The following is a 70,943-nucleotide window of genomic DNA, read 5'->3' as shown; positions in this document are numbered from 1 at the left end:
TTAATAATGTTTGATCATCACTAATTTAGAAAGAGTTTTCCAAACTCATCAATATATATATATATATATATAGGAAACGGGTACGCTTTTAAAAAGTGATGAAAACAAAAAAAAAGTCACGCTTTAAAAGCGTGATGATTGATCCCTTTAAACCACTTTTGAAGGGTGGCAATAAAAAGCATGGTGACAAGATTTTAAAAATGTTACCGTAATGTAACTCTGTTGGCACCTTTTAAAAGCGTGTCTGTTATTCTTTATGGCCACACTTTTGAAGCATGGCAAAAAAGCTCATTTCTCTTTTTTCTTTTTCGCCTTTCTTCTGAAATGTTTGCGCTCATTTCTTCCTTTTCTTCAACTTCTTTTTCTACAACTATTTTTCCTTCAATACTGTCTCTATCTTGAGGCATAGGAGGCTTTACCTGTAGCTTTTTGTTATTGTGCACCATTTCTGCTTCGCATTCTCTTCAAAGTTGATTTTTTTAACCTTTTTGAGCTTCTTTTATTTATTTCAGCATTCTGGGTAGTAATCTTTCTCCTTTATGATCTGGTAATGAATCTGTGTTTGTCTGGAAAGAATGGTGGTTTTGAAATATTGCTAGTTTTGAAATTTTTCCTCTTTCTTGGTTTTGAACTTGTTATCACCACTGCGAATCTGAGTGGGATTTTTGCACTGTGTCCCCCTAAATGGTGGAACTTTATCTGTTGAAGATAGCACCATTTCTGTATCTGATAATGTGGTGGTGGTTGCTATGTTTATGAGAATTTTCAAGAACGATATCGTTTGTTGGTGTGGTTGATGATGACCTGACTTCTTGTGATTTTGTAGATACTTTGCTCTATCCAAATTATTTTCAACTTTTTGTGATGATTTCCCTTTGTTTGTTGTAATGTAGGTATAGCTTTTATGTCTTGTCCAGTAATTCACAACATGTCTTCTAAAATCCCGTTCGACCTGACTTGGGTAGATATATCTGTTCTTACTCCCGTCCCTGTTATTAATAATGAGTATGCTGAAACCTTTGATAGGCATCATAGGTTATGTTTGAATCGGGAGGATGAGAGAAGATACGAAATTGTGGTTATCGACGCTGAGAAGAGTGTTTGTTTTTCCCGACTTGATAAGTCAGAGCATCATTTCATCTACGTGTATGATTGCTTTTTCACAAAATTAGAAGTTAGCCTTCCATTTTTCAATTTTCAATCTGAGGTCTTTAAGGTCTTTAATGTTGTCCCTTTCCACCTTCATCCTAATTCCAGGGGTTTCTTAAAAATATATCAACTTCTTTGTCGGGAACTTGATGTCCTTCATTCGCTTAAGGTTTTCTTTTATCTTTTTGTCCTGACCAAACCTTTCAGCTCCGAAAAACAAGGCTGGATCTCTTTCTGAGCTATTTAGAGGAGGAAGATTTTTGTCATTTTTGATGATTCTTTCTATGACTTTAAAAATTACTTTTTTAAGATTTGTTCTGTTGAAGGTGTCTGACCCTTCTTCCTGGGTAAGGGAGATGAGCCCTTTTTTCCTTTGTATTGGGAAGAATATCCCGTAATAGTTAAGTATAATTTGGATGACTTAGATGAAGTTGAGAAGAGCGTAGTCGGTTTGTTCCAGGAGTGTTGGGGCCGAACTCCTTATCTGGATATCAATAAATTTTTAGGAAATTCAAGCCAACTTCAGTCTGAACTAGGTAGCCTTCTTTTGTACTTTTGTAGATATAGTTTTGTTGATTTGTTTTTGTGGCTAATATGACTTGACTTTAATGTCGTACAGAAAAGATGGCTCCCAAGTAGGCTGCTAAGAAAACTCTTCGAACTACCAGAAAAAATGTTGTTGCTCGAAACATACAGCTAAACGAGGTTGGTGAATCTGGCATCCTCTCCTCTCCTTCTAAATTGGACTCAGTCGCCTCAGCTTCGGTAAGAATTATTACTGACCCGACTCCCCCCTTCTAGCTTAGGGAAGCAAACAATTCCTCTTGCACTTCCCAATCCAGAACTGAACCTTAAAAAACGTAAGACTACAGAATCGGTGGGCATTTATGAGCAAGGCTTTGATGCAGTACCTTGGTGCGAGAAACACATCCTTACAAATAGATTTATTAGCCTGGATAATATTTTCGTAAAAAGTAGTCTTCAAGTGCTTTCCTGAGGTAGAATTCGGACGGTCGGGGTGTGTGCAGCTTTGTTGAGAGAATTAGAGAAGACCCCCTTGGCACCACTCAACGTACTTTGACTGATCTACAAGCTGATGTGACATTTTTAAGGGAATAAAAAAAGGAGTTGGAGGGCAAGAAGGAGTTACTTATTTCTGACCTTGGCAAGGCTCGGGAGAGGGTAAAACAATCTAAGGCCGCCTTAGCTATGGTGAAGGGCTTAAAAAAAGGGTTGAAGAGAGTTACACTAGGGTCTTTGGGGAAAAACTTGATTTGGTGCACAAGGTCGTCAAGTCTAGGGAGAAATATGTGAAGATGGAGGGGACTATTGCAGAAGGAATGGAGGAGTTGGTAGAAAATTTGAAGGCCTAGTTCCAAGTTATAGCTCCTAAGGTGGACCTTTCCCTCATTAGCTCTGACAATGTTGTAGTGAATGGGAAGATAGTCCCTGCGCCTGAGGATGAGGAGGACACCCCTATGCCCGACCTGAAGGCTTCTGATGTCTGAGCTGAGGGGCTCCTTGGATGGACGACAGGCCTACTCCTTCTCAGCCAAAAATTCTTCCGATCTCTTTCGCGCAACCCGAAGACATGACTTCCAGTGAACACATCCCTCTTCCTTAGCTTTTTAATTTCTAAGTACTTGGATGGCTTGTCTTATGGTTTTTTGTGAACAATCTAGCTTTGTAATATTTGTAGTTTGGAACAATTTCCTTTTTGTTTTATTATTCTTAAAAAACTTTTCCTCTCTTTCTTAGTATGGATGAATGTTACTTTAATATTGCTTGGTGTTGTTTCTTTAGCTTTTTGTGACTTAAAACCGAAGTTTCTTAATAGCTTTTAATGATAATTTTGTTAAGTTGCTAAAGATGTTGGTTGAAGTAAGTCGGTCCTTATTAATCTTTGCATAAGATCGGGACTATGTACTTTCCTTAGTTTTATTCCAACTTTAAGTAGTCGGTGTTAACAAGTTACTTTGTGATTCATTTTAGATCCACCCATTTTGTACTATTATGTTTTGAATGAGGTCAGACCGATATGCTTATATAACTTCTTATGCTAATTTGTACCTCGTCGTTTCATCTTGCTAACCATGTAGGTCGGGCAATGATTTTCGCAGTTTTTCGAACTTAAATTAGTGTGTTTGAAATGAAAAACTTTATGAGAAGACGAATTATCATTAATAAAAAATTATTTACATAAGTTTTGTTGCTATTAAGAGTTTTTGTTACTCTTAGCTCTTGCTATGGTGCCACGTTAAAACCCCTTCAGAAAAACCCTTTCTCGGAAAAAAAATCATGAAATCGGGAAAAAGAGTACACTAGAGAACAAGATGCGCTTTCTAATTGTAGTGCCTCTTTAGGTTACATGCGTGCCACGACCTTGGGAACCCGCTCCCTTTTAGGTCGGACACTTTGTAATAACCCTTTCATAAGACTTCAATGATCTTGTAAGGTCCTTTCTAATTTGCAGCCAGTTTTTCATAACCCGATTTTCGTATTTCGATGTCATTTCGAGTTAGTACAAGATTTTTTTTGTGTGAAAGCTTCGTTTGATGACCTTCTTTTTGTACCTTAAGGCCATTCTCTATTTTAGTGATTTCTCTTTTATCCGAGTGTGTTCTCGGATTTCTGGGAGGAGGTCTAGTTCTTCCTTTTGAGCTCAGACATTTTCTATTTCGTCATAGAATCTAACCCTTGGACATTCTTCAGAGACTTCTATAGGGATCATAACTTCTATGCCGTAAGCAAGTCAGAAAGGAGATTCCTCTGTTGTTGAGTGGAGGGTTTGTTCAATATGCCCACAAGACTTGAGAAAGCTCGTCTACCCATGCTCCATTTGCCTCTTGTAGTCGGTGTTTTAACTCGACCAACACGACTTTGTTCATAGCTTCTGCTTGTCCATTGGCTTAAGGATGTTCTATCGATGTGAACTGGTGCTTAATCTTGAGGCTTGCCACCAAGCTTCTGAAGGCTGAGTCGGAGAACTGAGTTTCATTGTCCGTGGTAATGGAGTGTGGAACTCCAAACTGGATGACAATGTTCTTGTAGAGAAATTTTTGACTTCTTTGAGCTGTGATGGTTGCCAAAGGTTCTACCTCGATCCACTTATTGAAATAATTGATACCTATTATGAGGTACTTTACTTGTCCGGGGGCTTGTGGAAATGGTCCGAGGAGGTCTAAACCCCATTTTACAAATGACCAAGGTGAAGTGATGCTAATGAGCTCTTCTGGAGGTGTTACATGGAAGTTAGCATGTTTTTGGCAAGGTGGACATTTTTTGACGAATTCGGCTGCCTCCCTTTGCAAGGTTAGCCAAAAAAAGCAGACTCGAATAACTTTTTTAGCTAGTGAATGTGCTCTTAAGTGGTTTTCGCATATGCCTCTATAGACTTCCTCTAGAACATCATTAGTTTTGGAGGTCGGGATGCATTTTAGTAGAGGTGTTGATATTCCACTTCTATAGAGGACGTTGTGAACCAAGGTGTACTTTTGTGCTTCCTTTATAAGCCTCTTTACTTCCCTTTCTTCTTTAGGGATGATTTCAAACTTGGGATATTCGATGATGGGAGTTATCCACTCTAAACTTAGATTGGATATGGCCATTATGCCCGACTTGTTGCCTTCCTTAATTACTGATAGTGTGTGGAGAGTTTTCTGGATCAAGCTTCTATTGTTTCCCCCTGTTTTGGTGCTGGCCAACTTGAAAAGGGCATCAATTCGGTTATTTTCTTCCTGAGCTATATGTTGGATTTCTGCTTCGGAAAAGTAAGCTAATTATTCTCATGTTTCTTCTAAGTACTTCTTTATGTTGGGATCTTTAGCCTGATAAGTCCCATTAACTTGAGAGGTTATTACTTGAAAATCACTAAACACAATCAACTTTACTGCCCCGACTTCTTTGGCTAGCCTCAAGCTAGCAAGTAAGGCTTCGTACTCGACTTGATTGTTGGAAGTTGGAAACTCGGATTTCAATGAAAGTCCTATCCGAGTTCCCTCTTCGTTCTCTAGAATAACTCTTTCTCCACTTTCATCTTTGTTGGATAATTCGTCTACATATAAGTTCCAAGATGTAGGGCTTCCCTTGGCTTCAGTGTATTTGGCCACAAAGTCAACTAAATATTGAGATTTGATTACTGTCCGACTTTCATACCTTAAGTCGAACTTGGATAACTCTATTGCCCATTGTAGCATCTGGTCTATAGTATTCGTCTTTCGTCCACATACACTTCCATTAATTTTCCAAGGTGAGGTGAGAATACCTTGTTCATTAATCGTTGATATGTGGCTCCAGCATTCTTCAATCCAAAAGATATTACTACATAACAATAGTTAGATTTTAGAGTGACGAAAGAGGTCTTCTCTTAATCCGACTTGTATATCGGGATTTGGTTATAACCCGAGTATGCATCCATGAAGAAAAGGTACCTATATCCTGAAGCTGAATCTACCAAGGAATTAATGCTAGGAAGAGGATATGGATCTTTGGGACAAGCTTTATTGAAGTCAGTATAATCAACACACATTCTCCACTTTCTGTTCTGTTTCTTCTCCAAGACTACATTAGCTAGCCACAAAGAATATTTCACTTCCTTTATGAACCTAGCTTCTAATAAGGCTTGTACTTATTCTTCTACGACTTGTGCTCTTTTAGGCCCGTGCTTTTATTGCTTCTGTTGAACACGTCGTGACCCTGGGTAGACAGCGAGCTTATGACACATGAGGTTAGGGTTTATCCCAGGCATATCAAAGCTTTCCAGGTGAAGAGGTCGGAGTTTTATTATAAGAGCTTATTGAGGTCTGCTTTTAACTCTTTCTGAATGTTGGCTCTGATAGTCGTTGTTTTCTCTGCCTGGTCTCCAATTTGTACCTCTACAATTTTTCTGCCAGGTTAGGGTCGTAGCTCTTCTCATGCTCAGACACTGCTGAGCTCAATAATGTTGACTTCTTTACTGTTTATGCTTTACTGCAGATTCATGCTCTTATTATAGAATTTTCATGCCAACCTCTAGTCTCCTCTTGTGGTGGCAATTTGCTCTGAAGTCGTAAATTTCATGTAGAGATGAGGAGTGGAAATAACTGCAACTAGTCGGTTCAAAGTTGTCCGACCTATCAGTGCATTATAAGCTGATGCTACGTCGACTACAATGTAGTCTATGCTCAAAGTTCTGGACTTCAACCCCTTACCAAAAGTGGTATGCAAGGAGATGAAGTCGAGGGGTTGGATGGATGTGTCTCCTAACCTAAAAAGATTATTGGGATAGGCTTTTAGTTCTTTCTCTTCTAGTCTAAGCTTGTCAAAAGCAGGCTTGAATAAGATGTCGAATGAGCTTCCGTGATCTACCAGAGTTCTGTGGAGATTCGCATTGGCAAGTATCATTATAATTACAACAGGATCATCATGCCCTAGAGTTATTCCTTGGGTATCTTCTTTAGTGAATGAGATTGTGGGTAAGCTAAGTCGGGAACTTCACTTTCTTCACCGACTTAGTAGACTTTTTTTAGATGTCTTTTGTGAGAAGACTTAGTTACCCCTCCTCCTGCAAATCCTCCAACTATCATGTGGATGTGCCTATCAGGCGTTTGTGATGACCAATCTCGTCGTCCCCTATCTTCATCACCTCTCTTCCTTTTTTCCCAGATCGCTGACCTTTTGGCAATGTATCTTTCTAACCGACCTTCTCTGGCCAGTTTCTCTATCACATTTTTCATATCATAGCAATCATTGGTGGAATGCCCATATAGTTTATTATACTCATAATATTCCTTCCGACTTCTAACTTTCTTATGCTTAATAGGACAAAGAGGTGGAAGTTTTTTAGTGTGGCAGATTTTTTTGTAGATGTCGACAAGAGAAACTCAGATTATGATATCTTTGAGGCTTCTCCGAGCTGTATTCCACTTTTTTCTTTGCTTCTTTATCTTTGTCCCGAACTTGGGAGGGAGGGTTTGACCTTGGAACTGGTTCTCTAAATCGGCAATGCTCGTCCATGTTAATGTATTTTTCTGCCTGTTCTTGTACTTCATACAAAGAGGTTGGATGTCGCTTGGATATAGATTGAGAAAACGACCATTCTCCAAGGCCGTTAACCAACCCCATTATTACTGCTTCTGTGGATAAATTTTAGATCTCCAAACAGGCTTTGATGAATCGCTCCATGTAAACTCAAAGAGTTTCTCCGACTTTTTGTTTGACCCCCTGTAGGCTAGGAGCATATTTGACTTTACCTTTCTGGATCGAAAAGCAGGTGAGGAACTTTCTTGCTAGGTCGTCGAAACAAGTTACTAACCTAGGTGGTAGACTATCAAACCACTTCATCGCTGCTTTGGTTAACGTCGTCGGAAAAGCTTTGTAGCGAGTTGCATCGGACGCGTCAGCTAGGTACATTCGACTTTTAAAATTGCTAAGGTAGTGTCTTGGATCGGTCGTTCCATCATAGAGATCTATGTCGGGACTTTTGAAGTTCCTAGGAACCCTAGCTCGCATGATCTCTTCAATGAACGGATCCTCTCCAATTACTCCAACTTCAAAGGTCGGCCTCTAATTTTGAGAGCTTTTCTTCCAGCTATCTTCGTCGTCATACCTCTTTTTGCAAATCTATTTTCGCCTCTCTTTGTCACTCAATCTCTTGCTCAAGTTGCTCTAATCGATCATGGTGCCCGTGTACAAGTCCCATGATCTCTGTTGGATGAGGGGGCTCCTCATCCTTGGGTGGATGAACTTTCAAATGGATTCACTGTGGTGGAGAATTTTCCGATATACCCTTTCCGTGGGGGCCACTCGTTCTTTTATGTCGTATAGGTATCATGAGTACTTAGTCATCGTTGTGAGGTTCTGGTTTTGACTCAGACGCCGTGTGACCATCCTTGAACTGATTGTCCGCCATGGTTGGGTATAAACTTCCAGTTCCCCGACAACGGCACTAATGTTCTAGGAGTTACCTGAAACGGAGTTGCTTTTGGGTTTGAATGTGAGGTCCAGACTCCTTTTAGAGCAGCACCTGATTTCTGCTGATGCCGAGGTACTACGGTCCGAGTTCCTTGTGAGGAGGTGGGAGTGGTACTTGCAAGGGACTCCAATGCTTAAGTTAGTAAGGGTTTAAAGCAGGTTTTTTAATAGATTGGGTTTTGAATATATCTGAGTGTATTAGTATATTTATAGTAGAAAAGAAAATCACCTTATAGAGGAGGCATGATCTCTTGTGTGGGCTTTTATTCTTTTTGGGTCTGGCTATGTCTTTGCGCTAGTGTATGAATAATATATATTATTATTTATTAAAATAAAAAATATTTTAAAGAGTTTATTTAATAAAAAATATTAAAAATAGTAAAAAAAATTAATTTATATTTTATATATATCTCATATTTCTATATATTATAAGACTTTAAAATTCATGTATTTACATGTCTCGTGTCGTATTTTACGTCAGTATTAATATCCGTGTGTTATAGATAAAAACTTAAGGTTTGTGTATATATATATATATAAAAGAACTTAACTACAATATAAAAGTGGTTGGAAGTCTTTAATTATTCTTCAAATTTTTAATTAAAGAAAATTTTGGAATTTTTATATTTTTTAAATGTTTTCAAAATATATATAAAATTTTACTTATTTAATGAATTATTAGAAGAATAAATTTTATTCTTATGCCATTAATATGTGCTGTTTTTTGGATGCATTCTTGTTTTAGCCTCATGTATCTTACGAAAACATCACTTTCAATAATTATTGTCCGAAAACGAATGGCTTGCCATGCTTAATATAAATTTTTCTTAGGGAAAACAAGAATAATAATGGCATGTTTGACCTTTTATTTAGAAAATATTAATTTATGAATTTATTAAGGGGAAAAAACAAAATCTCTCTCTGATACATTTAACCTTGGCTCAAACTATCATAATTTACGAATAAAAGTACAGAAATACATAAATATTATGAAGAAAAATGTCACTTTTTAATTTTAATATTAGACTAACAATAGTGTTTTTCAGTATTATTAGACTTGATGCATTTTACTATGATATAAAGTTAGATATCAACAAATCTAACAATCAAATTTTTGGTTACACAAATTTAATCAGTAAATTTTAATACAAATTGGACCTTAGTTTTTATTTTGTGTTCTACTATATTTTAAAAATTTTGTCTTCATAAAATCTGAACTGAAAGTCAAATTTTTTTAGCAATTTTATATTTTGACAAATTTAAGGATCAGATTTTTTTAATTAAAATTAAAAAATTAGCATCTATAATAAAAAAAACATATCAAGTTGTGTCATCAAAGTATATTACACACAATGTTCTTCCGTTTCTAACCAAATCAATCGGAAAATGTAATATAGACTTCAACCGTGAAAAAGCATCATACCACACGTCACTACCTAAGTAAACACTTAGCATAAGCGAATAATTATTATTCTTGATCCGACATTCTAAACGTAAACATAGATAGATAACATTGTATCCTATGTAAGGTTAGAAGTAAGAGTTTAATTGAGTTAGGTCATAGCGTAAATTAAATATATTTGTAAATGGAGTTTGATTTACTACTCCACTTATTAACAATTAAATATATTTATAAATTTTAAATTTAGCTCACAAAAAGTTTACGAATTAGTTTGAACTTATAAATCGGTTCAAATAACAAAAATATAATCTATAATTTTTATATAAATAAATTATAATTTATATATATAAAAATATTAATTATATTATTTATCTATTAATTATAATTTATATCTTTTATCATTATTATGTATAAAAATTATGTGTATAAATTATATTTTGTTATTGTATATTATATATATAAGCTCGGCTCATTAATATATGAGCTCAAATCTATGCTTAATCTTGATTCACAAGCTTATAAATTTAATTTATTGAATTATTAATAAGTCGAATTTAAATTGGTTGATAAATTGACTTAACTCACTTTCAGGTCGATACTAAATTATTATGTGATCTTGTCAGATTGAGTTGTCGTTTCTCTACTTTAATTTAACTTTTGTTAGATATATACCCAAGTTTATATGCATCTCTGTCTAGTCATTGAAGTTTTCTTTTTAAATATTTTATAATATAATATTAGAACTCTATAAATGGTGTTGCTAAGATTATATTTGTGTTTGAATAAAGTTAAAATTGCCTAAAAGTCAGAACAGAGAGTATGATGATTGTTTGATTCACAAGCGAATAATATTTTTTTCCATTGATTGTGTTAGCGTAAAAAGCATATTTATTTATATATTACACTTGGAGAGATTAGAAATAACTACTTGTAATTGATATACCAGTTATAGCAACCATTTGCCATTCTTGGTAAAAATGTTATATCTGATAATGGGATAATTCAGTTACGATAAGGGCTTTGTCAGAATATTAGCATTCTGTTTGAGCTGGAACATGATTGATGTAAAGTTGTTAAATAACTTTATCTCTAACAAAGAGTATATCAAGTTCGAAACGTTTTGATCTTTTGTTATGGAGGACTACGTTGGCAGCCAACAGATAAGCACTTTGATTAACGCAGTAGAAGATAGGAGGAATAGTGGTGAGGTTTTGAAGGTCCTTCAACAGATTTTGAAACCAAGTAATTTCTGCTTAAGCTGCCACAAGTGCTCTGAATTCAGCTTTTGTACTTGATCAATCATAGCTTGTTAATTATTATTGCACTTCCATGCCACAAAGTTCTGCCTTAGAAATACACAATTGCCGGTCATGGAGCGTCTGTTATCAAGATCCAATCCTCAATCGATATCTAAAAATGCAATTAGATTAAAGTTAGGATGTATTTGACAGTTTTTCAATGATTGAGAGTTTGTAATTATAATACTCACATTATATTGGTCTTAAAATTACTCACTCACATAAATGATATTATTATATTTTTCATCACTCAAATTTTTTCACAATCATAAGAATATAAGGGAGAATTTTTTAAACAAATACTAAGTATTTTGATTCATGGAGAGATAATTAATAACATACATATGAAGCCTTTATATAGACAAATTTTTATCATAAGATAATAATTCTTATAACAACTAAGTACTAGTTGTAATAATTCAAGAAACAAGTAGAAACTTTGACTAATCAAATTTCTTGTTCAATTTTGTTTCAAATTCTCTAGTCATCAACTTGAAACTTCTAATTCATGATTCTTCATTCTTCATTAATGTTGTGCTGTCTTCCACTAGAAAAACAACTTGCATTCTTGTAGTTTCTACCACCTAATTTATGGTGCAACTTGGTTTTCAATTCCAATTCAATTTGATTTTGAATTTCCTCAATATTTTAATATGTTATATTTATACTATTCTTGAATGTTCTTGATTTAATTATCTAACATTGCCTCCATTAAATCAAGTTTATAGAATTTATCATTCTAAACATCTTCTTCAACTTGTAAAATAACTCGGCTTTCAATGGCTTTGTAAATATATCTGCAACTTGTTCTTCAGTTGGACAGTACTCGATCACAACTTTTTTTTTTCATTTACCAACTCTCTGATTTTATGAACTTGAATATCAATATGCTTCGATCTTCCATGGAATACTGAATTTTTGCAAAGTGCAATAGCTGACTTGTTATCGCAAAAAATTGTTGTTAGAGTACTTTGTTTCTCATTCAATTCTTCAAGAGTTCTTCTTAGCCAAACTGCTTGCGTTGCACAACTTGCTGCTGCTATATATTCTGCTTCTGCTGTAGAGAGTGCTACTACTGGTTGTTTCTTTGATGACCATGAAATTGCACCAAAACCAATATGAAATGCAAATTTCGAAGTACTTTTTCTTGTTTCTATATCTCCAGCCCAATCACTATCAGTGTAACCGACAAGATTCACTTCATTAGTATTTTCATAATAAATACCATCATTTAAAGTACCTTTGATATATCGAAGAATTCATTTTGCTGTATGCAAATGGTTGGTAAGACTCCTCCATAAATCTGCTAAGCAAACCAACTCCAAACATAATATCTGGTCTGGTTGCAGTTAAGTACCTCAGACTTCCAATCAAGTTTTTGTGATATGTAGGATTTACTGCTCTTCCTTTATCTTCTCTTAGCAACTTGAACTTCTCTTCAACTGGAGTAGAAACTGGCTTTGAATGTTCCATCTGAAATTTCTTCAAAATATCATTTACATATTTTCTCTGAGAAATGAAAATTCTATCATCTTTTTGAAGAACTTTGATGCGAAGGAAATAAGACATCAAGTCCATATCCGTCATTTCAAAGTGATTTATCATAGCCTCCCTAAATTCTGCAATTATTTTCAAATTATTTCCAGTAAAGATTAAATCGTCAACATAAAGACACACGATCATGATATCTCCAGGTTCAACGAACTTGATATAAAGTGTATGCTCAAATGGACATCTTTTGAAATCATTCTGAGTGAAATAAGAATCAATCTTCTTGTACCATGCTCTTGGTGCTTGCTTTAACCCGTACAAAGCTTTCTTCAACTTGTAAACTTTATCTTCTTCTCCAAAAACTTCATATCCTACAGGTTACTCAATGTACACTTCTTCTAAAGTGCCATTTAGAAATGCAGACTTAACATCCATTTGATATATCTTCCACTTATTTTGAGTCGAGAGTGAAATAATCATATGAATAGTGTCTAATCTAGCAACAGGAGTAAATACTTCAAAATAATCGATACTTGACTTTTGTTTGTATCCCTTAGAAACTAGTCTTGCTTTGAAATGATCAACTTCACCATTGGGTTTGTACTTAGTTTTGTAAACCCACTTTACTCTAATTGGCTTCTTATTTGCAGGTAAATCCGTTAGCTCCCATGTGTCATTCTTCTCAATGGCATGAATCTCCTCATCCATTGTTTTTTTCCAATTGTTATCTCTAGAGGCTTCTTCAAAGTTTAACGGCTCACAATCTAAAAATAGAGCAAAATTTATGATTTCTTCATCGGACGGATCGTTGTCATTGCTAACTTCATAACCTGCTAATCTAGCAGGTAGTCTCCGCTCTCTTTGAGGTCTTCTAGATGATTCTGGTTGTTTGGTTGTGTCCAGTTGTCTTTCTTCTTCATCATCACATGTATTTGAAATTACAATCAACTGCTTTTCTGTCTTTGTATCCCAGTCCCACATGCCTTTCTCGTCAAACGTCATGTCTCTGCTGATAATTACTTTCTTTGTTTTTGTATTGTACAGCTTGTATTCTTTTCAGTATGTGCTATAGTCGATAAAGATATACTTCTTTCCTTTATCATCTAACTTCTTCCTTAATTGATATGGTAAGTGGGCATAAGCTATACACCTAAAGACTCTAAAATGATAAATTTAAGGCCGCTTTCCACTCCAAGTTTCCTTTGGAGTTTTATCATGAACACTTTTTGTTGGACACCTGTTTAAAATATGAACTGCTGTTTCGACTGCTTCTGCCCAAAACTCTTTAGGCATTTGTTTTGACTTGAGCATGCATCTGACTATATCCATGATGGTTCTATTCTTTCTTTCAGTAACTCCATTTTTTTAGGAGTATATCTAGTTGATAGTTGGTGTTGAATTCTGTGTTACTTAAAGTATTCTGAACATGCAAGACATTATGTTCCTCTATCTGTTCTGAGGATTTTGATTTTACAGCCACTTTGTTTTTTGACAAACACCTTGAATGTCTTAAAGACATCACATGCTTCTGATTTCTACTTCAGAAAGTATACCCATGTATATCTACTAAAATCATCAATAAAAGTGATAAAGTACATGCTACCATCGTTGCTTGGAATTTCTACAGAATAGAGATCTGAATGCACAATTTCAAGTAATCTTCTGGCTCTCTATGACTTTTTATAGGGAATGAATCTCTGTGCTTCTTTTTCGATTGACAAATCTCACAAAACACTTGGAAATATGGACCCGTGGTAGACAGAAACAAGTCATTTTCTTGACAGGTAGTTTAGGCCAGAAAAATGAAAATGCCCAAACCGCATGTGCCACAACCAGTTATGATCAAGTATCACAAAACTCAAGCAAGAGGGATTAACATGTTGAATTTTTAATCGAAACATTCTATTTGAAGTCATCTTTACTTTATCTATGAACCTTCCATTGTTGTCAAATATAGTGCAATATCCATGATAAATTATCATCTTATGTCCCTTCTCAGATAATTGTCCCATACTCAGTAAATTGTAATCAAGTTCAGAAGTATAAAAAATATCAAAAATATAACTCAGAAAACCATCCTTCAATCTAGTTTGTGTGTGCCATTTTCCTTCAATAGGGATCTTTGTACTATTACCAAACTTCAATAATAGTTTAACTAAATCATCTAATAAAAAAATAACTCCTTTCTACCAGATATATGATTACTACAAGTATTATCCAAGTTCCATATATTTTCATCTTCAGCACATGAATTACTTGTAAAGAATAAAGTCTGAGTACTTGATGAGCGAATATTTTATACGCTTTTTGGCATCATTTTCATATAGTTTTTAGTATGTTTTGTTTAGTTTTTATTAAGTTTTTATGGGTTTTAGTGTTAAATTCACATTTTTGGATTTTGCTGAGTTTGTGTGTCTTTGTGCAATTTCAGGTATTTTTTGTTTGAAATTGAGGAGCTAGAGCAAAAGTCTGATTCAGAGACAGAGAAAGCACTGTAGATGTTGTCTGGATCTGACCTTCTTGCACTCAGAAGAGCTTTTCTGGAGCTAGAGCAAATGGAGCATTCTCAATGACTATGGAAATCTGACTTCTAGAGCTTTTCAGAAATGTATAATAGTCTATACTTTGCTTCAGATTAGAAGGCCCAAAATTGGCATTCAATGTCAGCCTCCTGCCCCCTTTTAGGCGTCCAGCGCCCACAAGGAAGAGACCAGCATCCAAACGCCCAAAGAGGACCCCCTAGCCAGCGTTCAATGCCCTAGAGGCCTCCTACACGTGGATCTCATCAAAGCTCAGCCCAAACACTCACCAAGTGGGCCCCAGAAATGGATTTTAGCACTAAAAAGATTGTTTTACCCTTACTAGTCATTTGTTTAGTATTTAAGGGATTAGATTTATGTTATTCGGGAGATTATCTAGACTTTCATGCCATATTATGTTTTACCATTGTATTTTCTTTCAGTATGAGTTTCTAAACCTCCTAGGTTGAGGGGAGGAGCCCTGCTGAGTCCTATGAATTAATAAAAGTATTACTATTTTTCTTCGATCCATGTTTGATTTATTTCTAAGATGTATAATTGTTCTTCAACATGGTGCATAGGATAATTAGTGACAATCAGCTCTGTTCATCATACTAGGACCGCGTTCCTAACAACCACCCGTGTCTACCTGGGTTCGTGTGAATACGTGACTGGAAAGCGCGAACCGCCAGCTTGATTATACATCTCTCAGACGGCTAATCCACAACTTCGTTGGGGACTTCTCGAGACACCAGTTCAGCCAATTTCCGGGGAGATTAGGGTCTCTGTGGTAGAGGCTAGAACCAAAAGAAGTAGCATTCTCTGATTCAGAAGATTCGACCTTGTCTGTGGCGTTTTGAGTAGGATCGCCAAGAGAATGAACTGCTACAGCTTCACCCTCGTTCAGATTGGATGACCACGGCCAATGGCATTTGATCTAAAATGGAGGAGATTGATGACCACGGCCAATGGCGTTGATCACATACAGCCTTTCATAGAAGAAATCATTCACAAGCAAAGAAGACAGTAATACCAGAGTTAATTCAAAAAGATAAAGCAACTCCAATCCTTAACTATATTCCTATTACTGTAAGACCCAGAATCTTTGAAAAGTCTTATTATGATCAAGTCTCAAATCCTACAGTTATTTAAAGCCTTAATTTCAGAGATTATTTTATTAAAGATAATTATGGCAAGTTTTGATTTATTGGATTTGAGATAAGTTATGATTATTATCTAATTTTATAATTATTAGATTATTTTCTATATTCAAAGTATAAAGTTGATAGTTATGAAATAATAAGGATTTTATATGTTTTGGACTAAGTAACTAATATTTTGAATATTAGTACTGCTATTTTGGAAAATAGAGAAATTAATTATATTATTTCTAATCTTTAGATTTGGGCATTTTGTTGAAAATAATTTGTAAAAGTGGATGAACAAATAGTGTTTTTCCATATACAATAAGTGTTGGATTTACATTGGATTTCAATTACCATATTATTCCTAATTTTATGTGAAATTACCATAATGCCCTTAACCCTAATTTTCACATAAGGAAAACCCTAACCCGGTAACCCATTACCCGACCCGGTTCTCTCAACCCCACTCAGCTCCCAAACCCAGCCGCCAAACTTGACCTATTTTCCTTCCTTCTTTCATTCACGACACACAGCTTCCTTCTGTTTCCATGAAGGAAGAAAAGAGGAGCAAAAAGTGGGAGAAGAGGAACGGGGAGGAGAGGAGAGGAGGAGGACGGCGCCGGCGGGCATCACTGCCGCCGCGCCATCGCGTCGCGCAGAGACGAGAGGAGCGAGATCTGAGGATGAGACAAGGATTTGCGCCGGTGGCACTGGGGTTTGCTGCCGCCGTGGGTCCCTTTCCGTTGAACTCGAAGGAGGAGGAAGGCTGAGACTGGGCGACGCTGGGAGAGAAGGAGACGCGAGCTAGAGGAGCTGCGTCCAGTCGCCGTCGATCGCCATTGAACCGCGCCGGACCCAGAACTGCGAACGTGAGGGGTGCGATGCAGGAGCCCGACGCGAGGAAGAGGGAGCGTGCGTGCACGCGCAGGAGAAGGGCGACGCTGCTGTCACCGCCGTTGCTGAGCTGCGCCGCCGTCAACCTTGCCGCAGTGTCAGTCGCCGTCCTCTATGGCAGAGCCAGAGAGAGAGAATTCGGGAGCAGAGCAGACGAGAGAGATCTGAAGGTGTGCTGGGAGTTCAGCCACCGTGCCCGGCCGCCGTTCGCGTTGCCGGCGCCGCCTCTGTCGGAACTGCTGCCGTTAGAAAAGGGTTCTGGCCGCCAGGAGTGGTTCTGTGACTTCCGAGACCACCGCCGGAGCTTCTGGCTACCGCTGCCGTCGCCAAAAAACTCTGCCGGTAAGGGTTTTTGATTCGGTCTTCACTCGTTTAAGATTCTGGAAGCTTTAACGTCTCTGTATGTGGGTTTCAGGTGCCATTGCTGGAGTCCGGTCACTGCTTACTGCTTGAGGTGGCTGCCGGGCTGCTGCCGTTGAACCGGTTTAGAGACCGCCGCTGTTCCGGTTTAGCTGTTCCTTCTTCATTCGGTAAGCGTTTTCAATTTGAAAGCTCTCTAGTTACTATTCTGGCTTCATACACTAAGGTTTTGCGGCATCAATTGCTATAAGATTGAGTTTCTATTGTTATATGTCGCGATTAGTGTTGCTGTGGTTACCGCGGGAGTGGCTTGGAGCCGAGGTTGCGGTTGTTGGTGATTTCGGTTTAAGAGAGGAGGTTCCTGTGACGCGTTTGGGTTTTGGAATTGCGTTTTGAGATAGGGGCGCTTTCCGAAAACTATATTTTGTATATTGGAATTATTACATATGGGTACTGATGTGAGGACGTGTATTTGGTGATTGTATCAGTCCTATGTATTGTTTGGTTGTTTTGTATGATTATGGGTGTTGGTTTAACTCGACTGTTGTGTGGCTTTGTGAAACGAAATGCTTTTGAAATTGATTCTTTTAAAGCTTTGAGATCGAGTTGAATCTGTTGGAAATTGATTTGAGTTGAATGGATTTTCTTGAGAATGTAAAAAAAAAATAGAATACACTCTTGAATTCAGCCTGGCTTGCTTTAACGATCTGGTTTGATAAATGACTATTGCTGAACCGTTTCTTTGAAACTTTAGAAATAAGTTTATTCGGCTGATAATGATTTGGTTTTTGAAATGGTTTTCTTGGAATATGGAATTGAGATGGTTGTTGGATTTGGCTTGCCTTGAACTGATTTTGGATTTTAGGCTGTTGAAAAGGATTGTGGAACGGTTTAGTTGGGACCCGAACTGGGTGGCAAAGTCCAAGTTTTAGGGGAGGTGCTGCCGAAATTTCTATAAAATCCGAGTCTTTATTGAAATGTTGTTTGGAGAATGATGAGTTAAAGACTTCTACTATTTTATTTGAATTATCAAGAAAAGGATAATTCATGCTTTTGAAATGAGTTAGAAAAAGGGGAAATTGTAATTTAGTCTTGCTTCTTAAGAAAGGCATTGTATCTCTTTCAAGAGAAAGTTATTTAGGTGAAACTTGTGTTTTAAAGCTGTTTGAACGTGAAAAGGGTTTATGCCTTTGAATTTGACTTGGGGGTTTCAATTAAAGAAGTTTCAATGGCTTTGAAAGAACCTGGATGTCTATTGACAAGTTTCATTTTGAAATGTTTGAGAAAGGTTTTAAGTGCTCCTTGAATTCTGAACCTTTGCAAAACTAAAACAATTTTGAACAGTCGAAATGCTTTAGAATTTATCATGGGGGTTGAAGCTGGTTTTACCTAGGAAAAGGAAACGGCTTTGAAAGAAGTAAATGATTACTCAAATCGGAAAGCCAATGTTTTAATGATTTTAAATGAATTTGGCGAAATGAGTTATGTTATTCTCCCCTAAAGACTTGGGACTCTGCCGAGAAACTTTTGTTATAAAGTCCCATTGTTGGATGGGTGATTTTTGAATATCTCAAAGAGGCTTTTAACTTGCCATGATGATGGAAGTTTTGGAAAGAGGATGCCGAGAGTGGCATTATTTTAAAAGAGGAATTTACCTTGAGTAAAAGTGGCTTATGAGCCTGAGATGATTTGAGAAATGATATCATTAAAGCCAAGGCTGAAAAGAGTTGAAACTTGATTTCAAAGTGAAATGAATTGAGAAAATGATTTATGGCTTAAATGCCGATTTCATGAATTTGATTATTTTGAATGTGGAAGTGCTGTTTTGTTGAGAGCCGGAATGGATGTGTATGTTTATACATATTGATTGTTTCTGGATTGAACCGTGAGCCGGAATGGCTGTGTATGATTTATCAATATTAGCTGGTTCTGGATTGAACCGTGAGCCGGATAGCTAAGGTGGATGTTGATCCATGGCTGAGAATGAATGCATATATGCTGGGATATTGATAATTGTGATTTTTGCACTTCCACTATCTGAGATACGAGTTTCCCTGGGTAGTAGCAGTGGCTAGCCACCACGTGCTCCAGGTTGAGACTTGATACTCTGTTGACCCTATGTCGTAAGTGTGGCCGGGCACTGTGAAAGGCCCGGATGAGCTCGCCCCCATAAATATTCACCAGTGATGGTGATGGATAAATATTCACCAGTGAGGGTGACGGATATGGATCATGATTATGATCAAGTTTATGATGAGTATAACTCGAGTTGGGAATGCACGACAGAGGGACAGTCCAATGGTTAGCTACCAGGACTTGTCGGGTTGGCTCTATAACCGACAGATGATATCATCAGCCACTAGGGACAGGCATGCATCATATGCATTTGTGTGACATTGGTTGGGTGTGCATATTATACTTGGTTTGCCTATGTGATTAATTGCTAACTGTTCTACTTGTAATAACTATTCATAAAGAGAAAATGATGGTAATGTAACAAACCATTAGTTTCAGCAATTGCAAGTGCTTCCCTCGATTCCTCCAAGGATCCACCGGTTATCTGCAACATAAAAAATAAGCCCTTCTAACCGTGAAAGTTTCAAAAATTTTATTCACAAATCACAATGAAATTGAATCTTATGCTCTGATTGAGGGAAATAATTTTCCCCAGAAGTCAGCTATTTTAACATCAGAATTCACATTTTATGGCAATTGATGAAGTAATAGATAATTAAAGTTGGAGTAGACACTATAGGCATCAAATCATTCTTAAGAAATAGAAAAGTAACATGTAAAAATTGTCTCTAGTACAGTTGATGGTAGATAAGAAATAAACTAAAACTAATATAGAGACTCAACCCCCAGAAGTCCTTGAAGCTAAAGCTAAGTTGTCCTCAATAAAAAAAACACCCAGCACTATACCTGAACTCAGTTTGAAAGTCTTTAGCAAGAGCCACCACTTCATCCAAGTTTTCATTAGCATCCTATGACAAACTCAACAGGTGCAATAATCAGAAACAGAGCATTAGTTAAGAAAACGCTATAAAATACATTAATTAGTTAATTTGAGAAATATTTGAGACATAAAACTAATCTAGGTCATGAACAATTCCCATTTTGGAGTGGATCCAACTATAAAACTAACTCAGAATCAAGCTAAAATTAATCAAGTTGAACTCATCTGAATATTGAAGAATAAAGACGCTTACATCAGGTCATTGTTCTACATAAAACAAATGTTTTTCTACATAGATTTCTTGGCAAATGACCTGAAATGTAACCAAATAATCATTAACATGTTATAACAACCATCTCTAATTAACAGAAGAGTTTTTTAATGAAATTAAATAGCAAACCTTGTTAATTTCATGGTGTGGGATATCATGAAGATCCTTAACATTAATTTCCTCAGAGTTTTGTGAAAACAAAACAAAATCAGAAACAAAACAATACGCCACATTTTCTGCAACAACAAAAAGATCATGAATTAAAAATAAATAAATAAATAATTAACACACCTTAGGCAATGCCTACAATAAAAAACCTCATCACAACATGGTGCTCTAATAAAAAAACCTCAACACAAATATAGAGATTCAATTTCTCAAGTTTTGCTACTAGACAGAAATAAACAGAGCCAAAAGCAAAGAACAACGAAAATAGTACAAAGTCAATAATAATATACATGTCAGATTCACTGTAAAACCCCAAGAAATTAATAAATAATTAGCTAATAAAAAAATTAAAAAATTAAATTTTATAGTTTAGAATGGAAGAAATAATTAAAATACGAATTTTGACACTAATTTTAAAAATTTTGGCCCAAAATCGGGCCAACAGACCGAACCGGTTGGACCGAGCCCAAACCGGCCCAAGGCCCACCTATAAACTAAGCCACAAGCGAGCTTTCCTCATTTTCACTCCTGGGAATGCTTCGAAGAGAGATTCACATCTTGAAAACCTAAACCCCCTTCTAAAAATCCAATCGTCCGTAACTTTCAATTCGGAGCTCCGATTGACGAGCCATCAGCGACCACGCATTCGTCTCGAAATTCTCTACAAAACTCACATATCAATTTGGAAAGAATCTAGCAATTTCTTACTCATCCATGTAACACCCTAATATTTAAATTCTTATGCTCAAGTCATAAGTCAATGATAATAAGGTTACGACTCTCAAGGTGGATTTTTAATACATAAATATAAATATAATTGAAAGGAGTATTAATCGAGAAGTCTGAAAAGAGTAAAAATAAAATCGCAAAGTCGTATCATTCACGTATCGACAGCTAAAAGTTAAAGCGTGAAGTCAAAAATGATATACAAATAAAGTCATAAAGGAGAGTAAGAGAAGGACGATATATAGATATATAACATAAGTAAATAGCCACTAGTCGCGACCCGTGAAGTTTAGGCCGGCTAGGGTACAATATGAAAGTAGTTGACAACAGTATCTCCTAATCTCTCCCAAAAGAAACATAAGAGCCTCTATAGGTAAGTTCAAAAGAGTTCAATACATAATATAAGCTTTTCAAAGTAAAGGTGGATAGATTCTAAGCAAAATATAAAGTAGAGAACATAAAAATCTTTGCCATCTCTCAGATGAACCATAACTCACTTCTAAGCACCTGGACCTGTATCTGAAAAATAAGAGATATATACAGAATGAGAACCCCCGACCCATGGGTTCCTAGTACGGTAAAAGTACCAAATAAATACAATGCATTGTAATAAAAACTCACTAAGCATCCTAAACTTCCTTTCACCAAACATTCACCCTATGTTCTCGCGAATCTATAAATAGGCAACTGTCATAAGGGAATGCTAAGTCTAATTCTTATTCTTCATACTTCTCAACTCTCTCTAACTCTCCAACGAATCAGAATCAGAGTCATAAACAAAACCATCACCAGTTATTCTGTCTCAGCAATTCTAATCAATACATCATATCCTCACCTGGAGCAAGCGAAATCACTTCACTGCGTCTACCCAGGAAACTCAAATTATCTCATTCAATAATCATCATCATTATTCGATCACATCATCAATTCATCTCATCAAGAACAGCCCTCAGTTTCCACCGACACCAACATGAGGGACCTCTCAGTTGTACAAATATAATCAATACAGACAAGTAATACACAAATAAGGTGCAAGTAGAACAGATAGCATATAGTCAGGTAAAATAGCATATATGATATAGCAATCCAAACAAATAGGCAAACCCAAACGATTCAAATATATGCAAATGATGTATACCTGCCCTATGGCTGATGAGTCTCATCTGTCGGTTATAAAGCCAACCCGACAAGTCCTGGTAGCTAACCATTGGACTGTTCCTCTGTCGTGCATCCCCAACTCGAGTCATTCTCAATCATAACCACGATCATAATCATAATCATACAACACCCACACTGGTGTTTATTCATGGGGGCGAGCTCATCCGAAACTTTCACAGTGTCCGGCCACACTTACGACATAGGGTCAACAGAATCTTGGATCTCAACCTGGAGCACGTGGAGCCGACCCACTGCATCTACCCAAGGAAATCCGAAACTCAGATAATTCCACAAATCTCAAATCATACTCGACTGAGAGCAAGTGGGGGCTAACCACTGCATCTACCCTAGGAGTCTCAAAACCAAACCCGGAGTAAGTGGAATCACTCCACTGCATCTACCCAGCAAGTATGTCTCATCACATCCCGGAGCAAGTGGATCAATGCCACTGCATCTACCCAGGCAGGTGTTTAAAAGATCAACCTGGAATGAATGGAATCACCACAACTGCCACTACTACCCAGGCGTCACAATCTCTGACTCAGAGCAAGTAGGACGAACCACAACCCTTGCGTCTACCCGGGGAGCCTCTATACTAACCAACCTGGAGCAAGTCGAGCGCAACTACAACCCTTGCATCTACCCAGGGGGTACGTTCTCATATGCCCAGGAGGAACTAAGGAGGGGATCCTAACCTCCCACCATCTCGCTGGGGGCGATTTTACAATACCAGGAAGAACAAGGAAGGGGATCCTCACCTTCCTTCAATTCTCTGGGGTCGCACTTTCGAGAAAGAGAGCTCAAGATAAAACAATAATTCAAAGCCATATTTTCATTTCCAGCCATAAATCAATATTTATCATAGCCATCCAGCTCATGGCATAACCCATAACCAGCCAATAATCATTATCAAATATAGCCCTTTACTCACAGCATATACCGCACTTCCATCATCACCCTCAGCAACTCATACAGTCATCATTAATCATAACTCATCATTAATTCTCCCATTACTTCATCCACAAGTTACCACATCTCCTAGCCTCTTCCCATCGCTAGACATACTATAAGTATTTGGGACATAAAGGGTGAGAATGGAGACTTAGAAGTCTGAAATTTGGCTTTAAAAACTCAAAATCAGCTTTAGGGTGAAAACGGGGTCACACGTGCGCGTCACCCACGCGCACGCGTAGAAAGCAGAAAAGTTATAGTGACGCGTATGCGTCCCCCACACGCACGCTGGATGGGAGAAAATCCAAGTGACGCCTACGCGTCAGCCACGTGTACGCGTGAGTGCGTTTTGTGCTCCAGGCACAAAACCAGCACAACTCCGGCACAACTCTCGGGAATTTTGGCTGGGCAACTGATTTAGCCCATCGACGCATACGCGTCGGCCAGGCGCACGCGTGGATGGCAAATATTTGAAAACGACACGTGCGCGTCGGCCACGCATACGCGTGGGTGTGCGTTCTGCCAAAAATTTTACTAAGTTAAAAAGCTGCAGAATTTCATTTTTAAACCTCAAACTCCCACCACACATAACTTCTACAAAATTCCTTTTTCAACCATTTCTAAACCGTTGGAAAGATCTTTGAATAAACTTTCATAAAAATCTATTTTTGAGAAATTCTGAACTCCGTGGACCGAGTTACGGACCGCCAAAGTTGGTCAAAAATTAGTTTTTACCCCAAAATTATAAATCACCAATTTTTCTAATGTTCACGAGCCAAATTTATTTCCACTCATCCAAATGACCACAACCCAACCACATTCATATAATTACACTCAACCAAACCAAACCTACCTCCTCTACACAGTTTCATCCAAAATTATCAAATTTCACATCTCAATTCCTCAAACTTTATTATTCAATAACCAAACCAATTATTCACACATTCAATATCCAATCCATCAAATCCTCAACACACCAAACATACAAGTTCACACAATTCTCAACTTAATCATTAATTTACATTACATATCAACTATGCATATTAGTACCAACTATTTACACAATCCAAACTTAATCCTAGGGGCATCTAGCCTAGGAATTCTCATCACACCACACGGTACTTAAATGAAACTTAAACTGTACCTCTTGTAGCCAAATTAATTGAGCTTCTTCTTGGAAGTCTCCACCAACCTTTAGCTCCAAGCCTCACCAAAGCTCCACAAGCAACACCAACCTCCCAATTGTGCACCAAAATCACCAAATACACTAACATAACCAATTTCACATATATACATCAACCTAGGTTCATGAAATTGATAAATCATAAGGGTTTGAGTACTTCTTACCTCAGCCCATATGAAATAGGGATAGAACCCACTTAGAATCCATGTTAGAGTATCCCTAAACAACCAAAATCACAAGATTTCAACACTAACTATCCAAAAATACATAATAGTGGAGAATTTCAAAAACTGGGCAGAAATGAATAGAATAATCACCACAAAACTTAGATAGAATTGTAGAGGATGAGAAGAGCGACGCGTGGCCGCAAACGACTCGTCAATCGGAGCTCCGTAGCTCAAGTTATGGGAATTTGAAGTTTGGAAGGCTAGGTTTCCTTCCTCTCTTCTCTCTATCCGCCCCACACCCCTTCTTTTAGGGTAAATGAACCGAAATGCTCATAATTAATGTTTATATATATTGGGTCTTGGGTTCGGTTCACTTATTTTTGTCCGTTGGCCCAATTTTGGGCCAAAACCTTTAAGGTTAGGGTTTTAAATCGCATTTTAAATATTTCTACCTTTCCTAATTATAAATCCTAATTTCTTAGCCTTATTCACTTATAATTAATTTTTTCAGCTGCAGTACCAAACAGATATCAGTCGGTACTGTCGGTCAAAATTTCAATGCACGTATTTATGCATAAAACTATGTTTTCCGGCTTAGAAAAATCCACTGAGTCCAAATATCATATTTAAATTATTAAATTCTGATTGCTAGATTTTCTAACCATATTCGCTCCTATTTAATTTATTATTTAATTAATTACGGTTTGACCGGATTTTACAATCCACTCCTCCCTAATTTCGAAATTTAAGATTTTGAGTTTGATAGATTATGTGATTTTGATGTTGTAGGCTTGAGTTAGCTTGAGGAAACTATTGGGTTTTGTTCATTTGAGCCATGGATAAGGTAAGGAACTCCTATTTCTTAGTGAATTTCAAATTTAGTAAACTCTGTGTTGATTATAGTGATATTGTATGAATTAGATTGTGTTTTTGTTGATTTTGAGTTCAATTGGGCGGTGTGAAACAAAATTTGGGTGATTAAGCTTGAGGAATCGACGTTTGAAAGTTTAGAGCTTGTGAAAGGAGAGGATTTTGAGGAATTTCGAGCTTAGGGAGTAATCAGCCAAGGTATAGTTTTCGTTTCTCGTAGATAATATATAATGTTTCGTGAAAACATAGGCTAGATGACCATATGATAAGTTTTATGATATGGAAGGTTGAGGTTTAGTGACTTGTTGTTGGAAATTATTGAGTGGGTGGTTGAAATGCATGATGATTGATTATTAATGATTGTGAATAATGATGATAAGAATGATTGATGACTCATGAATGATATTGAATTATAATGATGAGCTTTGAAATGAATAATGAATGTGATAAATAATATTGATAGTAAATGATGATGAGGATAGGTTGTGGAGATTTGTTGAATATATATATATATATATATATATATATATATATATATATATATATATATATATATATATATATATATGTATGTATGTATTTGTGGATGATTGAGTGGTTTGGATGGGACCCGAGAAGGGTGGTAAAGTCTGACTTTTAGGGAAGGTGCTGCTGAAATTTTATGAGAATTTTGGAAAGTTTTGTATTGGTTAATTTGGATGGAAGAATAGTTTATTTGATTAAGATTGAATGAATGTATGTTTGTAATACCTAGGCAGTAGTAAGGATTGTGATTCGTCCCGCTTGCTCCAAGTTGAGCTTTTAAACACCGCCTGGATAGTAGCGGTAATAGTGGTTCTTCCGCTCGCTCTGGGTTAAGCGGGTTGTAGCAAGGGGGTTGTAGCTCAGACCCACTTGCTCTGCGAAGGGTGTTTTTGTCCACGGTTAGCTACCAGGACATGTCGGGATTGGCTATATAACCGACAAATAATATCATCAGCTATAGGGCAGGCATACATCATATGCATATGTGTGCTTTGTTTGATTGTGCATTAATTGGGCTTGCCTATGTGATTACTATGCTTACCTACTATACTTGCTACCTTATGTATCTGTATCCTACTTGTGTTTGTTTTGTCTGTATTGCTTGTATGTGCACCGAAGTTTTGGAGGATTGGAGGAAGGCAGAAATTAGGGCTTAATTTAGAAAGGAATTAGAAATAAGAATCTTAGATAACCTATCATGTTTATGGCTTTCAAATTATAAACTTTAAGATTTAAATCGGAGTGTCAGAGTTCTAGGATCGCCTCTGGCTTTCCCGGGACCTTATATATTATATATGTGGGCACTATTACCATGCTGAGAACCTCTGGTTCTCATTCCATACATATGTTGTTTTCAGATGCAGGTCGAGAGGCACCTTGTTGAGCGTCTGGAGACCTTCCTTGCAAGCGAAGAACTATCTTTTGGGCTGTTATATTTTGTTTTAGACTATGTATATATGTTTATAGAATCTCTGCATGTATATTTTGTATTTTGTCCCTCCTAGAGGTTGACTTGGAGAAATAGGTGTTTATTTTGTAGTTTGAGTTTTATTTTGGGTTTATATATATATACTCTGGCCGACTTTAGTTTTGCAGGTCAAGTCTGGAGCTTGATATATGTGTTTTAGAATTCTGATATGTATATTATGTTTTCAGCCTTCTTTTGATCTTGTCCATTCTGTTTTACGCTTATTCATACAAGTATGACATGATTTTTTGTTTTCACTTTTGTTTAGCTTATTCTTCAAGGCTCCTCGTTATAAAATTATTTTCAACTATATTTATATAAGTCTTTTCTTTTAGAGGTCGTAATACCTCGCCACCTCTGCTTTACGACTTAAGCATAAGGCTCCGTGTGGTAGGGTGTTATATTCACCGGAAGACTATTGTTGTTGTTACCGGATAAGTTACCAGCGGAGGCGGCAGTGAGAAAAGAACGACACGATGACAAGCAACGATGCATCTGGACGGCGATGTCATGATCTGTGACAAAGGAGTGAGCAGAGGAGCCAACGAGACCAGAGGAGGCAATAATGATAAAAGAACGACGCGACGATGAGCAACAGCGGATTTGGAAGCGGATCTGGACGGCGATGCAACGATCAGAGGAGGCAGCGCGACCAGAGGAGGCGATGATGAAAAAAGAATGGCGCTATCTGAGAAGACGACGATGGTAACTCCGTAACTGGGGAAGAGGAGAATGGTGAGGGTGAGTTAGGGTTAGTGAGGGTAACTCGGTAGCTATCTTACTTTTTTAAATTAGCGACCGATTAGTTTATTTAAATTAGTAATCAATTTAGTGACTAATTTAGTGGTTTTTACCCTATTTTTCTATCGGTTATAAAATCGGTCGCTAAATTAAAAAATAGCAACCGATTTTGTGACTAAAAGTTCCAAAGACATTACTTTTTTATTTTGGTTGTTAATTCGGTCGCTAAATTAAAAATATCAACCGATTTTAGTGACCAACTTTATTCTGGTTGTATTAAAACTTATCGGTCGCTAATTCGGTTGCTATTAATGACCGATTTTATTGGTCGCTAAAATCGGTCACTATCTTAACAATTAGCAACTGATTTAGTGACCAGAGCATTAGCAACCGAATTAGCGACCAAACAATTGTTCACTCTATTTCACTATAAATTGCAAAATCGGTTGCTAAAATAAAAAATAGCGACCGATTTAGCGACTAACATTTTTTGGTCCTAGAAATTCTATATCAATCGCTAAATTGGTCGCTATTAGCAACTAATTTTTTTTGTTGTTAAAATAAGTCGCTATTCTGATAATTTCTTGTAGTGAAAGGGCCGGGTATAAATTTAAAATAATGATTCGCCTTTTACCGATGGTTAAACCGTCAGTAAAATACACTTGCGATGATAGCAAAATCCTGCATTTAATTAAATCAATTTTACTGATGGCTTAGCTGTCGGTAATATATAGATAGGCACAAAAGTTGAAAAGTGTCACTCATTTATTTTAGGTTTAATTACTCTGTTGATCTCTATAGTTTTGCGAAATTTTCAATTAGGTCTCTATACTTTTTTTCCTTTTAATTGGATCCCTGCACCAAATTTTTTTTTCAATTAAATCCTTCTTAGCAGATTGACTTAATTTTATAAGGACCCAATTAAAAAAAATTGGTGCAGGGACCCAAATAAAAAAAAATGTAGGGACCCAATTAAAAAAAAATTAGTACAAGGACTCAATTAAAAGGAAAAAAAATATAGGAACCTAATTAAAAATTTCGCAAAACTATAAGGACCAACAGAATAATTAAACATTTATTTACCGACAGCATATTTATTTTATTCAAATTACCGATGGCCAAATCGCCGATAACTAATAAATAAATTGAATTTAATAAATATTTTATTAAATTAAACTTTTTCCATCGGTAAATATAATATTTCGATAAAACTACATGTATATTTACTGATAGTTAAGCTGTCAGTAAAATAAATCCTCGATAAAAAAAATAAAATAAAATCTACTAAATTTAGTGATGTCTTTGAACCAGGCTGTTGGTAACTTTTGTCATTGAAATGGTTTTCGGAGATTCTGTTGGTAATCACGACCAATGTATTAGTGATTACACTTATTACACATGAAATTATTCAATTGTGCTAACAATAATTAATAAATATAAAATAAAATAAACATTAACTAAAAAATATAAAATATGATAATTTTAAATATTTTTAATTTATTTTTTATTTTTTATAAAATATTTTTGTTTTTAATAATACCAACAAAGAAAAGAAGTAGGAAGTTGCTTCTTTATTTCTCATCATAACTAGAGGGAAAAGAAAAGGGGTAAATGAACAATATAATAACAAACAGAAGCTTGACAAATCTAGAACCAACGTGGCTTGCATTTATGTGATAGTATAATGGAAATAGAAATCATCAATGACTCCTAGTGGGGAATGGAACACCTCCATTTTTTTCATTTTCATCTTTCTCCATATATATATATATACATAAAATAAAACGACAAAAATCCTTCTCAATCTTGGTCGTTTTGAATGGTTTAATTGATATCACCTTGACACCATGATCCATTTCTCATCAGTAAACAATAATCAGAGGTTATTATTCAGTGAACACATAAATTTAACTTACAAAGTAAATATTTTACTATGTCAGCCAACTAACAACATAAATAAGTTAATTACAAGGTTTTTTTTTTTAATTTTTATAGAAGGATAAATAAACCAGCTACAAATGACTCATAATACCACTTTGGTCATTTTCAATAATAAAAAACCCATATGCAATTGAATGTGAGGCAAGGAAGGTCATTGATTAGATAGTGCCTCACTGAGAATGACATATTATTCCTTTTTATTGAGAATTAGTATTAAAATAAATAAATAAATAATAAAAACTGATCCTAAAAAAATAACTTTTTTTCGTTTTTTTCTGTCAATTGATGATAGCATGAACTTGATATGATATGTCTCAACTAATATGGTTCTTTCATTCATATAGTGATAATCACATTTATGCAACAATTGGCTCAAATTTCGTTTCAACATCAAATTAAAGCAATATATATCCACTAAATTAATAATAATTGAGACCAATTTTTTTGCTTTGAGTGAGTGAATGGGGGCAAAAGAGAGAATGGAAACCTACGAGTTGGAATAAGACTGAGTACTACTTAGTTATTATTAGACAATTCTTCATCAAAAATAAAATAAAAAATTTTGTTTATAATGGATGATTAATTATTATTGCTCTCTTTAACATGCATGTCAGTGTTTTCTGATTATGACACAATCAAGTTGTTCAGTCCAATTATGTTTATCACCATAATATTTTCCAAACACACACCGACATTCTTCCAAAGCCACTCATCGCTAAATATCCTTAAAGATTTTCAAGATTTGTTTTTGACTTCATGATATGATTTGAAATATTATTGTTCCCCCAAAATCTCATCATGTACAAGATATGATAATGTTATATATCTTGAATAATAATAATAAATAATAATGATAATGATAATTAAAAAAGTTAGATGGAAAAAAATAATATTATACTACTGACCTTCAATGTGTGGAAACATAGAAGCCAATCAAAATTTTCTCCATGAGATCCTTAGCTTTCAGCAGATTTGCCATTTCCAAATGCTATAATATTTCAGGTGCTGTCATCATGATGGGGAAGAGGGGCACATGAAGAACTAACTCCTCCATTAGCGAGAAAATAGTATAGAGAACATTACACAGTGTACCAGGCAAATGTAAGCAATTTTATGAAGCAAAAGAAGCCACATATATTAAATTGGAAAACTTTCTAAGTATACTAAGAACGCTAGTGTTCCAGTCATAATGTATACTTGAAACTCTTCAATATGAAATCAAACATAGTAATCATAATGTGAATTGTATGGTGAGTTAGTATTGCACGTGCCCTGCTTCTCCATCATGCTCAACATGCACCTTCTCATGTGAATATAGTAATATACTACATGTCACTAGCTATAGAAGTTATAGGAACTTGTTCAAACAAACAAAAATATAGGAGCTAGGTAGATAGAAAGGTTTGAATTTCAAGATAGAAGAAGTAGTGGTGGATTTTTGGGGAACTCTAGTTTTTTTTTTTTTAGGTGCGTTTAATGACAAAAGGGGCAAAATGGAGTGTGTTTTTAAAGGTGGTGGTGTGGGTAGCATAGTGATATAGCAACAATTAAGGAAATTACAAAAAGAGACTTAGTTGTTGGGTGTGGGGGCCTATGGAGTTTTTAAACCAAACAACAGCATGTCATATTTCACATTACTATTTAGGACCACTTACTCTTCTCTAGAAACTAGAGCATTTATATATACTTGAAATTACATGTATACCCTCTACTTGTGTGAATTAGGTGAGCAATTAAGATTTGCATGTACACTCCTATATACCAAATGAAGAAAATCTAACTTGTCTTGATAACCTTGAATTGAATAAATTCAGTTACATGGCTTCTATATAATTGGGCTAAATTTGTTATATAGGAAGGGGAGGAGGGAGGAAGAGGTTTGAAATTCAAATATATGGACTAATTTGATATTTTATATAGATATGAGACGAATTAAAAATATGCAATATATTACATACGAATTGCAATTATTTTTTATTTTTCGAAAACACAAAACCATTTCAACAAATTGTGGTAATTTTTAATTTGTAATTAATTTTCTCTTTATTTTTTGTAAACACAAAATAGACTTGGCGTATTATTATAGTGAGAAGAATTTTCTTATAATTAAAAAAGAAAAAACAGTCCGGGACGAATTTTCAGTACGGGAGGACCGTTTTGCCATTTTCAGTGGAGGTGTTTTGTAATTCTTTGATTAAAAAATATAAAGCAAAGTCAAAAAGGGGGCAAAGAGGGTCTTCTTCCTTAATATTCTTTGTTGAGTTTTTTCTTCCTCGTTTGCAAGTTTTTCTATGAGCTTTTTCTTCTTTCCGTGAGAGATGACGTAAATATTACAAGATTTTTGTTTATTTATGATAAAAAAAAATTTATTTGTGAAGGTTTATAACTTATTAAATAATTGTAAGAGTTTTGGAATTTTTTAAAAGTTTTGTACGTGTTTAGTGGAGATTTTATATTATACTTTTGTGACAGTTTTAAATTATTTTTGTGGCAGTTTAATACTCTCACAAATTAATTTTTTTAATTTAACAAAAATTAATTATTTTGTGAGATTTTTAAACTTTCACAAATTCTATAATTATTTTTTTTTTTAATTTTAAATCATTCACTAATCTCATCTCATTTACATACTCTCAAATTAAAAATTTATTTTTTAATATCAAAATTTAAAAACTAAATCTTTTATAACACAATTCCTCAATATAAGACATAACTCTATATATAAAAAAATTCTCTGTCAATAATTCCAAACATAATTGCATATGGTATTGTTCTACATAACTATTACTGTTTTTCTTTAAAAAATAAAATAAAACAACAACTTCAATATTCAATATCATCTAATTACATAAAGTCTCAAATATTTCAGAATGTACTAACAATCTTTGACACGATAACATTTCATCATCAATGACTTGCATTGTCTTCATCAATATGCAAAATACAATAAAATTGTTTTCAATTATCATCCCTTTTGAAAGGAGAAACATGGATAAAGTATAGATGCTTCTGCATAGTTCAGGAATCAAGAGTAGAATAACATTTCTGGATGTCAAACTCAAAGCATTCATCCTAATAAATACCTTTCAGGCTGAAAGTTGCAACCTAGGCCACAAGCACGACAATAACGAACAATGTAGTCAAACCTGAAAATCATGAATTTTATAGTACTATTATAAAAAGCACACATATCAATAACAGTCATACAAGACGAGGAAGAAAGGCAGAAAAGTATGTACTTATCAACATCAATTCTATTGCGACCATTTGCCACAATATCATACAAGAACGGGTTTTCCTTTGCCTAAGAAACTCAAAATGGAAATTTTAGGAGTAGTAAGATGGTAGAAAGCAAATAAATAACATCCAGAAGAGAGACAATTAGAATTAGGTAGACCTACATTTTGTGTAGGATTGCTACAGCTTGAAGTGATCATTTTCTGCTACAACTTAAAACCGTATCAGAATTCCTTGTCTATAAACTAGAATTTTCTAACTATAGATGTGTTATATGTACAGAAAGAGAAACATAAGAACCTTAACAAATAAAATAGTTCAAGAAGCCAAAACATATTAGATTACAAAGTAGCAAAAATGTAATGATGTTAATATGGTCCTAAAAATAGAGTATCATTGACTCCAAGAATTTTTTTGTAACATCATGCGGTAATCCTTCAAGTTTCCAAGGTATACTTCTTTGTGATGCCGGTTTGAAACATAAAAAACATGCAATATTAAATTGTATATGAATTGAAGGATCTATTATAGTACTCAATTAAAGAAAAAGAAGAAGAAAATGCTAACTATGATGCTAATTGGAAAGTACCTTTAACATCAAAGAATGCTTGTTGATTGTGCTTGTGCCTCCACCAAAAAACAAGGTTAAAACCGAGTAACTATGAGGCAAAGACATCCAAGACTCAAGCCAAAAGCAATTGCCATTTTATAATATTTTGGTTTGCTTGATGGTAACACATCTAAGGAAGAAGCAAATTATTGATGTCAGCATGAAAACAATGACACAATTTCACAATTAATTCGAAAAAAGATGAAATACTTGAGATAGTTTGATTCTTTTCCAGTTGCACAAACAAGAGGATTTCCAACAATGCTAAAAAAGTATTAATAGGAAAAATAAAAACATTCTCTTGTGTTAGTACTGAATTTTTTGGTTTCTTGAAGCCTATTAGAAACAAATGCACCATATAATCAAGGAAAAGAGATTTATTACTTGAAGGATTTAGCTAAAATTCTTAGTATAGGGCCACTGATATTATTGTAGGACAAGTCACTGAAATTGATAATCACAAAAACAAGATAATCATAATTAGAATAAGACAAAACTTTAAAAACAGAATTATTAATACACAAAAAGAAATAAAAAAAAAGTTCAATAAATATTACAGAAAAGTAAGCTGTGTCATATTAGCCAATGATTCTGACAGTTCACCATGAAAATTGTTTTTATTGAGCCTCCTGAAAACAATTTAAGCAAATTAAACTCAAGACTTTTAGTACCTGTTGCTTCTTAATTTTGGATTGCATATACTCAATTATCCATCAATAGTCCAATTAGGAATGGCATCAATCTTGGATGTCAAGGGGAACAAATCTCAACAACTCCACGATTGCCCCTTGCAGCCGCAACTTGTATTGGCTTAACACCATCTTGAAATGCAAACAGATTCAAATTTTACTCCAAATATTAACAAAATGATACTGAAAGTTTGGATAGATCATGGAGACACAAACTAAATGATTGCTAAGCTCCTAAAAGAAGATGGTGATAAGCGAAAAAGATAATACAATATTTGTCTCTCACCTCATCGAACACATTAGGATCAGCTCCAACTTTCAATAAGCAATTTATAATTTTCAGTCTGCCATTATCAGTTGTAATATGTAAAGGAGTTGCTCCACCAGCACTAATATTTACTTTTGCACCCGCCTGCATACAATAAAATTCAAATATTAGGATATAGGAACAAGCACAAGACAAAAATCATAGGGAAAAAAGTAACATGTTACTAACAGATATATACCAAATAGGAAGTAATCAAGGCTTTTATTGGGAAAAAATTCATAGATAAGTAACCTTTCACTTCCTTTCAAGCAAAAACCAAGAAGCTTCACTAAATTTTGGTGTTGAAACTCAGCTAATAACTACACTTCATTCCCGAATTTCATATCTCCTTGGCTTGAGTCCTTTGATAACCTCTTCACAGCAATCATTTGTCCATTGGAGAGCTTACCCTGAGAATATATCAGACTATGTTTTGACCAAATAAAAAATAAAATAAAATAAAAAGAAATGATCTCTATTGGAGTGAAATAGCAGTATTTTACCTTATAAACAGATCCAAATCCACTTTCTCCTAGTTTTTTAGAATATGAGAAATCCTCTGTAGCAACTCATATAGTATCAAAGGAGAACTGTAATGATTCATCAGCTATGATTTCTTCATCCGAATCATCAGCTTCACAATTGAAACAAGGATAACTAGTGAGTTAATAGTTTAGTACACTTACATCTCTTAAGGTAGAACTAGAATAGAAAGGCTATTGAATTCCCCTGTTTTTTCTTTTCTTCCCTTACAACAAATAATGATTGAGTAATTAATGCGTGGAATCATTCTAAGATTTTATGGAAACAATTTGGTTGCCACAATGTTGCCACTTCAAATTTTAGGAGCATATGCATCACAAAATTAAGCAAAGTAGTCAACACTCAACACTTACTTTGAAAATTCTTTCTTGAATAGACATACACAGAACTAAGCACCAAAATAGCAGCAATAGCAGCAACAGCAACAACAACTATGATGACAGTGGTTCGTGATGTATTGCTACCTTTTCTTGCACAAATCAGCTTCTTCGGTTAGATATTTCATTACTTAAATACACAGAGAAGAAATAGTAACTAAATTCCTCGGTGATGTATTCAAAATCATGTATTCCCCTTACTGGTTTATCATCATAAGCTTTTCATTGATTTCTGAAATAGAAGGAGACAACGGAGTGATATAGAAGCTTGATGGCAACAACGACGAGGACAGGAATGGCAACAGCGATGAGGTTACTCTCCCTCTGACCTTAGACGCTACGGCAAGCTTGATGGTGACAATGGCGAAGAGATGAATACGGTGGCGGCGAGTAGATCTAGGATTTCATTCTCACTCTTTTTCCTCTTCTAATTTTTTGGACAAATTTTTGTTTGGAGTTAAATTTTCTTAGGTTTAATCAGAGTAGGTTAGGGACTGGCTATTTGTTTGGGCAATTGGACTTAGAAATTTAAACTAGCATTAATTAATGGGGTCATATTTTGCCATAAATAAAATATGTTATGGAGGTTTTTTAAAACTTCCACACAAAATTTCCATAAACAAGTAGAAATCTTATAGTAAAATTTGCTTGAGTGAGTTGAATAAGAATATAAAATGGAGGACGATATTAGTTTGAGAATATATTACAATGGTCAGATTTTATTTTAAACATTTAAGGGAGCGAGTTTTTTTTTGTAAGGATCTATGTGTTATTGTTCCTTTCGCAATATTGTTTGAGGAACTTAATGAGTATACTTAGTCAAAGCATAGAATACAAAATATTAAAGAGAGTGACAAATATTCAGTATAAATAGCCTGTGTTAGTATTTGGTGATTTCATTCAATTTCAAACGAGGTATGTGATTGATGAAATAAGTATGCAAGCGATGTTTTCGATCTACTATCATACTAGCACAAGTGTTTGTCATCGGATTATATGTTGAATTTGAATATTTGATTATTGGAGTTAATTTACCTTAACCAAACATAGATGGACCTGATTATAACAGTGATAGCAAGAAGATTTTGAAGGCAATTATCAAATTGTTGATCCAATTGAAAGGAACATTAAGCTGATATAATGACATTAGTAAATATAGTAAATGTAGCAAATGCACTAACAAACTAACATGTATTTAGGGAGCTACCTTTTATGTGTGTTGGATTTTGATGTTATGTATACATTAGAGTTATTTTAAGTGTGTGAATGCAGGTATATAAACTTGTTATTTATATTGTAGACTTATATCATGTGTAAACTATTGTTGGTAATTTTAGATTTATAAAGCAATTGCAACATAATATGATGAAGTTGTAAGCTGCATATTTTGTGTTGAACAATGAATTATTTTCAAAGTGTTTTTAACTTTCAAATTTTTTTAATCTTATGTAGTAGATTATAGCAGTTTTAAACCGTTATTATTTTTTTTAAGAGGTAAATACTAAATTAGCACCTAAAAGATTCTAGCGCTGACAAAATGCAATACAAGAAAAAGTAATATTTGTAACAATAAAAATTGTTACAAAAAATCTGAATTTCGAAACAAAAAGAATTTATAACAAAAAAGGGACTGTTGCAGTATGTCCCGTTACAAAAAATTTTTGTAACAAAAAATAAAACTGTTACAATATAAAGTAATATTTTGTAATAATTTTTTCAATACAAAAACCAAAATTTGTTATAAAAGTGATAACAATTTTAGACCTTTAAAATATTTTCTGTAACAATATATTTTTCCTATCATAAAATTTTCTTACAAAATACAACTTGATTTTGTAACATTTTTTTCTTTAGTTGCAAAAGCACAACATTTATTTTGTAATATTTTTTTAATACAAATTACATACATAATTTACCAAATTATTTTTTTAATAAACTGATATATTAACTAATTTACTGAGCAAGTCAACATTTAAATAGTATGTAATAACATAGATAATTCAAAAATGCTTCATTTAACTAAGATTATTTTAAAACAAAATAACATTAGTATCTCCATTGATTAGTTCCACAAGTTATATTTCTTTCACAAATTCAACCAAAAGTTAAAAGTCTAACACAGACTAGTATCTCTATGAATCAAAATATTCTTGAGTCATTTAGGTAGCATGTTGTCACCATTTTAACACTCCTGTAAATGAGAAAAATCAAAACAAAAATTAGAAACAAGATATAACACTAATTACAATTTTTTTCATTCTTTTATTCAAAATTTTTAGAAAAAATTTGACAAAACTTCTCCTAAAACTTGGATATATCCACCGTCTACGGTTCCATAAAAAACAACCAATTCATCACTTATTCCTCATCCAATACACAACCAAATTTATCAAACCAAGTAATAGGATATTTATCATTTCTCAACCATGACACAACTAAAATGTAATAAATAGATCCGTACACAATTAAAATAGACTAATAATATATCAATCATCTATGAATATGTATTAAAATCATAAGCAATTTTACATCACTACAAGAAATACTGTTAAAATCGATGGCCAAATCAATGGCAAAGTTGTCTAAAACAAAGTAAGAAGTAATACCGAACACCAGCTTTAATATCCCAACTCCTTTAATAACTGGCAGTGGCCCTATATTGATCACGCAATGCATGTCTTCCAATGTATATTTGCTTTGTCCAGCCTGAAAATATTTAGATCATTACAATTTACAAAATGCGTGTCTTCCAATGAGTTCTCTGAAGACAATTCCTAAAAGTTTTTCCAAAAGCAACCGGTAAGAACAAAATATATTGTTAGACTCAGCTATCATTTAGTAGCCACTAATTTCCTGACCAAAAACTTATGAACTGATCAGTAGTTCATATTTCATAAACAATAATCAACAAAAAAATAAGTTGAGTTACCATTCAAAATATTATTAATTGTCTCATTTGAACTCTTCCACATTTGCTTGAGGTCATATTCCTTCACTCGAGCCTCATTTGTCAATATAATAGTACAATACTAATATAAGTTCTGCAAACATGTACCTCACCATGTAGCAATTCATGCAATAGAATTTTTAATCAACCAATGCATAATAGTACGTTCCCATACTTCTCAATTATCAAATGTATATATATATTCAAACAAACACAAATGAGTATTCTAGAAGGAACACACTACTATATATAAGAAAAATATTAGTATAGCATTAAGGGTGGATGATGGATAAAGGTAGTTGCAGAGCAGCAGTGCCTAAAATGCTCAATTTTATTCTAATCATAGTGCTTTAATACTATATATACATGTATATATCAACACCGATAAAACACTTTTACTTTCCTTTTAGTTCCATAGTGTTTTCAATTAAACTTTTCAATACTATATATACATGTATATATCAACGCTGATAAAATCACCATATATGTTTTCAATATCTTTAAAACTTTATTTTATATAAACATCTACTCCATATTATTATTGGATTTTGGTACAATAACTCTCCACTTCAAAACTTTTTTTTGCATGCATCCACGTGCACATTAATATTACACACATGCACCAACATAACATGCATGAGGAATGCGTACACTAAGACACTGGTGAAATGAGAGATAATAGCAATGAGTTTTATCATAATTCACAACAACATGAAATGCTGCTATGAAATCGTATTTGTATAGGTAATTTTTCATTGTTATGCAGTTGGGATAATTATTAACATCATGAGAACATGTATCTAGCAATAGCAAACAGCTAAGAAAGGTTTATAATTAATTTTAGTTTCTTTTTTTTATTTACTTTGAAATTTGTAGGTACTTGCTTTGTAAGTTTGAGACAATACACAGAGTTTTGAATTCTGAACTCAAGCTATAGCAAGTGGGTCATGAAATCATGTATAGTTTCTAACACTGCTGTAATTTTGTTATGGTATTTTAGTTAAGATGACTATTAGTTTTACAGAAACCAGTTTTAATATTGATTATGGACTAGTTCTTTAGTATTGAATAAGCTCTAAATTGGTTCAAAACCAGCCCATCTAATTTTTAACCAGCTAAAAATTGGTTATCTATTTTTCTGAACTTGCATCCAAGTATAGGGAATTCATGATGTTAATGTTAGTTGTGCTTATTTGTGCAGAATAAAGCAATTCATAAATTTAGGCATGTTGAGATTGGAAGAACTAAAAAATAGATTAGCAAACAGATTATAGAACAATATGTTCATAGGCAACAAGAATATCAAAAAACAAAACTTGCTCAAATCAGAGTATTGTCAAACTTGCTCAATGTATCTACTATTCAAATCATCATATTGCTGGTCCAAACATGAAAAAAAATATCAAGAAAAATAAGAACACACAGGTGAACAATATCAACTGCAGATATAACTATTGGATTTTTAAGAAAATCAACCTTCTGATGATTTTCTATAGTCAGCCCCATCTGCTCAATCTGATTTGCCATGGCCTAAACAGTGAAAAATGACAATTTTATGAACAATCATTTTATCATATGAATACAAATTATGGGAAACCAACCTTATTAACCATCAAAGATCAGAAGTTGGGCCAAATCAATATTCAAATCAAAATAGAAATCAAATCGATTATACCAAATCAATATTCAAATCAAAACAAAAATCAAATCAATTAAAATCACAAAATAAGAGACACTTGAGTTACCTAATTAGAGGTTGGGCCACAACGAGGAGGCAGAGAATTAATGATAAGGCGCGATTTAAAAGGAGCGACATCCAGAGGGGCAGACAACGGCGTGACAATAGAAGCAGAAGAGGTGACACCCACAAACGACGAGGGCAAGCATCGATGGTGACGACGGCGATGACGGTTTCGTGCAGCTCCAATAGTGACGACGGCGACGGAGCTGGCAGTGATGAGGGCAGCCAGGCTCCTTTTCAGTGGCGGCAACCCTACTTCCTCTCTCCCTCGTAAGTTCGCCTCTCTCTCTCTCTCCTCGCGTTATGACTCTCCCGGCGGCGACACGACGGCGGCGATAGTGGCAGTGACATCCACTGGTGTCGTCTCCCCTTTTTTCCCTCTCGTACCTTCTCCTTCTTCCCCCCTCGAGCTCCCCCCCCTCTCTCTTTTCTTTCCTTTTTTTTCATGTGTGTGTGTATGGTGAAGGGATGAGTGTGTGTGTTGGGGGGGGCGGCTGGGGAAAAAGGTGATGGTTAGGGTTAGGATTTGGAAGTATGTGTAAATTAGGTTTCTATTTGGAAATTTTAATAAAATTAGGGTATAGAGTAAGTATTTTTAATAAAACTAGGAATAATCAAATTACTAAAGTTTTAAATTCTAAATAAAAGAATATCCAAATATTTATAAAAATTATGAGTTCTAATTAATTTTAAACTCAAAATCTCATAACTTTGATTTAATTATTTTTTGGTAAATAATTTTTTGAAAATATAACTATGAATTACTATAATAAATTACAAATAATTTATTATTTATTTTTTAACAATCGGGGGTCTTACAGGCTTAATGATGAGTGTTGGGTTATGGTACGTTTAGGACTAATAGAGAGAGAAAAAAAACCAAAGCTCTATATTTTGTTCTTAAGAGAGTTTTTTAAAAATTTGTTTAAGTGTAAAAATATGTTAAATTTTAGAGCGGTAATGAAACAAAAAATAATATTTGTTATAAATTTATTTTAAATAAGAGAAGGAGGGTGACCTAGTGAGGCAGTGATGACGGTTCTACCTTTTGCAAGAAGACAATAACCTTGAGTGTGAGAGGTAGAGCCGTGGAGACAATGAGAGTGGACGAAGGTGGCAAACAGCAGAATAAAGAGTGAAAGTGAGGGTTAGAATTAGAGTTTTTATTTTTATATTTATTTTTATTTTTAAATTTTAACTATTTTTATTTATGTTTAACAAATAAATTTTTTTAGTTTAAAAAATTAATTTTTAGTCAATATTTAAGACTTAATTATTAGTAAAAATTATATATTAATTTTATTAAAAAATATAAAAAATATATATATTATTTTTAAAAATTAATCATTTAATTTTTAATTTTTTATATAAAATAATTAATTAATACAAATAATATTTTAAAGAATTAAATTTTTGAAACAAAGTAGAATTATCTTAAAGATTTTAAAAATAATTTTTTTTAGTTACAAAATTTCTTGTATTTTGTGACAAACAAGTAACTTGTTATAAATAATATTAAATTTTGAGACAAATTAATTTTTTGTTACAAAATAATTGAAGTTTTTGAAACAAATGGATATTTAGTTACAAAATATTTTGAACTTTACAAACAACTTTATTTTTGTTACATAATATTATAAAATTTTACAACAAAACACCGGTTCATTACAAGAGCCAATATAATTTGTAACAAAAAAATCAAGTCGTTACAAAATATCAAAACGTTTTGTAACAAATTGTATTGTTGTTACAAAACATTATTATTATGTAACAATCACTAATTTTTGTTAAAAAAAACTAATTTTTTGTAACAATTTTAAATTTGTTACAAAGTTTTTGTTACAAATGTTTCATTTTCCTGTAGTGATGGTATCTAACTTTTGTTATTGACAAAATAACCTTTGAAAGATTTTAAAATTTGACAAAAACATCTAAACGTGAAAGCATGACGTCACATTGAACAAGACACTAATATGACAATGGGAAGAGCTTTAGTGATGGTGGCAGAGAGTTCCGATGACGTTTCCGGCAAGGAGGGGAGCTTGCAGTTGCGACAATGGCGTTTTCGCATCTCATTCTCTCAGTCTCGCATCCTACCCCTCGTTCGTCTTTCTCTCTTCTTCTCTAACTTGAATAAGAAGAGAAGATCCAGAGAGAAATAGAAGAGAGAAGAAGAAAAAGGAGAGAAGCGAAAGAAGAGGACGCCGGTGGTGTAAGAACCGCGATTAATTCACCGTTTAAATAAATAATTAAATTTTTCAAAATAGGTTCCAAAAATTTAGAATGTGAATTAGAAAATTTAAATATGATATTTGGACTCAATAGATTTTTCTGAGTTAAGGAAATGTAATTTTCTGCGAAAAGTCGCGCAAAAACTTGAACCGATAAATTAACCGGCAGTATCGGCTTAAATCTGTCCAGTACTGTGCAAGAATAATAAAAACAGTAGAAAACCTTAGGAAAATATTAGAATTGAAAACCGAGTATTAATTTTAAGGATTTTTTTTCAGAAATAAAATAAAAAAAATTCATATTTCCTCAAACACCATTTTTGAACTTTAATTTCCCAAATACGATTTTTTTTTTTTTTAGTTTAGAGCAAGTTTCGCCGCACCCCAGTGAACTCCCTTCAAATATTTTAAACTCCACGTTTTTAATCCATTTTAATCCATTATCATCATCTCCAAATTGTATATATCTACAAACAGTATATAGAGTACACAAAAACACACAGACCACAAACATGGCTTCTTCAAAGATTTTTAAATTAAAAATTAAAAAAATATGCCATATTTAACAATGGCAACCATTATCATCGTCTCTAAAAATACACAGGTACACCGGAATAAGCCATATTTAACAAGGATTTTTTTAATTATAATTCGTATTTTATTTTGAAAAAAAATTATTTATATTTTTTAAAATTTGGTGCCAAAAACTGAATTCTGCAACATTGAAATTTTTCTAAGTTTTATACTGGCTGCGTACGCGACAGGGGCACGCGACGCGACCAACCCATTCGGGTTGGGGAACCCGCATACGCGAACGCTGCCTGCGTACGGGAGCAAGTGGATTTTTAACCCTTGTGTATGCGACACGGTGCACGCGACGCGATCAAGCCATTTGGGTTGGGCTACTCGCGTACGCGAGGCACTGTATGCATACGCGAACTTCAACACGCGACGTGAGCAACCCATTCGGGTTGAGATACTCGCGTACGCAAGCAAGTGGTTGCGTACACGACCACCCCTTTTTCAACATCCCACGTACGCGAGGCAGGGGCTTGCGTATGCGAGACCCCTTTTTTGCTGATAATGATTTTTATGTTTTTGAAAAGGGTTTTCTCAACTTTCTAAACTTTCCTAAGATGTAGTTTAAGGGTAATGTTTATGGTTAGATCTAAGGATTAATAGAGGATAATTAAGAACTTAAATAAGTGAATTTTATGTGAATTTAGTAAACGGTGGCTTAGGTTTCTGGATTACTAAGGACGGATTTGGTTGAGTAAGATGATGAGGCATTGTATTGATGATTGACGGTACAAATTGTGAAAGTGGTGAACTACTGAGAACTGAACTAAATGATTTTTGAAAACCACTGATGTAACACTTTTAAAGTTGAGATTTTTGAGACATTATGCGCCTGGCAAGGACGGTTGGTTAATCCCGCTTGTCGAGGTTGCGGCGGCGGCGTAAGGGTGGTGGTTAGTCCCGCTTACGTTGAGATGTGAGGTCCGTGGCAAGAGTATCCCACTCGCAACCTTTCGAAATCACTATAGTGTGCAGGCACTGACATCCTGGACCGTGATCCGAGCACGATAATTCGGGCGTTTCCAATATGAGACCAAAATATGACATCTCCATGGAGATGTGTCGGGTTGGCAGTTGAACCGACAATGTGATATCACAGCCAAATAGGACAGGCATACATCATGTGCATCTTTTAACTGTTTGCTTGCTTTGTCGACTTGAATTGCTTGCCTAGTTGTATAACATGTCTAATTGCCTACTTGAATTATTTTATATACATGCTTATACTTGTACTTTACTTGTATTGTTATTATCTGTGTTTTCTTTTGGGATTGAGGAGGTTCGAAAGGCGGTATAGCGTTGGGATCGCATAGCAGTTAGGCAGGCGAAGGCTATGAGACAGCGGAGAATTGTTAGATTAGAATCCACTAAGTTAGATTACCCTTTTTCATTGTGGTTTTAAGGTTAATGTTTTAAATTTTACTTATGGTTTAAGCTTGAATCTCATGATGGATATGAAACTCTAGGATTGTCTCTGGCATCCAGAAGTCTTTATATCTTACATCACTGAATACTGTTACCATACTGAGAGCCTCCGGTTCTCATTCTATACTCAATTGTGTTTTCCAGATGCAGGTCGCAACCCACCTCGGTGAGTTGCTTTGATGGTGACAGAGCAGAGGATCCTTGCTATGTTTTGGAAGTCTTTTGATTATTTTGTTTAGCTTCTCTCACTTTTGTATTTATTTTGCCTAGAGGCTTACCTTGAGAGAAAGTTTGTATAAGCTGTTTTACTTTCTAAACTCTGTATGTCTGTACATAACTAGCCGGTTTAAACTCCGCGGGTGGCGGCTAGATTCTTGTGACTATTATACTTTGATATACCTATATATATGTCTTGATATCTGTACGTATATCTTGTGCCTTGATTAGTGTAGTTTCATGTGAACGTGTTGCGCTTTGAAACTCTATTTTTGAGCTTATTTCTTCATCAGGCTTCTAGAATTATTAATTCTTTCTATATATAAATATGTATAAGCTTTAGAATTCTCGTAACCTTTGATTAACCTTTGCTTTACGGCGCGAGGTAAGGCTTAGGGTAATTAGGGTGTTACAGGCGGAGGAAGGACTGCTGATGCTCGTCGTCATCGTCGTTGTCGCTATTGCAGGGGGAGGAATCCCGAAGAGTATAGAGAGACAACTTGAGAGAGAGATGCTGAGAGGGCACGAGCACGAGGGAGAAGAGGAAGGAAGGACCTGTCTTGTCGTTGCCGTCATGCACTGCCACCCCCTGGAGTCGGTTGGAGCTGTCGACTTCGACGCAATGAACAGAATGTGAGGAGAGAGAGTGGGATGCAAGAATGAGAGAGAACGAGATGCGGAAATGCCATTGTCGCAGCTGCAAGCTCCCTTCCTTGCCGAAAACGCCATCGGAACTCTCTGGCGCCATTATTGAATCTCTTTCGATTGCTAGATCAGTGTTTTCTGTTCAATGTGACGTCATGCTTTTATGTTTGGATATTTTTGTCAAATTTTAAAATCTTTCGAGAGTTATTTTTCAATAACAAAAGTCAATTACCATTTCATTAACGTCAGAATCTTTTGGATACCAATTTAATATTTATTTTTTTTAAAACAAAAACAAAATAATTGTCGTAAAAAATCGCCACAAAATTTTTTAAACCTATTTAATAAATACAATCACCGCAAATAGATTTATCCATTTTTCGACAATTATTCTAATAATTGCTGAAGATCGCCGCAAATATATTTGTCGACATTCCACTAAACACCGCAAATTCATTTAGCAACTATTTAAAATCTGGAAAAAAATCGCCGCTAAATCAAATTTTCCTTATAGTGAATAATATGGGACAAGAACCTTTCTAATACGCTATATGGAACCAAACAAATGGTTTCAAGTAGTAGTTGATATGGGAAATGAACACTTTCCAGTTCTCCCTTTCTATTGCTTTATATCTTGATCATTTTCATAATTCAATATTTTGCAATGAAATTATTTTTGTTAAAAACATTAGCTAATATATGTCTTAATAATATGTTAAAGTTATTATTGTTTGTAGAAAATTTTAAATTTTTTATATTAATAAATATACAACTAATAAATAAAAATTAAATTTTGTAACTTTTTATGAAAACTTTTTTAATTAATAATTTTAAGAGTGAATTATCGTTTTTGTCCTCAATGTTTGGAATAAATCCCAAAGTTGTCCCCAACGTTTAAATCGTCATATTTAAGTCCCTAAAGTTTTAAAATTGGGTCAATGTTGTCCTACCGTTAGGGATCTGTTAACAGAATTGACGGCAGGACAAAATTAAGACGATTTTGAAACGTTAGGAACTTAAATAAAACAAAAACGTTGGGGACAAAAACGATACATAAAAATAAATTTTAATTTTATCCTTCAATAATATCAATTTTTTACGATACTTAGTTATTCAATTATTTTTTAATCACATCTAAACAAATTACACTTAATCACATTACTTGCATTCTAAATAAATTAAAATTATTGAAGAAGAGTTTTCTTAACTTTTTAATAAATTTTAATCTTTTCTTCAATAATTCTAATTTTTTTACGACAAATAATCACATAATTTATTTTTTAATTTTCTCTTAATAAAAAATAAATTCACTTAAAAAAATAATGTGATTAAGAATAAAATTTAAAAAATAATTGAATAATTATTTACTGTAAAAATTTGATATTATTGAAGAATAAAATTAAAAATAAAGTTTATATTAAAGAATTTCGATACATTAGAGACAAAAGGTACTATTTATACTTTATTTTATATGTATCGTTTTTTTCTTTTTCGCAAGTTTATGTACTAGTCATTTTACAAATATCTCATGATGAGTAAAAATCTTTAAGAGTAAAATTATAAAAAAAATTAATTTATTTAGAATGAAAGTAATGTGATTAAGTGTAATTTACTTAGATGTGATTAAAAACTAATTGAATAGCAATGCACTGTAAAAAAATTGATATTATTGAAAGATAAAATTAAAATTTATTTCTATGTATCGTTTTTGTCCCCAACATTTTCATCCTATTTAAGTCCCTAACGTTTCAAAATCGTCTCAATTTTGGCCCATCGTCAATTTTGTTAACAGATCTCTAACGGCAGGACAACATTGAGCCAATTTTGAAACGCTATGAACTTAAATAGGATGATTTAAACGTTAGGGACAACTTTAGGACTTATCCCAAACGTTGGAAACAAGAATGATACTTTACTCTAACTTTAATATATCTTCTAAATTCTAAAAATATGTGGAGGCAAAAATAATAAATAAATACAGTAACCTTTTTTGTATACATATAATTTACGTACAAATATTTTTAGTAGTTAAATTTAACAAAGTTGTCACAAGCTCAACAAAAATTAGCGTATGCGTGCATCACGTATTTCTTCTTCTTTGCAGTTCTTTTTTTATCGATATAGCACACAAATTTTTGTTAGAGTACAAAAATTATTGACATAACTAAAAAGTTTTGTACATAGCACAAAAATTTTGCATATGTCACATAAATTTATTGATATAACATAGAATTGGCACATAGCACAAAAATTTTTGTATATAACACAAAAATTTATTGATATATATAGCACATAAATGTTTGCACATAACATAAAATTTTTTGTATATAGTACATAAACTTATCGATATAGCATAATTTTTGCATATAGCTTAAAATTTTTTGCTACACAACTCTAAAATCACTCGTACTACTGCTATTTTTATCCTTTTTTATACTAATGTTCTATTTTTATTTACTAATTTATGTTAAGCTTTAATAATACTTGATGTCTTAAATGTATTTTGTTAGTTGGATGAATCAATATTTTAGTATGTAATCTTTTAAAATTTTTTATGCTGGTCACTATATACAAAAATTATGTTCTCAATATATGTAACAAGATGACGATGATGATTATGATAATGAAGGAAGAGGAGGAAAAAGAAAGAATAGAAAAAATTAGACGAGAAAAGAAAAATAAAAAAAATAAGATAAAAAAAGAGGAGGTGGTGACGATAACAGTAACAATAATGATAATGATGATGATACAAAAAAAATAAAAGTTTGAGGAGAAGAAAGAAAAAGTAAAAAAAAAATAGATAAAAATATAGATAAAAAATATATGAAAAAAAATAAAGAACATGTAAACTTAATTAAACTTAATTATAAAATTGGTTAGCCATCCATCGTTTCTATATAATTTATACTTATATTAATATAGGTCAAATAATATTAAAATGGGGCAAAGTATATAAATATATATGCATACGATTCTAAATAAATTTAAATTTAGTGGGGTCATGTGCCCCACTTTCTTCCAAGTAGATTTATTCATGTATATCTCATTTATGGTTTTAAATTGCAATGAAAGTCGCAGTTGTGGTTTTGAATTGCAATTAAATATGCAGTTATTGTTATGGTTGAGTAAAGATGGTGTGAGAAAAAGGGGAAAATAAATCTTATGGATAGCAAGTTAGCAACGTCAATTTTTGTTGTTGTTGTTTACCGTATTTTTTAATTTGATCAGATAAAGATTAATTCGTATGGATATGAACTTTATTTAAAAATTTGTTATCGTTAATCAATGAGTTGCTACATGTACAAAGTGAAATTCAAATTTTCAACAAGTAGATAAGTGAATTAACCACTCGACTAACTCAAGTTAATTAGTTAGCAACATTAATTATTATTGTTAGTGGTGTATATATAAATATTTTTGTAATTAAGTTTAATTAAGTTGATACAAATAAAAAAAATCGTGCACGTATTATTGCTTTTCTTTCTCCACACTTTTCAACACATAATTTTATGTTGAAGAACACAAAAATTTAATGATATAGTAAAACACAAAAATTTTTGAACATAATATAAAGTTATTGATATAAGATAAAAAATTTTATTCATAACACATAAATTTGTACTCATATCACAGAAATATTTACACATAACACAAATTTTTACTGTAAATATATATTATTGGTTGGTAAGTCAATTATGGTTCTTCAAAAAAATTTTGTATTGTGTGTAAAAAATTGTTGTGCTTTGAAACAATTTTTGTGCTGTATATATTATTTTATTGATTAGATGTTAATGTTTTTAACATGTATTCTTTTAAAAATTTTGATGCTACAAATCAAAATTTCTAAAAATTTGTACGTACTATGCACTAAAATTTTGTGATGTACATTAAAATTGTTATATGTTGTGCATTATAATTTTTGTATTTTAGTTTTTTAAATATATATAAGAGTTGAAGAAGAATTTTTAAAAATTTGTTTTGTGAATTAAAATGTTTCTACTGTGTATCAAAATTTTTGTATTTTAATTTCTGAACATATATACAAATTGAAGGAGAAAACTTGCTTAGATTTGGTTGTAAATCGCTGAGCCGCTGGACTTTATTGAATTGTTATATATTCTCATTATTAATATAATGAAGAATGAATAATAAATAATAAACACCTGCTACAATAATAGTTTTGGTCACATTTACGGTTGTATACTGTAATTTAAAATCTAGATGCAATAGAAAGATCAGATAAAAAAAACATCACAACATATAATAATAGCAAGTCAACAACAATCTATTTTTTTTTCTTTAATTTCCTTAATTTCATGAATTAAATTCTTAAGTACTTTGGATTCCCTTTGAAATTCATAATCAATAGGCATGTTTTTTATTCTTCTTGTAGGTCAAAGACTCAAAGCTACCTGGGGAAGACTTCAAATCAAGCTTTATTAAGCTAGTGTTAATGCATGCATGGTAGCACGCACTCTCATCAATAGCATGCAAAATCAGATAAATAAACCAAACGGTAGAGATTTCTTTGTTTGAATAGTTCATTGGACCAAGGGAAATAAACAGATATCAAAAAGATAAACACATGTATATATTTATTGAACACTTATGCTTTGAAATGGAAAGTATATTCTGTGATGAATGTTATGGTAAAACTATCACTACAAGAAAAAAGGCCTATGGCCACGCTTTTATGAGAGTGGCGATAGATTAGAGATTTGGCCATTTTTTTTTATTGCCACGGTTCAAAAGCTTGGTGAAAAGTATCAATGGCCACGCTTTTGTATGGGTGGCAATTGATTAGAGAAACGGCCACGCTTTTTTTTGCCACGCTTTCCATAGAGAGAAACAAGGACGTTTTGAAAGCGTGGCGACAGGGTTTCATTACAGCCATGCTTACAAAGCGTGGCGTAAGCGTGGCCATATCCTAGTACTCTTTTGGCACGCTTTAAAAGCGTGGCCAAAAGGTTCTTTTCTGCCACGCTTCGAAAGCGTGGCCGTAGAGCAAAACAGTGATGTTTTAAAAGCGTGGCGAGAGGGGCTCCAACCCATTGACCCTAACCCGGCCCCCAACCCGGCTCCCAACCCGGCCCCAACCCGGTCCCCAACCCAAAGACACTAACCCTAATCACTCGAAACCCTAAGCCTGGAAGAGCGCCTCCCATTACCCTCGCACTTCGCCCTTCACCCTTCGCCCTTCGCCCTTCACCCTTCGCCCTTCGCCCTTCGCCCATTGCCTTCGTCACTCAAAACCACTTCTTCTTCATCTTGTTAATCTTCATCTTCGTCTTCATACTCTTCTTCTCTTTCTTGTTCTTCTTTCGCTCATCGAATCCGCTCATCGCACTGTATCCTACCTCGGCGACCTTATGGCCTCCTTCAGTTCAAAGATGTACGTACTCTCTCTCTCTCTCTCTTTCATAAACCCTTCCTCACTTCAATTCTCTCTTTGATCGCCGTTTCGTTTACTAGCTTTTGATAATTAGGTTTTTCTTTACTTTCCTTCGTTTTCGATTGTTATTTGAAAGATGATTTGCGTGTGCTTGTTGATCTGAGGAAGCTGTAGTTCCTGTTTGAGAATGACTTCTGCTTCACTCTCATCATGCTCAATTCGCTTATCTCTCACTTGATTCCTTTTAACTTATTCTGTCATTTTCGTGAGACTCGGTAGATTACTGGATTTCAGTATCCTGCTAGGCTTCTTTAATTATAGCTAATTAATTAAGTGGCGAACATAGTCTTTGTGAATAAAATTTTTTACTTCAAAATTCGTTAGCAACTGGAATGTAGGTATCGATCATAGTTTTTACATAAAGGTTGAATAGTTTTTGTGTGTGTGTGTGTGATCAAGTTAAAAGGATTGTGCAGAATAGTTAGGGTAAAATTTGCTATCGTAGATAGCAGTGAATCAAGTAATCATGTTTTTAAGTTTCTCTAAATTGAAGCATAATGTGTTCTTTTGAATATTTTCTTTCAGCTCAATGCAGAGAAGAGCCCTTTTCAGCGGACTTATGCGACTCAGGTGTGTTTGTTTGCTGCTTTCTTAAGCCACTGCTTCTTGAAAAAGCTTTGTTTGTGGTGAATGTTGATGAAAAAAGAAAAAATAATAAAGGAGAAATTGTTAATCCCAATAGTTGTTTAAAAAGATGTTGTTAATTATGGCCTATTGAACTGGCATTCTCTTCATTGCCATTTGGCTTCTCTACAAAACCCTTTGGACATGAATTAGCAATCACCTGACCCAAGCCAACCATTCATTAAGTACTGCTGTGACTTTATGTTGAAAGTTTGATCGTATTGTTTTGATTATCAAGCAAAGGATCGAAGTATTGATTATATGTTTTGGGATTTGTTGGGATAACTATTTGTGCTTAATTATTTGTCACCGAGGTATGATCCACGTTTTCTCATAGGTTTCTTATGCATAATTACTTGAGAAGCTGTCACGTTGATCTGAATGTGTTCGAATTGGCTTACTTTTGGTTCGAAACATCTTATATATTGAAATAGCCTTCTGTCAAAAGTTTTGAAAGTATTAAAAACTATTATTTCTCTCTAGTCTCTAGATAATTTATTGTACCAAACATGCTAATATATTCTTCTTTTCTTGTGCAATATTCAAGCTGCAACTAAAGTTCTTGCTCGACAGTTGGTAAGGCTTACGCAGTAGATTGCTAACCTTCAAGGTAGTCGAGCTCAGATGAGAGGCATAGCAACTCACACACAGGTAAAGAACAAGCATTCAGAATAAGGAAAAGTTGTATGGACAAGTACATTTAACCAGTTCTTGAACAAGTAAGGACAATTATGCTATTATAATTGTTTTATTTTGGCAAATGAACTTAAATACTTAATACTGAGGCAAGTTGAATGTTTAAATATGATTGTTCCATCCAATAATTTGTAACTAGGTTATGTTAGAGCTGGAAGAAGTTTAAAAGAATGACTATACTTTAGTATTCAACAGCACAAGATTAAACAAATACATGGGACAACTTGATTTTTTTTTGTACAACTTTATAAAGAACAAGCATTCAGAATAGGGGACCTGCTACCTATATGGATTATTTTCAAATTGTATGTGTACAATTTTATAGTAGTAACATGGCAATTAAATAAGGAAATATAGATTGGAGGAACCCTACCTATAGTCTATAGGCAACTCTTACCACTACTACTATATGTATTATGTTTTCTCATTTAATTTCAACTTCTCTTTTTGTATTTAGCACTTATTGCAATGAAGAGACCTAGTAGATCTAGAAATTGTGCTATGTTTAACTGTATATAGCATGCTGATAACTCTGATTCCGATCTTCTACTGTGGAGATCTAAGATCTGGTTGAACTTGACTGATTTTATTTAATGTGCATAGCTTGTGTGTTTATTTTTGGTTTTTCTTGTTGTCTTGACTGTTCGCCGGCCTTATTGTCTGATCTAATTTTTCTTCTGATCTGGTTGCTGGACGGCCTTTTGTTTGATAAAGTATCATATTATGGTGTAGCTCATATTTTTCTTGGCCCCTATTTTTCTTTGAAAACTGTAGCTCATATGTAATTTATGGTGTAGTTTGTGTAATACTACAGTCTATTGTTTCCATGCTCTCACCAATAATTGATTGATCATGCTCTCACCAATATTTCTTTTTGATTAATCTGGTTTAGCTCATTCTGTTTAGCTTGTTTAGTTCAACTAATTTAGTTTAGTTGAATTAGGTGGTTAATTAGAGAATATGGACTGTTATATGAATTGCAATGATTTCAGTTTGTGGAACTGGTTAAGTCTATGAATTCTGTTTGCTGCTTGCTTGAACCTGGGAAACAACTATTTACTGCTGGTGTTTAATAAGTGTTGCTGCTTCGTGCCATGTGTTAGAGACCTAATAGATCTAGAAATTGTGCTATGTTTAACTGTATATAGCATGCTGATAACTCTGATTCTGATCTTTTACTGTGGAGATCTAAGATCTGGTTGAACTTGACTGATTTTATTTAATGTGCATAGCTTGTGTGTTTATTTTTCGTTTTTCTTGTTGTCTTGACTATTCGCTGGCCTTATTGTCTGATCTAATTTTTCTTCTGATCTGGTTGCTGGATGGCCTTTTGTTTGATAGAGTATCATATTATGGTGTAGCTCATATTTTTCTTGGCCCCTATTTTTCTTTGAAAACTGTAGCTCATATATAATTTATGGTGTAGTTTGTGTAATACTGCAGTCTATTGTTTCATGCTCTCACCAATAATTGATTGATCATGCTCTCACCAATATTTCTGTTTGATTAATCTGGTTTAGCTAATTCTGTTTAGCTTGTTTAGTTCAACTAATTTAGTTTAGTTGAATTGGGTGGTTAATTAGAGAATCTGGACTGTTTTATGAACTGCAATGATTTCAGTTTGTGAAACTGGTTAAGTCATATGAATTCTGTTTGCTGTTTACTTGAACCTGGGAAATAGCTATTTACTGCTGCTATTTAATAAGTGTTGCTGCTTCGTGCCATGTGTTAGCAACTCGTTTCCTCGTTGCGATTCTTTGTGCTTATTATGCATTCATGCTCATTACATCATTAATCATTGGCTGCTGCTGATTTCTCAATTTGCATTTCCTCTTCTGCTCACTAATTAACAAAGTAATGTTATTATGCTTTGTGTTTTGCAGTAACAACCACTAACAACACTGAAGCTATTGAGAGAGCAGAAGAACAAGTTTGAAGAGGTTCCGCTGTTTTCGCTTTGCTCCTTCATCCCTGCTGGTGCATTCGTCTCTGCCATTCCCTACTCAGTCTTCTCTGCCATTAGTCACTGAGTCTGCAATTTATTGGTTAGTTTCAAGGTGTACTGTAGTTTCTATGTTTTTAAGTTTTATAAGGTTCAGAGTGTGACAAAATTAAAAGGTGTGGAGCCTGGACCATAGTAGTATTTTGATTGTTGGATATTCCAGTTCAAAAAGCTTGATGACCATTTCTATATATGCTATGAATACACTATGCATATGGTTTGTTGTTCTCACCACTGGCCAATAATTGGAAATTGCGACAACTAGATTATAATTCTTTTTTTCAAGCCTTTTATTTGCGTTCGAGTTCTAAAAAAAAAGCTTTAGATAAAAATGGTTATCCCTTCACTTTTTTGTCTAAGAAAAAACAGATTTAAGAAAATAACATTTTAAAATTGGGAATGCTATTAAATGGGTCATATCAGTTAAAACAAGCCTTATTTAAATTTGATTTTGCTTTTTTACTTATTCAAAATTTGAATTTAAATTTACTTTTTTAAAAGGGGTCCTAATGCATTTTTCCATCAACAATGAGTAGCTCCCAACACTTGCTTCCATTTTTCCTTAGCTTTTTTATTCCTTCACAATCATATCAACCCACTTTATACTTTGTATTAACTAGCAAATTGTATTAAAGTTTAAGAAAATTGAAAACAAAATTATGGGTTAGGACTTAGGAGTATAGAAGTATACATGGCACAGCATGATGAGTGGATTTTAGTAGTAGTAGAAAGAACAAATGCATTAGGCCATTTAAGGACATTCTACTCTCTTGCTATTTTTAATTAGCAGTTTGGGTTTCAATGTAGCTTATTTTTGTTCAGGCTTTCGATAGTTATCTATCCACTACTGCTGCCACTTCTTTGTTCTGCTGCTCCTGTGGTAATATAATAGTCTGCTGCTGCTGAATAGCTGTTCGCTGCTGCTGTTACCTCTCTAATTCTACTTCTGCTGTGCTACCACTTTGCTGCTGTTGTGGAACGAATTAAGACAGTAGTTAAGGTTGGTTTATGAAAATTTAAATACATATATTAATTTGTTATTGATGTTATGCGTGCAACTTAGTGCTTTCCTGTTGAGCATTGCTAAAATTCAATTTTCTCTGTTATTTTATGTCTAATGCCTTCAAAGTATTTTGGAGGCTTGCACAACATTGTCTCTTAGTTAATTAGGAAGTTAGATTTGCAGTTAGTGAGACTAATAGTAAGGACTTCAATTTAGAAACTTAGCTATCTACGTGAAATATATAGGTTTTTGATGGATATGTCAAAAGACTGGATGGATACACTACGTCATGAAAAAGAATATCAAGTTGGTGTAGAAAGATTTTTACACTTTGCTTTCTCATCAAAGAGAGTTCTTCAAGGGGAAGAAATTCAATGCCCTTGTGCAAAGTGTTGTAATATATTTTGGTTAAAGAGAGATGACGTATATGATCATCTAATATGCCACGGTTTTGTAAAAGGTTATAGGCGGTGGTTTAATCATGGGGAATCACTTTTTGCTATGGATATTGACAGTGACATAGGCGGTGAATATAACTGCAATGATAACATTGATGATTGTTACGTGATAGATTTTGAGATAATACACAAGTTGACGGACAAAACATGGGGCCTAACGAATGTGCAAAGGAATTTTATAAACTGGTAGACGAGGCAAGCCAAGAACTATACCCCGGGTGTAAAGGATTCACAAGCGTGGCTGTATCTAAGCTTTTTCGCCACGCTTTTCAAGCATGGCCATACCTACTCTACTACCACGCTTTCGCCACGCTTTACACGCATGGCCGTACCTCCCCTTTTGTCACGCTTTAAAAGCATGGCCTTATCTCCTGTTTTTGCCACGCTTCTTGTTGCCACGCTTTAAAAGCGTGGCCATATCTGGTCTACTGCCACGCTTGAAAAGCGTTGCCAGATCTGCCCTATCGCCACGCTTTTATAGCGTGGCCGTATTTCCCACCTACAGTCACGCTTTTACAAGTGGCAGTTTGTAAAAAAGCGTGACAAACAAAAAGCGTGGCAATAGAATGCAAAAAGCATGGCGATAGCTCAAAAAGTGTGGCGAAAAGCTATCGCCAGGCTTTAAAAGCGTGGCAAAAGACGTGTTTTCTTGTAGTGTATCAAAGAAGAAAGTAGAAAGCACAAAGCTTCTTTCCATACCGCAATATATATTCCTCGGATTCCAAGACTAAGCCAAAGCTAGTTTATCATTAATTAAATGAAGATGTGGCCAAAATGCATAACATTGTCATTTTCATTACACAGAAGTGATGATGAGTAGGCAGTAGTAATAATATTAGGCAGCATAATAAGAAGTGTCCAAGCAAAAGATAGGTTTTACCTACTATGTGTTTTAAAGACAAATATTAAAGTTATTATTAGTAAAATTTTTGAATTTTTTTATTTTAATGAATGCACAATAAATATATTAAAATTTTAATTTTTTTTATTTTTTTCTTATAAAAATTTTGTTAATTGATAACCTTAAGAATACATATTAATTAAATTCTTAAATATATTGGTGTAATGTAATTTGCATGATAAAAATTTATTTATTTCTATTTAATAATATTAATTTGCAAAATAAATAATTTTATATTATAGTATCAAAATTTTTTTGACTAAAAATTAAAATTTAGAATAAAAACTAGTAGTTTTGTCCGTAATGTTATTACAGAAATATATATTTTTTAAAATTATATCGATTTTGTTATGACATTATCGATTATAGTACCAAAAAAAATATAGAATGAAACTACTTTTATAAAAAAGTCATAGAAGATAAAAGTTTTCATCGGTTAAAAAACTAGAGTTTTCGTAGATTAAAAAAATTAAATAATAACATTTTTAGTCATTATTTTGATGTGAAAGAGTTTAATTTTTGACTAATAATTAATTTTAATATTCATCATCTAAAATTTAAAAGATTTTAATGTGTATATTTTTACATTTGATTAGGTGTTAAGTCTGTTATACAAATAAAAATAATTAATTTTTGTTTTTATTTTTTTTAAATAATATTTTTTCTTTCTATATATGTAAAAACAATAATTAGATATTTGTATAAAAATTTATATTAATAATTATAATATTAACTCATAATTAAATCTTGATTCTAATTATTAATCACAATATTAATATTTTTTTAAATTATAAATATTTGAAGAAAAGGAAGTGAAAATATAAATTTAAAAATAAGAGGCGAAAATCTAAACCTAAATAAAAATACTAGAAATATATGCATATAATAATAATAATAATATTTTTTATGTAAATAATATTATAATATTATTTTTATATTTAATTATAAACTTAATATATTTTTTATAATTTCATGAATTTATTTAAATTATATTATTTTATTAATTTTATTTTTTGTAGAATATATTGATGAGTTTGGAAAACTCTAAATTAATATTTGTGATGACTAAACATTATTAAAATTAATTAATTGCAAAATTAATTGATCTGAATTTTTATTCAATATATTGATGTTATAATTTTGCTGCAGGTTTTAATAATGGGCCGAAAACAAATTTGTTGTGCTAGCTCAAATTACTCTCAGCCGTTGGTTTTGATAATATATGATGAATATGGCTAAGTTGATGTTACTTGGGCCAAGAATGAGTTTTAATGCTATAAGCCCATGTTTGCTTCCTATGCTTGATCCGCTACACAACTCATCAGGAAAGCAAATGTTAACCAATTGGGCCAGCTTTAATTTCAATATTACAAGCCCAAGTCTTACAAAGTGATGAATGTTTTCAAGCTTGGTCCGAAAACAAAGAAAAATGAAAGCCAAGTGCTTCCAACGGAACCAAGTTTCAACCATGTGATGGATTTCAAAATCTATTACATTGTTAATTAATGCATGGGAACATGAGAGAGAAAGTTCAGCTGAAATTGATTGATGGTTATTATGACTTACACGCCACTCTATACTAGGGAAGTAAAAGCAAGCTATTCTTATTCAATTTAATTAACCACTTTGCTTTGCTTTTCTTTCAGATTTCTTTTACTCTCTCTCATCATTCTCTTCTTCTTTATTCGGTCCTTAACCAGAGAACTATGGAAGCTACACCAAGCTACAATCACCGAAAAGAAGAAGTTGCATGCATCAAGACCATCACAATGATGGCAAGAAAACATACTAAAATAAAAATGAGCTGTGGCTACCAAATATGGTCAGATTTGGTGAGGTTATCTTGAGCTTTGCATGCTCAAAAAGGAAGAAGAAGATCTCGGCCAGCAAGGGAGATTCTTGAAGCATGGCTTGTCTTTGATTCTGCTCAACCACCACAGAGAGTAGCTAGAGTGGCGAAGTGATGGTTGAAGGCAGAGATTGAAGCAGATGAAGTCATCATCATCATGAAGCATCAAGGGCCAGAATTTCATCTTGGAGAGCAAGCCAAGGATGGAGAGCTCGGATTGATGAAGGGTGATGATCAAGAAAGGACTAGAGGTAATTGCATGTTGGTTAATGCATGGTCATCTCTTCTCTCTCTATGTGGCCGAACCGGTTTTGTTGAAGGAAGAAGAAGTTGGTTCAGTTTTGACTTCAATAAGTGGAGGCTCCCCTCTTCTATATTAAGGGTGGACAGCCACTGTTTGAAGCAAGGAGAAAAAATTGAGAGTGCAAGGCACAGAGTTCTCAGAGCTACCTGAGCTAACAGTTTTCTCTTCTCCTTCAATGTATTCAGTTTTGTATTTTTCTGTTTAATTTTGTCATGTCTTGAGTCTCATGGTAAAAGGCAAACAGTGAGGTTTGTAATGAAAAAGCCATAGAGCGGAAAAAGGCAGAGAGTGCAAAATTAAAAGAAAAAGTCATAGATGTCTTAGAGTTCCTTTGTTCATCTATGTTGTGTTTCATGATTCTGTGGGAATCCCCTTGTAAGTTGGGTTAGCACTTTACAAGTTGTAATCAGATTGATTATAGTGAAATTCCATCATGTTTGTGATGGAGACTGGATGTAGGCTGCACTGCACTTAGCAGCTGAACCAGGATATATCTGGGTGTAATCTTCAACTCTTCTCTCCTACATTTCTATTTCTACTGCACAGGAGCAAAAACTAATATTATCTCGTGCCAAGTGACGAGACAAACAGAAAAGTCTCGTGGATAGGGACGAGACAAAAAAAGTTGCTCGTGTCCAGTGACGAGCAAAAACAGAAAAGTCTCCTCTGAGTTCAGCAAGTGTTAGCAACATAAAAAAGGGGGCTAAGATTCAACCCCCCCTTCTCTTAGCCACTGAAACCATCATATATATATATATAGAAAGGTAGAGACCGATAGAGAATGAGAGAAAAAGATAAATGAGAAGAAGAAGAAGAAAGGAAGTTTGTTAATTTTGTAGGAAAAAATTTTACTTTAATTGTAATGAAAAAATATCTCATAATACATTTTGGTTTGTCAATCAATAATATAAAATATAAATTATAAGTTATATGTAGAGTGAGAAGGATAGAGTGAAATAGAGAAGAGGAGAGACGTAGATAAGAAGACGAAGAAAGAGAGTTTAATAATTTTAGAGAAAATATTTTATTTTAATTTTAATGAGAGAGCATTATATGTTGGTTGTTAAATTAGTAATATAATATAATTATATTTTAATTTTAATATTTTAATTTTCGTTATAATTAGAGAATATCATGTTGTATATTTTAATTTTTAAATTTATAATTAGTCATTAATAATAATATATAAGAGAGATAGAGTAGATAAAGGAATAATAGAGATTAAAAAATGGAGAGAGAAAAAGAGAGGGAGGAGGAAGAGGAAGAGGAGGAGAAATCTCTTTAATTTTGAATGCAAAAATTTAATTTTAATTGTAATAAAAAAAGTGACACATGACATATTTTGATTATAAAATTTATGATGTATAATAAAATATATAATAGATAATAAATTTTATTAATTTCAAAAGAAAAAATGTAGTATAAGAAAAATAAGAAAAATAGTAAACAATTACATATCTTATATACAGACTTCACATTAAATTAGCATCACATGAATCTTGCCCTTATAAAACACACAATATTATCAGACATCGACTTTTTAAAAATATAACATTTAATTTGTTTTTGGATATTATGTCATTATCATGCGACTGTAATTTTACTCTTATAACAAGTTTAATCACCCGTGCTATGCACGTGATAAGATTGAAGTTATAATTTTAAGTTGTTATGTTAAATTTTATTTTAATTATAATAATTTAATTAATAAAAGAATAACTTGTATGTGTTGTTTTTCTTTTCTTAATATAGTGTTAATTGTATTAACTATAAAATAGTTATTTAATCTACTTTTTTTAATAAATCAGGCATATATACTCAATATGACCATAAATAATCTAGTAATACTTAAATCTACCAACAAAGTTTTATATGTTGGTTTACTGTGAAGTAAGAAAATATCAAAATCAGCTCAAAATGAAGAACAATTAACCGTACCATGCCATGCACGTGATAAGATTAAAATTATAATTTTAAATTATTTTGTTAAGATTAATTTAAATTATAATAATTTGATTAATAAAAATATAATGTTATGATTTATTTGTTTTTTATTAATCTAGTGTTAAATATATTAATCCTAAAATAGTTATTAATTGGTTTTAGTAATCTACTTTCATCAATAAATCAAACATATATACTCAATGTGACCATAAATAACTTAATAATACTTAGACCCACCAACAAATTTTTATATATTGTTTTACTGTCAAGTAAGAACATATCAAAATTAACTCAAAATAAATAATAAATTATTAGAGAATTCTAATGCACAAAATTCTCTAATAAACAATAAATAATTTAAATCTACTAAAAAACAACTCAACAGTTTTCTTTGATGCCTGCAAAATATATACTTAAAATAATATTATATCAATGTTAGCATACAGTTTTACAATCATCGACCGTATTTATTATACATGACTCCTTCTTAAAAGTTATTCTACACACGTGTGCAGTCGGAAGATAAATTACTGGACTTTATTTTTCTAAATTATTATAATTATGTATTATTCATTAAATGCTAATTGTAATATTGTAATAAAATTATAATAAAGATATTTTTCTAAAATAATTTAGAAGAGAGAATAGTGCTTTCATTTTGGAGGAAAAATGAATTCATGAGGAATTGTACCTTACTTTTATTAGTTGATAATGTATTAAATATTGATTTTATATAATTATAATAAAAATATTTCTCTAAATTAGTATAATCATGCATTATTTGTTAAATGTTAATTGTAATATAATTATAATAAATATATTTTTCTAAAATAAATTTAGAAAAGAAAATAATGATTTCATTTTAGAGAAAAAAATGAATTCATGAGAAATTAACACCTCACTTTTATTAGTTGGAGAAAAAATCCAGTTTTAGTATATTTTGTCATTATTATACATTTTTCTCTAATCATATATCTATCGTTTTCTTTTCTTTGTTTCAACATTTTGAACCTAGGTTTAACTTCTCGTAGTTCTCACTTCTTAGTTATTCTATTAGATGTAGTTGATAACTATTAAAATTCTTCGATTAATATAGGAGAAAAATATATTATTATATGATAGAATTAATATGAGTATATTTTATTATTAAATAAACAAAGTTAATATAAAATAAAATTATACATAAAAAAGAAAAAAAAAATTAAAATAGCAAAAGTGATAAAAATATTATTTTTATAATTTTGTTTTGTCATTTTTATGTATAGAAGATTAGAAAATAGTAAATTTTTAACTAAATTAATTTATATTTGTTGTATTCAATTTAAATAAGTAATAAATTATCTTATTTTAATTTATTTCTTAAATTTATATATCATAAAAATTAAATCAAATAATTAATATACCTAATTTTAAATTGTGTGATACTTAAATATCTATTCAAATCAATTAGTTGATATAATTAATTCATCATAATGAATTGTCTTTAATGAGTTAAACAAAATAAAGTAAAAGCATGCTATGTTGATTCTATCATTAAAGGTGAAAATTCGATTTTTATATAATAGAATAGATAGAATAGATAATATAATAGACGGCGAGAAAGAGAAAGATAAACATTTTAGATTCTAAGTTATTTTATTTAGATGTTGCAATGTGGGTATCACATTATTTTACTTATTCTACCATATGGACCCTTTTGAAACTTTATTTCAGTATCAATGAAATTTCACTACCTTTGTATACTAAATTAAAATTCAAAATGAAACTGAAAAAAAAATAAAGAGTATAAAATTATTGATTGAAAAACACTCTAAATAATAAAAAGCCAAATTAATTTTAATATTAAATTCATTAATACGGTTTTAATTTTATATAATAGTTAGATAATAAATTAGTAAAAGCAAATAGAAGAATGACTTTAACATAAAATTATAATATAATTTATTTATGAAAAAATAATCAATAATTAATATTAATAAATATAAAAATTATCCAAATACTTTGATCAAAAGTATGAGTGGTTAATTATTATTCATTATTAATAATATTTTGTTCATAACAAAAACTGAAAATATAATTATTCAGATTTAGATTTTAGAAAAATAAACGTATAAGTAACAAATGATCTATTTTATCATTTATATTATAAATTAATTAATTAAACTAACTGATATAATGAATTATAATTAATTAATTGGTATAAATTATAATAAATTATATGATATTAAAAAAATAAAATGAATACAAAAAATAAAAAAGAAATAGAAGAATAGAAGACTACAATAAAATAAATTGAATGTGAGTTTTTTTTTCTTTTTACAAATTTTATATCACATCCGCTTCAATAATAATAAATAAAAATACATCAACTTAATATCTAAGAGAAAATGATGAGATAAAATCATAACACAATTCTAAAATAAAAGCTTAAATTAAACCATAATATCATTGCACAACACAAATTAAAAGTAATTTCACACTACAATATACTACACAAATAGGTAAATAACTTAAGCTTAATTACGGATTTTTTACGGATTTTTTTTTATTTACGTATACATGATAACACCATGGTCTATAAATGGTTAATGGATAACATATCATATATTGCTCTGAATGATGAGCACATGAGTTGAAGAGTATGTGCTGATTTGTGTCCATGATATTTGCCTTGTGACGACGCCTCATAAGAAGAAAAAGAATTGTTGTAAAAGCTATCCAACGAAAGAGTAATTGGTAAATGAATAATATTTTCTTCTAGTATTTTTATAGTGGTAAAATAAAAACAGAAGGAATAAAATTTTGTATTTTTATATTAGAAATAAAATTTGATATTTATCCTAATAAAATTAAATAACTAATTAGCTATATTTAAATAAATAAAATAAATTAAATAAAAATATTTTTAAGAATTAACCAAATCAATTAGTCGATACAAATAATTAGTATAATTAATTTTATTTGATTTATTGAATTCAAAAAAATAAATTAGAAAATAATTGATTGAATTAATTAGTTGATATAATTAATTTATTATAATTGATTGGATTTAATGAATTAAAAAAATAAATAGAAAACATAGGAGACAATGATTTTTTTAACTAAATTAATATGTATTTATTGTATTTAATCAGTATAAGTAACAAATCATTTATGTTATTATGTACCTTATAAATTAATGAATTAAAATAATTGATATAATAAATTACAATTATTTGATTGATATAAATTATAATAAATCGTGTGATATTTAAATACCTAATCAAATCAATTAGTTGATATAATTAATTTATTGTAATAAATTGTATTCAATGAGTTATAAAAAATAAATTAAGAAACACGCTAAGAAGTATCCCACGCCCATCATGAAGTTCAAAAATTCAATTTTTATATAATAAAAATATACATTCTTATATATGTTATAAAAATATGATTTGATTCCATTAACTTGCTTATTTTTTTTAACTTGCCACCTATATTCAGCATGGAATTTTTATTTTTCTAAAATAAATTTAGAAGAGAGAATAGTACTTTTATTTTGGAGAGAAAATAAATTCATTAAAAATTGACACCTCGCTTTCATTAGTTGATAATGCATTAAATATTAATTTTATATAATCATACATTATTCATTAAATGTTAATTGTAATATAAATATAATAAAGATATTTTTCTAAAATAAATTTAGAAGAGAGAATAGTGCTTTCATTTTAGAAGAAAAATGAATTTATGAAAAATTGACATATCACTTCAATTAATTAGAAAAAAAATACAATTTTAGTATATTAAGTAGAAGTATATTATTATTATTATTATTATTATTATTATTATTATTATTATTATTATTATTATTATTATTATTATTAAAAATATTTTCGATTGATAATTGATAAGTAGTTTAATAATGTATTAGATATAGATTTTATGTAATTATAATAAAGATATTTTCCTAAATTAGTATAATTATGCATTATTCATTAAATGCATTCATTTTGGAGGAAAAATGAATTCATGAGAAATTCATATCTCACTCTCATTAGTTGAGAAAAAACCTAATTTTAATATATTAAGTAGATTATATAAATAGAAATACTTGCTACGTATATATAAAAGAGGAGATATATAATTATATATAATATAATTACTATATATGTAACAGATATAAATTGTTATAATCATAGAGACTTACTATAATTATATTAAATTTAATTATGAATGTAAATAAATAAAAGTGATAATAATTAATATTTTTTTTCTTTTCTATATTTAATATTTACCGTAAATATAAAAAATATTGAGAAAAAAAGTAGATACTGACTTTATTTTATTTTATTTTACGTCATGGCTTTACTAAAATTAATGGAAGAAAAAAAATCTTTGTTTATATATCAATCTCAATCACAATAAATAAGATGAATCGATTGAGTAACTAACAAATTTAACGGGTAAATGTTATTTTCCATTTATGGAAAAAAGGAGGTAATATGCATGCGTATATTAATATAGAAAGAATATATACTCACAACTTTAAAATCTTCAAGAATATTCGATTGTATTATCCTTCAAACTAAAAAATTTATCCTTTATTTTCATTAAATATTTATATTAATTCAATTAGATGAGTGTTTTAATTAAAAAAAAGATTATTATTATTATTATTATTATTATTATTATTATTATTATTATTGAATAATAACGATAATTATCGTTATTAATATTAAATTGGTTATATATATATATATTTTGTTACTTCTACAATCGTGCAATAATATTTCTTTTTATTTGTTAACTAATTAAACTTAGTTATTTATATTAAATATATTTAATGATTACTAAAAATTAATCATATAATTATTATTATTAATAACCAATTTATATTTTTCTAAAATATTATTTTCTATTTTTATTATTATTATTATTATATAGGTCACCATTAAGATAATAACTTGTCACTAATAAAATTTTAGGATAATGAATAAAAAATAGAATTATATCAATATAATTAAAATAGTTAAAAATATTTCTGATTGATAATTAGGTTAATAATGCATTAATTATTGATTTTATATAATTATAGTAGAGATATTTTTCTAAATTAGTATAATTATGAATTATTCATTAAATACTAAGTATAATATTGTTATATAATTGTAATTAAGATAATTTTTTGAAATAAATTTAAAAGAGATTAGTATAATTAATTATAATAAAGAGATTATCTTAAATTAGTATAATTATGTATCATTGATTAAATATTAATTATAATACAATTATATCAATTAAAGATAATTTTTAAAAATAAATTTGAAAGAGAGAAATAGTGCAATCATTTTGGAGAGAAAATGGATTCACGAGAAAATGACACCTCACCATCATAAGTTGGGAAAAAATTCAGTTTTAGTATATTAAGTAGATAGATTGGTATAAATTATAATAAATTATATAATATTTAAAAAGAAAATAAAATGAATAAGAAGAAAATAAAAATAAATAGAATAGATAGAAGACTACAATAAAATAAATTGAATGTGAGAGTTTTTTTTTTTGTATATTTCATATCACATCCGTTTCAATAATAATAATAAATAAAAATACGTCAACTTGATATCTAAGAAAAAATGATGAGATAAAATCATAATACAGTTCTAAAGTAAAAGTTTAAATTAGAACATAATAATATCGTTACACAACACATATTGAAAGTAATTTCACACTACAATATACTACAAACAGGTAAATGACTTAAATTTAAATACGAAACATTTTTTATTTATGCATACATGATAACACCATGGTCTATAAATACTTCATAGATAACATATCTTATATAGCTCCGAATGATGAGCACGAAAGTTGGAGAGTGTGGTAGTTTGTGTCCACGATAGTTGCCTTCTTGCAACGACGCCTCATAGGAAGAAAAATAATTGTTGTAAAAGCTATCAAATGAAAGATTTATTGGTAAACGAATGATATTTTCTTCTAGTATACATGGTCTTTTATAGTGGTAAAATAAAGATGGAAGGAATTAAATTTTATATTTTTATATTAGGAATAAAATTTGATATTTATTCTAATAAAGTTATTATTATTATCAATATAAATGGGTTAACAACTTGCCACTAATAAAATATATGTTCTCAAATTTAGATTCATGTATCATAGGAAAACACTATATATAGACTTTAGTAAAACAAAAATAAATATGTAAATTACCTATTATTAAGGTAATTTTTTAATAATGCATTAAATTTTGATTTGATACAATTATAATGAAGATATATTTCTAAATTAGTATAATTATATATTATTCATTAAATATTAATTACAATATAATTATATTAAAGATATTTTTTATAAAATAATTTAAAAAAATTATTTGATATACGTGAATCGGGTAACAACGATTTTTTATTATTATTATTACTATTATTGATATTATTATTATCATTAAAATTATTAAAAGTATTTTTAATTGATAATTGATAAGTAGTTTAATAGTGCATTTAGTATTAATTATAATGAAGATATGTTGTTAAATTAGTATAATTATATATTATTCATTTAGTATTAATTATAATATAATTACAATAAAATAATTTAGAATAGAAAAAAAAATTTATTCATTTTGGAGGGAAAACGGAGGTATGAGAGATCGACACGTTACCTTTAGTAGCCGGGAAAAAACCCAGTTTTAGTATATTAAGTAGATAATGCTCTTATGCTATAATAAGGGAGAAAATGCTTTTACGGAAGGAAAACGTAACCATTAAACTGTGAGTTAATTTTGCTTCAAATTGAATGGTTTATTTGCTCCGGCGTTTATTGTAAGGAATTACTTTAGTTAACAAAATAAATATATATTGTGATGATTTGATGATAGATCATTAAATCACCATAAAATTTTTAATTATATTTATTATATGACTCTGATAAAAAAAAAATCTGAAGGCAAATTAAATTCTAAATATTAAATAATCACAATAATTTTGGCCACATTAAATAATTATACTTTTCTCCACAATTTTTCACATAAAAAGTACCTGAGACGCAATAAAAAATAATCTAAAATAGACCAAAATTATTTTATTTTGTAAACGTTGTCTTATACATTTCGTAATTATTACCAAACATTTCGTAATTATTACTAAAATAATTGTGTAATTATATATATTATATACATCAAATTATGAATTTTTTTTTTTTTATCAAAGTTAGAGAGACTCAAACTTGCAACCTCTTAAATGAGTATGGAAAAATTTTGCCATTTGATTTATAACTCATTGACATTAAATTATGAATGTTAAGTTAAACCAAATAAATTTAAATTATTGTCTCTCTAATATTATGGTTTTTTCATCATAACACAGTTGAAAGTTGATTACTATCACAATCACAATTAAAAACCATAATACATGCTGATAATGAGGTGGACAAAAAAGAAAGATTATGTAACAAGTAAATCTGTAAATGTGGGGGAGAGGGAGGATTTTGAATGGACAAGTCCTTCTTAACCATATTCAATTCTTTGCCCATATTATTGATGAGAATGAAGTGGAGAGTATGTAGTATATGTATAATGATTGACCTTTTCTTTAATTAGCACGAGGTTGTTAGCATATTATTTTCATGATGGCCACACATTAAAACGGTTGCTTGCCACATAACATGCCCAGCAATTGTGTGTCATAATCAGAAATGTTGCTGTCTCAAGTTTGGCGACACTTTGCATTGGTTCCTCAAGAAACTACCATACGCTTGAAGAATAGGCGTTCATCAGAATAAAAAGTAGTAATTAATAAACAGCTGAGCAATATAGAACTAGATCAATTAAAATCTGTGAACCCCAAATATTTTTAAAATGGGTAAAGTATATTTTTTTTTTTTGAAATTTATCAAAAATTCTAAATTTTATTTTGTTTTAATTTTACCTTTAAAGTTTAAGATTTACATTAAATATATTCGTGACAGCTAAATTTTAAAAAAAATTTAAGATTAATCTAATAATAATGTATGACAACTATTTACCTAGGTTAAAGTAAGGTTGTTTTTGTGAAACTGTTGTTAAATTGATTCTAAATTTTTTGAAAAATTAGCTACTAATGATCGATATATTTAATACAAATAGAAAACTTTTAGGATAAAATTAAAATAAAATAAAATTTAAAAATATTTTTAAAATTTTTAACAAATTTCAAACACAAAAAATATATTTTACCTCCTTTAAAATTGATGATGCAGTTATATATAATTACATATAAATAAATATATATATATATATATATATATATATATATATATATATATATATATATATATATATTTATTGATATTTCTTTTTAGTGTTTTTCTTTTTTTGGAATAAAAATTAATATGATATATGCTTCTGAATTCATATCTTTATTATAATTCTTATTTTTTTTGTTGGATATTTTGTACTTTTAAATTTCCTTTATTTTAAAAATTAAAATAAAAAATTTAACTTCGTTCTTATTAATTAATTCTATAGTTTTAATAATTGTTTCTGGTAATATTTATTTAATTACATAATTTTGTTATTTTCATGCTAAGAGTGTAAATGATATTTAACTGATATTTAATTAGATAATCATATTTTTAATTACATAATTATATTATTTTCTGTTAACATTTGTGCTCTAATCCTATTTTATTTATTTTTTTTATTTTTATCAAATTTGATATTGTATGCTATTGTATACAATATTTATTATTTTGGTTTTTTTTGTTTTTTTTTTCACCCATTTTTTCAGTTTTACAAGCCAAGAACTAATTCGATACAAATTGAAATTCCATTTAAAAGTTTGTCACAATCTATAAGTTAATACATAAATAAGGCGGAATTATATTCGTACTATACAACATAATTTTGCATATCAGAATTATTGTTCCACTCCGCTCATTGTGGAATTGAAGACAATTTTAGCACTATACAAGGAAATGCGGGGCATGATTTATGAACAATGAAATTAAATGACTTTATGATGCTTTCCAAATTCAGGATATCTTCAAATATATCTGATTTTATGTTTAATTTAATTGTATGGTGGAAATTTACTTTATTTGTTTTCAAAAGCTACTTGATAGTAGTCTTTTATTTTTTGGATGTGTGTACATTTTCCTTTCTATTCTTCCAAAATGCGGCTTCCAATCTTCAGAAGATTTCAATTCATACAACAAAATGGTGGGTCTATGTGACATGCATAACAAACAGCTGAGATACTATTAACCTTTCCTTTTAAGATTTATATGACATGATCAGATGCTTCCTACTATTATTAGGGTTGATGTGAACGTGCCAAGGTTTCAAAGCTTTAATGATTGATGATGATGATCATATACATATGCCGGATATATATATATGAGTACAGTAAATTATTTATATACTTTGTGCATTATCTCTTTCTACTTCAAACTCCTCATCATGGCCATATGTTACATACATGTGCTATATATAGCTTATCTTCTATAACCACTCATATCATTATTTTTTGTATTATATACTATGTAATAATTTTAATATGTTAATATAATAACTTAAATTCAAAAATAAATAAATAAAACAACAAGCAAGATAGTGCAATATATATAATATAAATGAGAATTCTTTTGTGTTAAAATGATAATTTAAAAATATTTAATGAAACTTTTCTTTATAGCTTAAAAATGAATAGCTTTTTCTCCTTTTGCCTATGAGATAGAGACATAAATAGAAACCAGCAATGTCTAACATGGAGCAACGTATATTATTCGATCTATGTGGAAAGCAAAAGTCCAAGAGAGATCATCAATAATATACATACATATACGTGCTTTCTGATTTCTTGGTCCCTTTGTATTTGTTGTATTGCTAATGGTTTGATGTAGAAAAGTATGTGCTATTTCCACAACTACATACATATAGTTATAAGATGGTGCCATTAATTTTGGCCACTGTATGTGTAAAAGTAACTATAGTGGGGTATGATTTTTCCCTCCATCAATTGCAGACCATGCCTTTTATATGTGAATATGCACAGTAGTGCGTTTCTGAAAATTTATTTCTTTTGCTCTATCATGAATTGGGTTATTTAAATTAGATGACTTGAAGTTGTCCAATAAGTCAAACTAAGAATAATAAAAGTGTGAATCTTACCCCCCCCCCCCCCCCCTCTTTCTCTCTAAAGTTTACATACTATTTGTACAAATCACTAATCAAAATTGTCCAATATAAATAAATTACTTTTAAAATTATTGTAGACATAACATTTAATTTCTATTGGGGCACGTCATACCCATTGTGGATTTTTCTGTTTTTTTTTTTTTGGAACCAACC

The 70,943-nt window shown here is 31.8% G+C and overlaps 3 long non-coding RNA genes across 13 annotated transcripts; all 3 read right to left on the bottom strand.

Annotated features, from left to right (window-relative positions):
- Positions 1-10,446: 10,446 nt before the first annotated feature.
- Positions 10,447-31,325, bottom strand: LOC148568988 (uncharacterized). The gene is made up of 8 exons (XR_015880603.1): positions 30,739-31,325; positions 24,787-24,841; positions 24,584-24,706; positions 20,566-20,672; positions 20,419-20,478; positions 20,132-20,193; positions 19,712-19,769; positions 10,447-10,912 (listed from the first exon to the last, which is right to left on the bottom strand). It is a non-coding gene; the product is annotated as an uncharacterized LOC148568988 (long non-coding RNA).
- A 1,201-nt stretch (positions 31,326-32,526) lies between these two features.
- LOC107639640 (uncharacterized) lies at positions 32,527-36,139 on the bottom strand. 11 transcript variants are annotated; one of them, XR_015880586.1, is made up of 10 exons: positions 35,573-36,131; positions 35,180-35,310; positions 34,929-35,086; positions 34,656-34,781; positions 34,352-34,501; positions 33,660-33,810; positions 33,235-33,273; positions 33,073-33,137; positions 32,917-32,979; positions 32,527-32,757 (listed from the first exon to the last, which is right to left on the bottom strand). It is a non-coding gene; the product is annotated as an uncharacterized LOC107639640 (long non-coding RNA). The 11 variants fall into 11 exon arrangements; XR_015880594.1 differs by having other exon boundaries at positions 32,527-32,979; positions 33,235-34,124; positions 34,238-34,501; positions 35,573-36,138; XR_015880595.1 differs by having other exon boundaries at positions 32,527-33,137; positions 33,660-34,124; positions 34,238-34,501; positions 35,573-36,134.
- A 1,456-nt stretch (positions 36,140-37,595) lies between these two features.
- Positions 37,596-40,820, bottom strand: LOC107639642 (uncharacterized). Its single transcript, XR_001620253.3, has 4 exons — positions 40,289-40,820; positions 40,020-40,073; positions 38,203-38,302; positions 37,596-37,787 (listed from the first exon to the last, which is right to left on the bottom strand). It is a non-coding gene; the product is annotated as an uncharacterized LOC107639642 (long non-coding RNA).
- Positions 40,821-70,943: the final 30,123 nt, after the last annotated feature.

Source organism: Arachis ipaensis, chromosome B4 (genome assembly GCF_059453495.1).
Source record: "Arachis ipaensis isolate K30076 ecotype BB chromosome B4, ASM5945349v1, whole genome shotgun sequence".
In the NCBI taxonomy this organism is placed as follows: Eukaryota; Viridiplantae; Streptophyta; class Magnoliopsida; order Fabales; family Fabaceae; genus Arachis; species Arachis ipaensis.
The sequence above is the reverse complement of the archived record's forward strand: the minus strand, read 5'-3'. Positions and strand labels throughout refer to the sequence as shown.